General features: G+C 36.4%; 1 protein-coding gene across 3 annotated transcripts; it reads right to left on the reverse strand.

Annotated features, from left to right (window-relative positions):
* Window positions 1–10830: 10830 nt before the first annotated feature.
* Window positions 10831–39158, reverse strand: LOC113300269 (serine/threonine-protein kinase ATM-like). 3 transcript variants are annotated; one of them, XM_026549488.1, is made up of 79 exons: window positions 38927–39158; window positions 38681–38789; window positions 38444–38587; window positions 37536–37697; window positions 37254–37449; window positions 36986–37142; window positions 36766–36905; window positions 36588–36675; window positions 36144–36253; window positions 35942–36040; window positions 35713–35769; window positions 35330–35414; window positions 34753–34827; window positions 34344–34385; window positions 34180–34250; window positions 34052–34100; window positions 33581–33652; window positions 32485–32640; window positions 32302–32391; window positions 32020–32207; window positions 31306–31909; window positions 31144–31215; window positions 30847–31014; window positions 30168–30293; window positions 29889–30016; window positions 29109–29265; window positions 28945–28991; window positions 28799–28862; window positions 28253–28327; window positions 27977–28096; window positions 27495–27680; window positions 26496–26617; window positions 26326–26395; window positions 26096–26223; window positions 25735–25876; window positions 25506–25646; window positions 25200–25298; window positions 25033–25079; window positions 24725–24920; window positions 24405–24626; window positions 23514–23585; window positions 23286–23352; window positions 22560–22677; window positions 22335–22458; window positions 21963–22106; window positions 21750–21860; window positions 21538–21585; window positions 21344–21448; window positions 21139–21225; window positions 20681–20998; window positions 20450–20565; window positions 19490–19556; window positions 19332–19406; window positions 19125–19247; window positions 18810–18974; window positions 18621–18725; window positions 17958–18109; window positions 17658–17859; window positions 17528–17575; window positions 17320–17403; window positions 16437–16520; window positions 16058–16138; window positions 15800–15889; window positions 15653–15715; window positions 15385–15525; window positions 15244–15300; window positions 15043–15102; window positions 14823–14917; window positions 14384–14492; window positions 14065–14154; window positions 13795–13874; window positions 13629–13707; window positions 13356–13402; window positions 13162–13261; window positions 12564–12695; window positions 12341–12475; window positions 12194–12259; window positions 11636–11776; window positions 10831–11332 (listed from the first exon to the last, which is right to left on the reverse strand). In XM_026549488.1, exons 1-79 carry the CDS (start codon window positions 38999–39001, stop codon window positions 11255–11257), a joined length of 9138 nt encoding a protein of 3045 aa, XP_026405273.1. In that variant the 5' UTR covers window positions 39002–39158; the 3' UTR covers window positions 10831–11254. The 3 variants fall into 3 exon arrangements, with proteins under 3 accessions (XP_026405273.1, XP_026405272.1, XP_026405274.1); XM_026549487.1 differs by having other exon boundaries at window positions 35324–35414; XM_026549489.1 differs by lacking the exons at window positions 34180–34250; window positions 34344–34385; window positions 34753–34827; ... (10 more) ...; window positions 38681–38789; window positions 38927–39158 and having other exon boundaries at window positions 32485–32597; window positions 34052–34072.
* Between the last annotated feature and the right edge of the window lie 32931 nt (window positions 39159–72089).

Here is a 72089-nt window from a genome sequence, read left to right on the forward strand (position 1 = left end):
TCACCAAAGCATGGTACGCCCAACCTCGAGTTAGAAATCAGTCCTCCCTAAGGGTAGATGCCGAAACCTTTTAGGCAAAGGAATACAACAAATATAGGCAAGAGATTGGGAATCCGAATGAAATAAGTGTTCAACAAATCCATGACGGACATCTAGTCATCGAAAATGCGATACTTACTTATTTATCTATCCAACATCGGATTCTGAACGCTACCCACTTTAACTTTTCCATTGAATTATTTGTAAGTATTTCTGTGGTTTATTTTACGTAATCCATGTTGTTTGATCTTCCTATTAAACGCCACTAACAAAGTAAGTTTGTGTTTTGTTTTGTAGCATGAAGTCGCGAAAGCGTATTTCTTGGAGGAAAAGGGGGAAGCATTCACATTTTATGCAAGCTATCACTTCATGGTATCCAAAATTCCGGAGTATGCCTCGGAGATGATGGTGGGTGAATCGGACTCGGATTCCTCCAACGAAGATTGATGGATTTAGAAGTTTTTGTATAGGTTTTGTGGGTACGTAGATCTCTATGTAAACCCTCACGAGACTATAACTCGTCCACTAGGATCGCCTAGGGATTCAAAGGCTTGATCCACGTGCTAAGTGCATCCGTTATTCCTACGACAAGGAGTTAGATTTTATGTTTCAATCAATGCAATAACAAAAATTACATGAATAAAGTGAATTACAGAAGATTTTGGTTTTTTTTTGGGATAACCAAAGCTCGACAAGCTTGTAAGATTACTACAGTGCCGACTATACGTTAGCATGCAAGGTGAGAAATTAATTAAATGCGGATTATAGGTTAGACGACAAGGTAGGAAATCAATAAGATGTCGTCTAGTGAAGCATTTACAACAATCTTATGTGTGTCAAAAATAATATAGTCGGCATTGTTATTTACAATGAACCATGCCGGCCAAAATTAGTCGGCATCTTCTTCATTCGTCGACCTTGCCGAATTTTCATAATTTCAGAACTGAAAGTGTCGATTTCTTCTTTAAGTTTGAGTATGATTTCATACAACAGCTTTGCAATCCCCTTTTTAGAAGTGTTTCACTAATGTGCTTTAATTTCCGTTGCAAAAAGTATTCTAAAAACAAATTTTATTCATCAAAAATCTACCATCAAAAACAAAATTTCATAACTTAAATTCATAAGTTTTAATCTACTCAATTAATTAATCTAATCTCAATTAATTAACCTTAGGGTATATTAACCATTTAGAAATTTCCTCAAAAATATTTTTCCCTCCTTCTGCTCTCACCTCACTCACTAAAATTCAAATAAAACACACACTAATCATTTATCAAAAATCTTATGATTTTACTAATTATTATTAATCACTAATCCTGATTAGTGAGGGGTAGATTAGGCAATACGTAAAATACTTAGATAAGGGGTGATCCCGAATTGATATCTGGATCCAGTTTTTGTCCTTTCCTTATATCGCCCAATTGTTTTTTTGTCCCCAAATTTCGCATTCTATTAAAACTTGACAATGAAATTTTCCAGATACCCGATTGTTAAACCAATTAGGGAACTTTTTGTTTGTTGATGTTGCGACAACAAATTGTCAGTATGTGTTCCCTGTGGAACAAAGATTGTTATATTAGTATAACAGAAAAGTTAATCGCATGGAATATTTGATATACGCACTATGATGAGGAAACTTCAAACGGAGATTGCGTACTCATGCAAAAAAAGTTCATCATCACAAATTGCCATGAGAATGAACTACAACGAATATTTCTGTTTTTTTTTTTAAAAGAACTGCAACAAATATAAGTAAGGATGTGATACTAATGATCATCAATACGTATTAATATCCCAGTGAGATAACCCCTAATATGTGAATTTCACAAGAGTATATCTCAAAAACACCTACAACGATTCCTAGACATATGAATTTGTTGTTGCAACAACTTGATTTTTTGCGTATGTATATGAAAGGAATTAAAATGCTTAACTTAATTCTGGTTTCTGAAAACTTATTTACCAGAAGTCTAGCGGTAGTTAGTATTAGGGAAGGTTTAACAAACTGTTGGAATGATGATTCTTTTTTGTGTCACATGAATCATCTACCAGTGGCTCTTGGTAGCCATTACTCAATTATGTAAACTTCGGGATCTCCTTGCTTTCTTATTAAAAAAAAATAATCCTAAACATATATCTCAAGCTTATATCAACAAATCGTCCTCTCTATTCTTCTGGCTTCAAAAATAAGCCATTAAGTGCTTAGAAAATATGCAACCCCTCTTCTTTTTATCATCAATTTAACTCTCTGTCATAAACATTCCTTGATTGTATACATCCAATTCCAGCGGGTCCACCACATTAACTCCTCCATTTTTGCTCTCATCAACAGCAGGAATAATAGGTAACTGCATTCGTGGCTGCTCCATTCATACAACAAAAATAATTACTGAATAAATATGCAAAATAAAGAAATTGTAAAAGAAGATAAAAAAATAACACACGGAAACTGAAATTGGAATCTCAGTTATATACAGACTCAAGACCGACTCAAGACAACAGATAGGCTGTCACTAATACACGTAAGCAGTACAGACAACGGACAGGCTGTCACTAATACCCATAAGCAGTCAGATAGAAGAGTTGTCCAGGATTGGTTGTTGATGCATAACAGTTGAATAACTGTGTATAACTGTTTACTATCACCCTTCAATTTGAACTGGTGAGAGAACCTTCAACTTGTTGCACAGAAAAGCAAAACGATCAGCTCCCAAGCATTTGGTAAAATCATCAGCAACCAGAGCATCAGATGAAACATAATAAACACGCAAAGAGTTCGATTGAACAAGCTCCTTGATGAAGTGAAAATCAAGTGCCATATGCTTGATTTTGCTGTGAAGAACAGGGTTAGAAGCTAAAGAGATAGAACCCTTATTGTCACAACCAATAGTAGGAGTAGATGACTGAAAAACATGAAGATCCTTGAGAAGATGACAGACCCAAAGAACTTCTGCTATTGTATGAGCCAGAGATTTGTATTCAGCTTCGGTAGAGCTTCATAGCTACGGTAGGTTGTTTCTTAGAAGACCAAGAAATAGGGGAGGATCCAAAGAAAACACTGTACCCACTGGTAGACCTTCCATCATCTGGATTACCTGCCCAGTCAGAACCAGAAAATGAAGAAAGCGCTGTAAACCCTTTCTGAAGAACAATGTGATGAGCAACAGTGTGTTTGAGATATCTGAGAATACGCTTAGCTGCAACAAGATGAAAATCTGCAGGTTGACTCATATGCTGACACACTTGATTGACAGCATAACAGATTTCTGGTCTGGTCCAGGTAATATATTGAAGAGCTCCCACAAGAGATCTATATTCAGTTGGATCTGGCAATAGTGTACCATCATTCTTACTCATCTTGGCATCAGCAACAACAGGAGTAGTGCAAGGCTTGGAGGTGAGCATATTGGTCTTGTGCAAAAGATCTAGAATGTACTTAGTTTGAGAAAGATGCATAGCTGAATGATTTCTCCTAATTTCTAGACTCAAGAAATAATGAAGAGGTCCCAAATCCTTAACTGGAAAAGAGAGAGTAAGATGAGAAATCACATTAGCACAAAATGCAGAAGATGAACCAGTAATCAAGATGTATCCACATAGACTAAAATGTAGCAAATAATATGGTCATCCTTGTAAATGCAGATAGAAGAATCAGCATGAGATGGTTTAAAACCTAGTTGAAGAAGAGGGTTCATCAATTTCTCATACCAGGCCCTTGGTGCCTGTTTCAGACCATAGATGGATTTATGCAGCTTGCACACAAAATGTGGTTTATCTTTATCTTCAAAACCTGGAGGTTGGCTCATATAAACAGCTTCTTGTAAGTCACCATGAAGAAAGGCATTACTGATATCAAGTTGCTTCACCGGCCAATCATGTTGCACTGCAATGGATAACACAAGTCTTATAGTAGTAGGCTTGGCAACATGACTAAAAGTTTATGCACAATCCAAACCCTCCTGCTGATCATAGCCTTTAGCAACCAGTCTGGATTTGAGTTTATGCAAAGTGCCATCTGGATTCTGTTTTACCTTGAATACCCACTTACAACCAACCATATTATGTGCTTCAGATGGATCAACAAGTGTCCAAGTCCCAGCATCTTGAAGAGCTGTATGTTCTTGAATCATGGAGGGTAACCAGTCTGGGTGTTTCATAGCTTGCTTATAAGATGTAGGAATGGACTCAGTAAGCTTGGATAAAAGAGCAACAGACAAAGGATATTTGGTGGAAAAGTAAGATTTAGTTTTAAATATACCACTTTTACCCCTAGTCTGCATTTGATGAGTGGATGCAATGGACTGCACTGGTGGAGGTGGAGCTGATGGTGAAGTAGCTGAACTAGAAGTAGTAGGTGATGAGCCAGTAATAGTGGTGGTTGTAGGAGCAGATGACTCAGAGAGAGATGTCGTTGGTAATCCAATAGCAGTTGTAACAACTGTAGGAGTTGACTCAGTATGCAATGATGTAAAAGAAGGTGCTGGAGATGATGAAGTATATTTATCTTGATAGAATTGAGACTGCTGAGAATCAATCTTGGAAGTATTGAAGAGCTTGCAGGAAAGAGCTGGGAAATGATCTTCATCAAAAGTAACATGCCTAGAGATATAAACCTTCCTAAAATATGGATCATAACATCTGTATCCCTTCTGAGCAGAAGCATAACCCAAAAAGATACATAACTTGCTTCTGGGTTCCAATTTAGAATGTGTGTAAGGTTTTAACCATGGGTAGCAGGCACACCCAAAAACTTTTAAGTCTTGATAATTTGGTGCAGTACCATGTAGTTTTTCATAGGGAGACAAAAAAGATAAAGAAGCAGTTAGCAATCTATTTACCAGATAGTTGGATGTCTTGATTGCATCCACCCAAAAAGAATAAGCTAGATTGGACTGAATAAGTAATGTTCTTGTGAGACCAACCAGATGCTTGTGTTTGGATTCAACAACTCCATTTTGCTCAGGAGAGTATGGACCAATGTAGTTAATATCGGATATCGGTTCATCTCGGCCGGTACTGATACACTGGTACGATTTTATATCGGGGATATTATCGTTGAAATATCGGTTCTAGATTTAGAGACTATAATTTTATATTAAACATTTTCTCCACACATTTTCGGATAAGATATAATAGATAACATCAATTTTATCAAAAAAACAAAAGAGTAACTTTAGTAACTTGCTTCGAGAGCTACATGCACCTCTACTACCACCTGGAAGACTTTCTTCGCCAAAATTACCCTTAAACTTTATAGAAAACGACCAATACCGTCTCATATAGGGAAATGTAGGAAAATTTCGTATTGACCGATACGGCCGATATTTGACCGAAACGGCCGATATTCGACCGATACGGCCGATATTATCGGGCGAATATCGTATCCCCGATATCCTTCTTATCGTATCGTTCTGGGCCAATATCCGAAATATCCCCGATATATCGGCCGATACGGCCGATATTGACTACATTGGTATGGACATGTGTACTGATGAGAAACACCACAACTAGCTAAGAAATTACCCAATTCATTGTTGATAAATTCTCCACCACCATCAGACCTTATTGTCTTTATTGTTAGATCAAAGAGATTTTCCACTTCATATTGAAAGATATTGTTAAAATCAGATTTTCTCATTAAAGGAAATATCCAGCAATACTTACTATAATCATCAACGACGTTACAATAGTAAGAATAGCCACTATTGAATATAACAGGACTAGGTCCCCACAAGTCCATATGCAATAATTGCAAAGGTTTATTTGACACTGAAGTAGACAAACTAAAAGGAAGTTTATGAGCTCTTCCTTGCTGACACTCACTACATAGTAGTGCTTTATTTGACAAAGTTAAAGACAAAGAATGACAAATTCTTTGTAAAGACTGAAAAGATGGATGTCCAAGTCTTCTATGTAGCAGTTGAGGAGTGATGATTTTAGCAGAGCAAGCAGCTGATCCATGAGGAGAAGAAACCACAGTTGGTGATGTTGGTGATGTGGATGATGTGAAATGAAAAGGATATAGTCCATCTTTACTCTGCCCTTGGAAAAATTTTCCTCCCAGAATAGAGATCCTTCAAAAAGAACTTATCACTTTCAAAGGTGATACTACAGTTATTGTCACTGGTGAATCTATGTACTGAAAGTAACTTTTGTGAAGCTGAGGGAACATGAAGTATCTTAGGTAATAGAATTTGATTATGCATTAAATTCTTAACAACATTACCTATAGCAGAGATTTTCATACCTTCACCATTTGCAGTTTGAATTTGTTCACTGCCATTGTAGGATTGATAATCAGAAAAATATGACATGTCTGAAGTGATATGTTGAGTTGCACAAGAATCTGCATACCAAGGATTCTCTCCATTTAAACTTGCAGAGGCCAACATAGCATGAATGTTGCTAGGAATTTCTCTTCCTTGATAAGAGAAGTTCATTCTATGAGTGCATTCCAGAATATCATGACCATCATTAAGACAAATTTGACAAGGAAGTTTTGTCACTTTTGCAGTTGAAGTACTAGCACCATAGGAATTTGGTTGAGGATTCTCACAGGAAAAGTTGATGAAGATGAAATAGGTGAATATTGAGGATATGAAGGTCTATATGAAAAAGATTGATATTGTGGAATTGGAGACCTGTATGAATAGGTGTTTCTTGGAAAATTGTGAGAAAACTGATTAAATCTTTGTGGTGCTGGAAAGAAAGGTGGTCGAGTACAAGCTCTAAAAGCATCAAAAGCTTTTGCTTCTTCAGATTGTGTAAACAGCTTAGATTTCTCAGAAACAACAATTTCTTCACTTAACAAAAGATTGTGAAGTTCTCCTAGAGAGACTGGTGGATTTCTAATTTTAATTGAAGTAGAAAATGAATCAAAAGCAGGATTAAGACCATTGAGAACACTTACTACCATTTCATTGTTGTTAATAGCAGATCCAGCAGCAGAAAGTAGATCTGATATCTTCTTGATTTCATTAAGAAAGGTAGTATTAGTTGAGTTACCTTGTTTGATATTTGACAATTTTGTTCTAAGATGAATTATATGTGTTGAAGAAGTTGCAGAAAACCTTTCTTCAATTGATTTACATAGATCGTACGAAGTTGATGCTCCAACAACATAAGAAATTACAGTTTCAGAGATTGTTGATTGAATCCAGAGAATTAATGTCTGATCTTCTTCAAACCATCGAGTATAATCAGGATTGATAGTACGATCTTCATCTGCTCCTCTGACTGCATAGACATACTTGAGTGGACAAGGCTTGGATCCATCAACGTAACCTAAAGCATTATAACGTTTGAATAAAGGTAAAAGTAAAGCTTTCCAAGTAATGTAATTATGCTCTTGAAGTTTAGAAGGAACAAGACTAGACATTGTGTGAATAGGAATTTTAGTAATTTGTGATTCCATAGTTGAAAAATAAAAGAAAAGTGAAGCAATAAAATCAAGAAAAGTTGCCAGAAACTGTACAAGAAGATAACAAAATAACATACGGAAACTGAGATTGGAATCTTAGTTATATCCAGACTCAAGACCGACTCAAGACAACAGACAGGCTGTCACTAATACACCTAAGCAGTACAGACAACAGACAGGTTGTCACTGATACACATAAACAGTCAGATAGAAGAGTTGTCCAGGATTGGTTGTTGATGCATAACAGTTGAATAACTGTGTATAACTGTTTACTACAAAAGACTACAAATTAAGATTAAACAAAAAAAAAAACTTCTTGTAAATCTAATAAAATCAACATTTCATTTGAATTCAGAATGTCAAAAAATCAATGAATTATGTTATTAGACATAAATTAGTATGAAAAACTTGAAACTAAGCCAATTAATACTGGGAAAACAATTAATCTTACCACAGTTTCAGGAACGGATGCTGCAGCAGCAAAACGGAGTCCGTTGGTGTTTGTGTTGGAAGGAGGAGCAGTTGAATCGGTACCAACAGAATTAGGTTGATTCAAGAAGGAAACAATAGAACGAAAGGAGATGGTATTTGGCGAAGATACTCCCTCCTCTGACTGAAATTGAACTGGTATCTCATCAAATGATTCAAATCCCTGGTTGGACTCGTAACTGGATCAGCTTCACGACTCGGTACGACTCTGTTGTTGGTACTGCCTCCATTATCTCTAATGTTGAGCGAGAGCTCAACTAATGCAAACAATCTATTCTTAAGAGCTTTATTAACCAATAGGAGATCCTCCTTTTTCTTCCTAAGATATTCAACTTTTCTTGACGCACTTTCCAGATGGATGCAACACAGTTCATCAAGAATCTTTAACTCGTTGTAGTCAGCATCAGAAGAAGAAGATGAAGAGGGAGGAGTGAGAGAAACTGATTTGTTGGTTGATGATGATTTTGGCGGGAATTCTGATGATTTCTGAGAACTAAATCTTAATGATAAATCGTTTTTCATTGAACTACCACCTGACGATTTATGGTTCGGTGATGTTTCTGATTCTTCTTCTTCCTTCTGTGTAAGAATCGGTGCATGATGATCTCCAGATGAACTGATATTGCTGCTAGTACCGTCACGAGATCCAGATGAACCGTTTTTCTGCATCTTGATGATAATCCGAAGGGTATATGAGAAGATTCTCCGGTTAGAGAGACAGAGAGAGAGTGTTTAAAACCAGTGATGAACAATCTAGAAATGAAAGACGGAAGAATAGAAGGTCCCTCTTTATATGGCCTTTTTATAGAAAGGTGGGACCGGGCGTTTTCTCTGGATAAATGCCACCGTGGAATCTGACGTGATGCGAATCTTTCGCTTTTTTTTTTATTGACGTGACACTACAGTTTCCGACAACTATGGTGTGTCGTTGATTCTTTGAAGAACTGGTGGGGTTATAACACTGAGTTGCCATGGGCCCAATGCACTGCAAATTACAGAAATTGCCGGAGTAGTGACTAACTAGCAAATTCATCTGCAGCTTGACATCGGAGAAAAAAATAGTTTCAGCTGCTTCGTATCCTTGGGCTGTTTACTCTGACAATGAGAATGTTGCCAACAATCTTCCACAGAAAATGAAGCAACTTGTGGGCAAGACTAGGAGAGATGTGTCAAATTGTTGAAGGAAAAAGGTTTGGATTGTTATCTGGAACGTTATGAGTACCTTCGTGTCTTGCAGTAACTGAGTGGTTCCAGAACAGACTGTTATCAGTCGGCAAAGTTCTTATACCAGATAATAATGGAGCAGTGTCAACCAATAGGAAGAAATACTTGGGCATGACAATGTCGAACTAGAAAAGCTGTGAATTTTACTATAATCTGCTATTCCTTTTCATATTTGAAAACAAGTACAATAGTTTAAAAATCCTCGAAAGTGGCAGCTTTCTATACTAGGAAAATTGGTTCATGAGGAAATAGGGTTATATTTTATGGAGTTAATCCTAAATGGCAACAAAGAATTATACAGCTGGTGCATGAAGTGGCTGCTGTAGAATGAAAAAGCAGAGCGGTCTCCAGAAAATCGTTCCAATAGTAGCAATAGAAGGCTATTATTGGGGAGTCACACTCCAATAGAGAGACTTTACTTGGATTCTTAATGTTCAAAAAAATGGTTGTGGGATATCCTAACACATATACAAAATGTCTAGATTACCCTTTAACTAGAAGTGATTTTACGTTCAGGTTTGGATTAATTCCAACCGTAGAATTTTATTTGCATGTAATTTTACGTCCAGGTTTGGATTAGTTCCAACCGTAGAAGCTCATTTTACGTCCAGGTTTCTTTTAATTCCAACCGTAGAATCCGATTTTACGTCCAGTTTTCTTTTAATTCTAACCGTAGAAGTGATTTTGCGTCCAGGTTTGGATTATTTCCAACCGTAGAAGTGATTTTACGTCTAGGTTTGGATTAATTCCAACCGTAGAATTTTATATGTATGTAGTTTTATGTCCAGGTTTGAATTAGTTTCAACCGTAGAAGCTCATTTTATGTCCAGGTTCCTTTAATTCCAACCTTATAAGTGGCTTTACGTTTAGGTTTGGAATATTTCCAACCGTAGAAGTGATTTTACGTCTAGATTTGGATTATTTCCAACCGTAGAAGTTTATTTTACGGTCAATTTTTCTTCCCATAAAAACTTTGCCCCAGAATTCATCAAGTATACAACAAAATTCATTAATTTAATTTTTATCTAATTAAATTAAGTTAAAATTAACTAAATAAGGGTTGTTTAGTCATTACAAAATTATTTGAGATAAGGGATTTTTGATATTACTTATGGGTGACCCGTTTTTGTCTTATTAAGTGACGCCCCTCTAATGGAATGTGACGCCCCAATAATAGCCTTCTAGCAATAAGTAACCTTCTTTTTTTTTTTTAACAAGTAAACCAGGGATTAAACCTGGAAGTTACAGAACATGAAGAATAAATTACATAGCCCTGACTGCAAGTCACTCTCACACCGGACGAAGGAACGAATCTCTGATAATCGAATCTCAATTGACAGAATCACACACAACAGAATCCCAAAAAACCAGTAACCGTAACAATAACACCCGCCTGTATCCGGGCGGGTTTGAATCGGTGAAATATGATCCACAACCCTTGAAGAACATTTTTTTAAAATACTCTGAAGACTACAGCTAGAAGCAGGCTGCAATGAAACTCTATAAACCGGAAAACAATGAACTCGCCGGATAAATCGTCGAAACTCCTGTACCTGCTGGAGAAAATCATAACCAAACTTGGAGCGGTTGTCAAACAGATCGTGACCCAAACTTAAGAACCCCATTACAGAGATGATCACAAGATCCACAAGAGAAAGTAATAGCAATAAGTAACCATACGATCTATTTTTTTTCCGGAAATCTTTTTACTGTACAGACATTTACAACCAAAAATACAGCAGCTACTTCCAAACCTCATACTAGGATTACAAAAGATGGAATCCAAAATGGCAAAACAAACTGCCTATACATTTGTGTTCGGATGCTATAGCTGGCTGTTACAATAGACAGAATCCAAAATGGCTCCCCAACCCCGAACATTTCACATATCTGATATACAAAAGATATTACAGCTAAAAACAGCAGCTACTTCCAAACCTCGTACTCGCATTACAATAGTTGGGCAAAAAAAAAGACAATGTTAGCGCGCCTGTACATTGTGTTTGGATCCTATAGCTGGCTGTCGCTGTTAGCACACCTGTACATTGTGTTTGGATACATTGTATTAGTTAATCTTCTTTATTACAACCAAGCTCCCCATCCCGGGAACATTTCACATAAACGCTCCGAGTCAATGGCGTCTTGTATAAGTTGTTGAACCTGCAAGAAAATATAGTTCAAATTAATAAATCATGTTGATGGAAAGACCTTATAAAAAGTTGATACGTAACTGGCTTTCCTACAAGATCAACCACATCCATTCACTGGCTTACTAGGTCAACCACTTTCATTCACAATCATAATATTCCCAAGAGAGTGAAGTATTAAAAAGGCGAACTGATGAGAACTGTGGTCGACTGATGGCTTTACAGTAGTAGTTGCTGGTCCTACAACATCTGCATCCGATGAGGCACTAATTTCTAGTTCTAATTTTAAGCACTAAAATTAACTCAATCAGATTACCTGTCCATGAACACTTCTCATTTCACCCTCTTCATACCCATCCAACTTCTGTCTCACACGCATTAACGCACGAGCAGCATCCTTATTCCCTTCGTACACATCTTGTGAATCTTCCAAGATTGTGATATCATCTTCCGATTCCTGCAACGATGACGATGATGATGAATAGAAGTTATTGTTTCTTTGGTAAGTTTAATTACAGAATTAGATAGCTCTGAAAGAATGAAAAAACTAGACAAATAGCTTCAGGTTTGTTTGGGGGTATATTGTTTCAAGATCCGGGTTCATAATTTGCCAGACTTAAAAGGCTGTTTCATCTGCCCCATCCCGGAGGAATTCAGCAGAACCTTTACTTGAGATGTACTTTATATTAAGGAACAATAAAACTAACTACTAATTTCTTCGAAATACCAAAGCACTCTCGTTCAACTTGGGTTCCTCTGGGTGACCATGAAAAGCAAATACAGTGGAAGGAAGAATCCAGACGGTATCAAATGAACAGCAATTTGGGGAACCAGATGAAAGCAAAAAACTCATCACAGATAGTCTTTAACCTACCTTTTGAAGTTGCAAAGCTTTCAGAGGAGACAAAGCCCATTTATAGAGAGGATCATGGATGAAAACCTGCACAGCAGTACTCTGATGTAAGAAAGAGAAACAATTGGATTTTGTTTGTTTAATTGAAAATCTTCTGATTAATCATACTTCAATGATGGTTAGCAGTGCTTCCTTATTGGTCCTCATAACAGATAGAGTTTCCTCACAACATCTTCTAAAGACGCCATCAACTCCAGTGACTCCCATACCATCTATAATATCTCTTGTTAGCCTAAATGGGACCTGCAAAAGATGGCAAAGAAAGACATTCAGGTACCCTTGTGCAGCTAAAGTGCTAAACTATTATTCCACGGAACACAAAAAGACAAACCTGCTCAGGTGTTTTGAGCATTAAGCCTTGTTCAAACGCAACTCCAAGGTCAATATGAACTACTTCTGCAGTGGCTTGATCTAAGAGAATATTCATCGAGTGTCGATCACCAAGCCCAACGATGTAACCCACCTGCATTGAGAATGAGCAGGTGTCAATGTTACTGCTACTTCCCAGCAGTCCTGCTAAATGAAAAATTGACGTCTAATTTTACTAAGGTTGACACAGTAAAACAAAGTGATTGTGGATATCATTGATGATGGAGACTGATTATTATTATTTTTAGTCAAGAGTATCTGCAGGTGGGACTATCATTGAGCTGATGAATGTAAGCACCACTGAGACGTTAAAAAAACAAACCAAGGATGAATCAGAAAGGAAACAAAGTAAGAATCCAGCATGTTAACCGTATTTGAGTAGATTAGGTAACATGGGCATGACTAAGCTGCAGAAAAAGTTGCTCATTACTAGAACAAGAATTCTGACATGTCTATGGTAAGAACATGAAATAACTCCTGAATGAAACAAGAAAAGAAGATATTGGTGGAAGAGAAAGTGCACTATGGAATCTGCCATTCAACAAGTAGAGTACACCAACCATTGAACTAGCTGCCACACTTCGTGTATAAGAGAGTCTCTTTTCAAACCAATTAGCTGGTTGCAAGAATCTCTCCAAGAAGAAGTAGTGCATGACAGGCCTGCAAGAAATATGATCACACAAATAGTCAAAGTGAGCGACTTTTTCAGTTATACTAGCAAAAATGGCCAAAAAGTACAAAAGAAAGTTTGAACCTGAAATTCTCACAGACAGTCTGAAAAGCCTTGAGCTTGTCCTTTTCCTATATTTACAAAGAATTAACGATTTAATATGGTAAAAAAAGGTAAATGGTAGAACTTGTCCATACTCTAGTCATCTTGTATCTTCACATACTGTGGTCTACTCTGGAAGTCAATACGTGTCCCACAGTTGCATAAGGAAAACGTATAATGCTAAGATGTTTCCTAGACCAACAGCAAGTACATAATGCAAATGAAAGGTCTTTAGTAGAAGTATGTGTCACTTGCCTTAGCCATATACTCACGACATCGAAGAAATGACCAGTCTCCTACTCCATAACGCACATGTGCACCTCCATTCTTTAAGCTAGACGAGGCAAAATCAATGTGATCAAACATCTCTGAGGAAGCATAAATATCATATATGAGCACTTAAATATTACAGCAAATCAACCTTCCCAAAAGATATTCCCCGAGTGGAATAGTGCCATCGACCCACTCAAGGACACCAGCACTTGGGGTAAATGGAACCACCTGTTTCATAAACAAAGCATTTGTCATTAAGTACAGAATAACCAATAATAAAAAGATCAACCAATTGACAGCCATTTTACATACACGCTTCAACGTATGCAAAGACTCACTGTGATTCAGAAAAAAATTCTAGCATAACAATATAAAATGTTGAAAAAAAATGTCATTAATTCGCAAAAGCTGTAGATACCTTGTATGTGCGAATTCCTATTCTCCTTCTCCATGTGTCGCGGTGGTTCTGCAGAAAAGTGTTTACCAAACCAAAAAACTGCTCCATGACCTGTACAACCATCAATCTGTAAGCATCATAGAGGAATTACCAAGTACTGATCATAAATGTAATGTTAAGAACATAAAGTCTGCTCAAAATATTGAGAACTAAAACTGTACAAGTTATACTTCAGATATTATCGCTGTATTTTCTCTTTGATCAGGAATTATAATTGCCACGCACGAACTTCGCTGCAAACGAAATGAAGATAAAAAATAGACATAGTTTGAACTCTTACAGCATCTTGTCGTAGGTCGTCATTTCCAGATTTTGCTAGTTGACGATACTTGCGACCATCAGAGCCCATGCATATGACCACCTTTGGAGCATTTATACCATTCATTACCCTGCATAGTCTCGGACAATGCGTGAAAATTTAGCAGCGCGATTTCAACATCGCAAAATATCATCTTTTCACTTGGTCCCTAGTTATTAAGGAGTTTGAGTCTTGCAGTTTAAATGATGTAATGATAAATTCGCCGAGAGCTTATTTAGATCCTCCTTGATCATAAGCTAGTAGCCTGTTACTAGTTTTGTTTTCGTTTCATTTTGTATTTCTCTCAAGGGTGGTACAAGCCTTTTCTACCCTCTTGCCATTTTGGATCATTTTATTTTTCTTTGCTGATCAAAAAAAAAAAAACATCGCAAAATATGTAACTCCTAAACTATTTGCATACATGACAGAATCGGCTAATCCCTTGAAGTGCGGAAAAGATCCTTCAGGGTACTGACAGCTAGGGTCCACTTGGAATGTAGCTGTCACTACAGGTACCTGAAAGTGAGATGTGCCAAAGATTAATCATGGGGTTAAACATTTTGTCATCAGCTTGCAGAGTTTCAGTAGGTAAAATCGAAACATCGTCGTTTTCTTTCATGTAAGTACAGAAATGCTCTTACAAGTTCCAGTTGTCGAAGGCTTCGGATATCTCTAGGTAGCGGTATCCTTTTGTTTGTATCCTGTAGAAGTTATATGGTTAGATAGTTGAACCAACAAAGAGCACTGACCAAAGATTACGCTAATATTATAAGATTAGAAAAAATATCAAAGCGTTACTTCATATGTCACAGATGGAATAACTATGTAACGAAATAACCAACCTCTCTCTTTGTTTCTAACTCAGCCAGTTTAATGTATATCTCCACCATCTGCTTCATCTATAACAGTATATATACTTATAAATCAGAATGATATAGAAATATATCTGACTCGACTAAGGTTTAAAGTGATGGTGGTATTACCTGTCTAATAATAGCACCATAGTGTGCAGATAATTCGTCTAAAAGATTTTCAGCTGCTAGCTTCTTATCCATGTCCACCACAAATGAGTTTCTACTGCGTTGTTTGTCCTTGACTCGGTCACCATTTGCTAGGGCCAGAAGCTGATGCAAAAAATTTGCATGAAAACCATTATTGATTGAAGCATCTATGACTAGTAATTACTATAACAAAACAAGAGTGAGTAAACACTGATTCATTTTTAAGTTAATATAAGTTTAATGTCCACACCTGCAGTATTGTATGGTACGGATGGTCAATGGCCATCTTCTTCACAAGAGAGACCAAAGCATACTGCATCAAAGCACAAGTGTCTTTGATAAATAGAAAGTTGCCATATCTTTACTCAAATGAGCAAATGAATATCATCTGATATACCTGAAAACTATGCCGCCCTTGTCCATCTTTCGAACTACCCATTCTCGATGCAATTTGATAAACCAATGGAATAAATTTGTAAGACTGGACCTGCAGAGATGTTTGAACAACAGTATAAAATTTCTTGCTACAGAAACTAATGAACTCTTCTTAAGTTCTTATTTAATACTAGAAAAACTAATGAACTCTTCACAAGAGAGACCAAAGCATACTGCATCCAATATAAAAAAGGTACTCAGTTTGTGTTTGAACACTTACTTCCTTCACTGCACTAAGCATGGCATTCACAACATTTTGCCTTGAAGACAGACTGAACCACAGAGAAACAAGTCGAAACACCTGATAGGACAGAGCTGAAGTATCTTAGGCATTCCTTCATATGAATTTTAGAACCAACTTAATATGGAGAGAGATGAAGAAGAACATTGTATTTATAACTAAGAAAAATGTGGGAATGCTGGACATTATGATAATAATTAACAAAGATCGTGTGAGACAACTAGAATAAAAAAGTGTGATATTTCATATTTCAAATATTTTACATCATGTATATCCACACATTTGTGAGCAGTGAACTGCTCTAAGTTCTTCATCGGACTCTAAATTCAATATAGATGATATTCTAATAGGCACATACCACTCTGACGTCATATTTATCTCCTATGACCAAACAACGTTGATATCCCTCCAATGCTAAGGTGAGGAAATTGTCCCTGTCATCCTGAGAAGAAAAATTGCAACCAAACAAATTAACAAAGTATTCTACATATAATAATGGTCCAAATGGACAACCTATGAAAATTTACTAGAGTTTCAGATCGACTGCTTTCTATTTTTGATTAGATCTAACTTAGTACATAACTTCCTGGGTACCAATTACTTTTGAGTAATTTTCTGGTGGGTCTATTAATTTTATAGCATAGTAGATGTCACCATCCAGCCATCCACCTCAACAAAAAGAAAGTGCTATTTCTGTTACTATATAACATACACAGAAAGCCCCGGGATAGAACAAGTATCCCTAAGATACACTAACAAATAGATAAAGCCATTTACAACATTCCAGTCTTCTTTAATCTTCAGCTGAAATTGAACCTCAGCATGAATGAACTAAAATAATTAAATTGTGTTATGAATGGCCACATATCCTTCAGGCATAGTCTAGTTTGAGCGATTGCTGATTTCTCAAGTGTTGATGATCATCTAATCTTGTCTTGTGAAGCATCTACTCTCTACGGCATTAACAGAGAGATGTGCTGATTTCTCAAGTGTTGATGATTATCTCCTTCTGTGTTGTGAAGTGTCAATAACATTAACAGCAAGATGTGCATCAAGGTCAAATTAAGGAGATCATGCTTACACAAACTTTTTTCTATTTATTATTTTTATATTGTGAAGGCTCGAACCCATGACCTTAAGCTACATACACGCCAACAACTGAGATACATGTTATTTGGTAAGCATACACCATCAATCCATGGTAACTTTTTCTAAAATTAACAAGACCATTTATTTTATACCTGCAGCTTTTCAGCCTCCCTCTTATCCATCGTGAGCTGCTTTTGCAATTCCTGTATTTTTATCGACAAATCCATCTTTTCTGCCTACAGAACACATTGAGAAAAGTGTCAAAAGTGAAAAGCAAGAATTCAACAATAACTTATCTCCCACAGGAAGGTAAAGAATGGCAGTACACCAGGAAAAGTGGCATTAAAAGGTAGTACTTGCCTTTGTTGAAGTTTTTAGTCGTTTGATAAGTACTTCAAGCTCCTTTGTCTGCACAAATTTCAACTAACATATAGAATGGAATCACATAATATCATCACCATTAATCAGAGTGCACTCACAACACAGGTACCTTGTGCTTTCTCAGTCGCAATGCTGCTTGCCATTCATTAGAGACGAGCCTTTCTTCATAACTTCTAAATAGAGCATCAGAATAGTGTGCAAGATGAAAATGTGTTTGGCACTGTCTCTGTATACACTTCTTGTCTACACTTTTTTTAGGCTCAGCGAGCTCCACTGCAGGTTTAAGGTACTGCTCCAAAATTGTCCTTGAGCTGCATCATTGCAAAGGTAAAAGAGATATATCAGCTCTCTGTGATGCATATTAGAGTCTTTACCAAACATACCAGTGGTAGTGAAATGTATTTTTTACTTGCTAGATCGAGTTTCAGCCAACCACTTTCCAACCAACCGATATACATTTGAAGCCTCTCTCTTCACCTTGTTATAGTGTAAGACGTATTTTGCAAGATTAATAGCCATCTCATGTTGACCTTGGGCACGTAGCAACTTAGCTTCTTCAAGCTGTTATACATACAAGATCATCAAGTAATAACAATAGAAATCAGTCCCTCATCAAGGTCATAACTGGAATATAAATGAGAAGGCAAAGAGGCATCCAGGAAGCAAATGCACAGCTAAATTAGGCTTAACAGTCATACTTTTATGGTTCAGATGAGGAGGATAAACCCAGGGTTCCAAGTACATAGTTGCTCAAACTAGGCATTTTGACAACATTTCTAGGCAAAGAAACAATTTTGCTACAAGTTCCACCAACTGAGACCTAGAGATTATCATACATAAAATGGTAATGAGGCAGAAATCTTGCAACTTCTAGTAACATTAACACTGCAAAAACAAGACCTAGTTCTTTAGAAGTATTTCTTGAATGTAGCAAATGCTCAGTCCTATGACACGGGTAGCTGATGTTGTATATATAGGGTCATGTGCAAGTTGTTGTGTTGTTGGCTCGTGCATATAACCCTTCAAAACTATAATTGTTCTAATACGAAAGAGAACTACAAGAACAGCGTACCCTTCCCATCAAACATATATCTGAAGTTGAATTTTGTCCTTCAGTTCCAGAACTGAGTAACTTAAACTCGTGTAAAGCTGCAGCAGCTAAGGAAAATCTACCGCCCTGTAAACATCAAAAATGACATAAAAAAAAAGATCCCCGATGTCATAAGACGTAAATGACAACTTTTAAGGTAATGTTGACAACCTTACGAAGAGTGGAAGCAGATTCCAAATGATGTTGTATTGTGGAGTCCTTGCAATTCAAAATTTGAAGTAGAACTCGCCTGAATGCGATAAACGGTTCTAACAAAGTCATATGAACTTGTGTCTGATTCAAAATGAATCTCCAATCCATATTCAGCAGTTCCATCTGAATTAAAACAAGACCGCAATTCAGATCCGGTTTTTGAGTAAATTGACAACATACAAGCTTCAGAAACAAGATAAAAAGGAAGACCTAGATTTGATTCAGGGCTAATGTGACCTAGATTCCAATATTGGTTAAAACAGAAAATGATACCTGATCCATGGCAGGAATGGTAGGTTCAGAAAGAACTTTTGGCTTCTCAAAATACAATCTTGTTTCTTTACGAGAAGATGGATTCCACCGTAAGTCCCAAGCCATGCCAAGATGGTTTAAGATCTGCAGGATGGTTGTCAAAATGAAGTGTCAAATTTTGCTGAGATGGTGGCTGAAAATATTTATACTGGTTTAAAGATTCTGAACCTGAAGTTTAACTATTGTGGAGTAGATATATTCAGTACTCTCTTTGCTTGCATGATGGATCGATAAAACAAGTCCCTAACACAAAAACAAAGACTGATGAGCAAGGAAATTTAACATGATGAAAAGACAAAAACAGATTGATAGACAATCATCAGCACCTGCTTTGAATCTATAAGCTTCTTGTAAAACTCATCGGAGTCCCCCTCTTGTAATGACTTTAAACAGCTAAATTTTGAAAAAAGAAGAATGTTCTGTAAGTTACGACAGGTCTTTGCTTGGTTAATTAAGACATACACCCTACTATATAAGAAAGAGAAAGAGAACCAGACTTGCGAATAAATCAAGCACCAAAACAAAAAACGAACTAGAGGTCATTTTATCCAAGTGAATGAACCAAACATCACAGTTATCCCAGCAACTTTATACCTACTGATTGAGCTCATAAAATATCATCCTACATATATATGAGTTACTTCAAGCTTATAATTTAGGTAAGCCTTCCGTTATTAGAATTCAGAAACCAACCAGCATAAAAAGAAATCCGTAAAAAGACAAGATGAGTAATTGAGTGCATAAATGGAGGAACCAGGGTCAGCCCCAACCTTAAGGATGCCCAAAGCAAATTTCAAAAATATTGCCCTCTAACCATTTGACCAAGTCAACATACTTTAACCACAGGTTTAACCATTGGACCCATATATATATATATATATTGATCTTATTCATATTAAACTAATATTTCAGATGTTGCGGTAATATTACACTAAAACTAACTTAACACTTTAACAGCTATATGTAACAGCATGATATCATGCTTAAGGTGTACTACCTTGAGTTTGAGTTGACTTTAGTCTTAAGATTGTACATACGATGGCAGTTGTGAAAGTGGTCTCAGACAAGAAAATTGATGCCTCCTTGGTTTGCTCCCCAAAGTTGACCATCGTCAACTTTGGCCCAAGTTCGGGCCTGGGAGGAACAATTACTTGCTGATTTATCATCTGTTGAAATGCAGGCTAGAAGAAATATAAAAAGTTTACTACTTGGAGAAACCTTCTAAGAACAGTATCTACACAGATGCACAGCAAGATAGTCAAAACTCGAACTACAGCAAAGTTTACCTGTGCAGGTTTTCATTAAAATGATCAATTTTATTGTGTTTTCCGGTCGCTTGATAATTAACTTCCACATGAAGTAAGGAAAAGTCCCACTTTCCAGTACGCCAGGCAGCTTCATACTGAAATACATATGGAAGACAAATACAGGAACAAGTATTATAAAAAGAAAATCCAGCAGACGTTAAGTATGAACAATTAACATTCTTCTTTGAGCCAGAAGCTGTACTATTAAACCTGTAATTCGGTGAATTCTGAATCATGTTCAAACTGGCTACTCTGAGAAGTCAATCCCTGACAATATAACTCTAGTAAATGAGTGCAACCTGTTTGCTGCAAAGATCTCATAAGCCCTTTGTAAGATTTCTTTTGATGGATATCAGCTTCAGATTTAGGAAAGGGAAGCTGATGAGACCCGTGAGAATGCTCCTGCAACAAATTGCGTTGAGAGCCTTCTAACTGCCCTGCTGGCACAGATCGCACTTGCAAGTCATAATACTCAAGAGCCTTACTCCAATTACCCTCATGTTCATAGGTAATGATTTGAGATTTCAACTGTGACCAAAACAAACACAGTAAATACGATAATCAATAAAAAAGAAAGCACAAGTAATCACAGTAACCTCTTCCTACGAGGCTCTTCAAAAGCTTGTACACTTCATCCACATCCACACACATGAATTTAACGTATTAACCTTGTATGATTGGACGATCCCATATAAGCTATCAGGCTCGTTGATCTGTGTGACTGCTGATATAAGTATCTCGATGTGTTGTGAGAGCTGAAAAAAATCAAATACAGAGGTTATGGTCCAAATTCTTGTGGAGGGTAAAAAATTACAAGAAGCATTGATCTATTGACCCTATTTTTCAGAATGTTGACTCAATCTTTGTACTCACCATCTCAATAGGTGAAAAATCAGGGCTTCCTAATGTTAGGCAATTGAATTGTTGTTCACACCAGTACTCCACATACATAACAGCAGTGAAATATGAGCCACAGTGCTGCCAGAGAAAATACATCCAACTTGAGAAAAAAATAAAAGAACAACTTTACCATGGATTAAAGACAAAACAGAGAAAGCGATACTTACAATGGCCGCTTTAGCAACAAGAAGATAATCAATTGAAAGCCAATATACCTGGCAACATATCAATGTGTAAGAATAACACGAAAACTAGATTCCTAAGTTATCAATTTAAACGGAATGTTGTAGAAGAAATTGTAAGAGCAGTGCTCTTAAACTTGGTTATAACTAAGCAAGAACACAATTCAAATGTTGCAAGCACATAAGACAAGCCTTACTTTCTCCCATGTTTGGGTTGATATCGGCGTTGAACTCGAAGTAGCTGATAAAGCTTTGGATTTTTCAGAAGTGGAGCGAGACCTAGAGGTATAACTGGATGGTTTATCATACTGCAAAAGCGCAACTCAATATGTCAATAGAATGACCACTGAACTCTAAGATAGAAGCATCTAAATTGCTACACCTGACAAAAGTGCTTGTTTATCATCTACCTTCGGACTATCTCGCTTGAGTGGTGCTGAGGAAATGCCCCCTCTTTCCATGACATAATATAGTCTGGTTTCATTTAGTGCATCCAGCATAACCTGAACTGATTTGATCAGTTCATTAGACTCCGTAAAGATGTTTTCTTGGACCTGCATTCAAAAATACATAATATAGATAAAACATCACGGTAAAAATTGGTGCACGTAGGATATGGTACCAGTACATTTCTAACAAAAAGGGAAACAACAGTACAAAGTTATCCCCTATAGCAACCAAGGAATGGTCGGTTGGAGACCCTAATGAATAGCTCCACAAAGAGATAACACCGAAATGGGTCCAAATGCATAAGTAGAGTGACAGTAGGTAAGCTGATAAACCTGCGAGGAGATTAATTTACAAAGATCAACTTGTGAACCCTTCGTTCTCGCTAAGTTCACCAAGACATGTGACAATAGTAGCTCCGCAAGTTCATCCTTCATCAAAACAATATCTTGACATAATCTGAAATCAGGAATTAAGCTTAGCATTTATTAAATCAGCTTTTACTGAATACCTTAAACACAATTGGAATTTTCTGAGATAAAGTAAAACAGAAAGGACACCTTAAAATCATATCATCAGTATGCTCAATAAGTGAATGAACAAGAGGACAGATCCAAGTCTCGTACGTTTTCCCAAGGGTCTTCCATAGAGAAGAATTCTCCAGTGGAATTGTTTCAGCTGTTAAGTGGAACAGTGAAGGAACTCATAAGAAAAAGGCATCCACCCAAGAAACACAAATTAGGTGAAGATTAAGAAACAAGAAAATAAATTTCCTAATAGTGGGAATCTTAGAGCAAGCTCAAAAGAAAACAAAAGAAAGGATATGCACGACAGTGGATGAAAGATCTTAATGGGCCTTTGATAATGAATGGGTAATGGAGCTCAGCTGTCTCCAGAAACTACATAAGACATATTCATAAAGCCATATCGAAACCCCAGGCAGAAGAGCGAGCAAGGCAGGTAGTTAACCTAACTGCTGTTAGTGGTAGATCTCATAGGTTTGAACTGTCACAACAGGCTAATAACAGCTGATCTTGAAAACTAGGACTCATCGGAGGGTCTGCGGCTCTCTCAAAGGCAGTGGTCCTTGTGATCACACAACTAAAAGAGGCACACTCCCAGGGCAATGGAAAGGAAATTTTCCTCTCAATTTAACTGATGTCCGCAATTCATATACTAGAATAGATAGCGCTAGGGGACTTACAGCCGACAATGAATACTGCTAATAAGCATCAAAACTATGAAAACTAAAAGGAGAGCATATTAAACAAGTATGGGTCTACCACCTGATGTTTTTCCTGACTGTGATAGCAACTTCTCAACAAGTTGCATATTAACCCCTTTTGAGTGCACCTGCAGCCAAAGAATCAAGCTTAACAAACATAAAACAACTACATATATGAGCATACTCTCATAGCCGGCAACTGGATTATGCCTCACGTGATCAATGATTCAAATACAGTAACATACAGTATTTTTACTACACACTGTGAAATTGAGTTAAGTTTGTGTACCATAATAAGAGACCTCTCGTAAGAATCCAGTGATAGCAGAGCTCTTTGTCCCCTTTCCGTTGATAATATCCCCTTTAAAGAAGATGCTCAATGATTAAAATTGAAGACCATGAAGATCTCATGAGTAATGCATAGCCATAGAAACAAAAATTATGCAATAATCTGTAGTTACAACACATAATAATCAGAAAGTATTTGCACTCTAACATATCGTATTTATCAAGTGAGAGCACATTCAATATGAATCCAAATTCCACATATATTTCCAAACCAGTACCATCTTAGGCTCCACTCAGTTACAGCTTTACTGTTTAACATTGTTCCTTTTTTAATTATTAAATAATCCAAGGATTCCAAACTAGAATTACACGATAATATGAAAGTAAAGGAAAAAGAATGAAGATTCACTCTTTTCCCTACTTAAGCCAGGCCCAAGCTGAAACTGAGGTATTGTCTAAAGCTTGAGATCTAAAGTATGTCTAGCTCACACTGGTTCAGAAATGAGGCATGAAATATGAATAATGTAATGGCAAGAAACTTTTGTGAAGGTTTCATCATGTCATTCCTAAGACTAGAGCAAATAAGTATTTAAATGTAAAGCTCCGGAATTCTGAGGCTCCACATTTTAACTAGAAAACATTTCCTAATGTTATCAAGCATGTATGCCTATTAACCGAAACTTGGGAATATAACAAGCTTGAAATAGCGGAATTATCTGTTTTCAAACTGATACTTCCGTAACAAAACTAAAGCTGAACTATTTCAACAGTTCAACTAACTGGAAACGTAAACAAATGCGGTTTGAAGATCTCAGAAAACAGAAACAACACATACACAAACAAATGGCGCTCACAAAATCTGCATGTTGAACTTAAGGAAAAGACGATTTACCCGAAGAGCTCGTGATGTCATGTCTATTATGTTAACAGATTCGTCGAGTAGATACTTCTTTAACAGCCTTACAAGTGTGATAAGGAGTTCTTCAGGTAGTCCAGTGTCAGAATTAAACCCAACTTCTGTAGCACCACCCTGTTCAAGCGATTGAGAAAGAGACATTTGACTGGAATCACCTGGCAAATGGAAAACTACCACATGCGGATCTCCAATGCCAACCTGTATTACAAATCAACAGCAGAAACTTAATCACACACAACCCATGCGGAAAACATGTCTTAGCAGGAAAACAATGTAAGATATAAATTTGTGTATACCCTAGAAATGAAATCCGACACCAATGCTCTTATATCGATAGCATCATTAGAACCGCACATCCGAATTAGAGTCCAGACAGAAGATACAAGTTCAGGTTCACAATGCCAGCAATTGTACTGACCCACTGCATTTTCCACATTCTTCTCTGGTTGAATAATTTCACCCATAAGCAGCTTCTTATGTAACGTTTGAAGACTGTAAGAGATAAATAATACAATGATTAAATCCATCATTTATGTAGAATCGGCTACACGTAAATATATGGAAAAGTGTAGACTGTATTGAGCTAGCAAGGATAAGAAGGCACCTCCATAAAACTAATCTCTGAGGAAGGTATGATGTTCTTCTGACAAACTTCAAATGACATAATGCACATTAGAACAAAAGAATTCGGAAATCTCTGAACAGCTTCACAGCTTTAACAAATAAGTGAACGAGTAAATAAACTGAACTATGGCCCCATTGAGCAGTTACCTTCAAGAAGTGATCTCTTGTGGAATAGTCTTTGCAAAGTTCCTGATGAAACTCTCGAATATCATCAAAGCCGTCAATCTCTGGAAAAGGTTCCAGCTCCTGGCCATGGCAATACAAACATCAACCCAAGCTAAAAGTAAGCCACAAAATTTGAAGTCGAGACTGGAAACGCAGAAAATATCAACTCCAATAAGAGTACTCATGATAATTATTATTCACAATAAGAAACGTATCTCTGTAACTCCTTTTACTAAAAGATAGATTCTTACTCTGATGTAATCATAAAGCGAGGGGTCGGATTCTTACTCTGATGTAATCATAAAGCGAGGGGTCGGAATCTACAATTAACTGCCGAAGCAAACACATGACTTGAGAAGATGGGGAACTAGGAAGATCTCCCTTGTTTTCAGACGGGATACAACATGACACCAATTTCGACACCAAAAACTGCAGCAGAAAGCAAGAGCATGATATAAATGAGAGAGAGAGAGAGAAGAGGTATGTCTACACCAATAAAGTAGCTGAACTTGAGTACCTGAAGTTGTTCTCCAAGCACACACATTGCATCTTTAGAGGGGTTATTTTTGAATGCCTCGAGCAACATGGACAAAATAAGACAGCACTGCTCCTGTAAAGCATGATCTCCAATATTCTGCCCAACTAAGTTGAAAAGGTAGCTGCAAAGACAGTAAGTAATGTTAGAAATCAATAAAGCAGGTAAGTTTGAGAGCTGCGGAACATGAACATTTTGAACTAGAGCTAGTACTCGTGCTCAGCAGAATAAGAACTAGTAAGCAACTAATGAGAAAGTAAAGAAGGTTCTATGGATTTCCAAAATAAAAAGTGTCTGGTGAAGTTTATAGCTGAACAAGTTAGAAATCGCAGACATTACATACTTGGAAGTGCTTGAAATTGCAGCTCTATGGCCTATGACGGTGATAAGGGCCTCAAGTCCAGAAAACCGATGGCACCTATGTCGATGATGAATAGCAGCAGTAACTTCGTAATGCATATCTACTATGAACTGCATGTTCGCAAGGATAAGTATAACAATGTTAGCCCTTAAGTAGAAGAAAAGATTAGACACCATTAAGGTCATGTACATATTTAGGAAATTAAAAATGACCTTAAAGACTCTATCAGCACGAAATATGTTGATTTTGTCAACAATGCCAACATTTGAAGGGCACTGCTCCCTGCAAAAATCCATTAAAATAGAAGTATTATATGCTTTTTGTTATTCTAATGGAAACATGTGCCAATAATGTATATGAAACACAACAGAAAGCAATATACATATCCAAGAATCCATCAACAACTGTTTGTATTGCTTTCACAATAACATCCATGGAGAAAAATGGCATGCCAGGTCCTGAAGCAGAAGAAGAAAGTGACAGAATGAAGCCAACAATGGACACCTGCAAAAAATGAGATATGCAAATAAATAAACAATCTTGATAAACGACAGGATACCACTCATATAGATATAAATACCAAGTATCAAAACTAAGTGGTACACCCTCCAAAATAAAATCACTGCACAAACTGTCCTACCTACCTTTCTATTAGGTAATTACTGGAATGAAAATGTTATAGTTTGTTTCAGTATGATCCCGTTGGAATGCCTATGACTGATCAAAGTTATAGAAGGTTGTAATCTGTTTGTTTCTTGGACGTAAAAAATACTAAATAATAGGGCATCAACCCCTACCATCAGCCATAAGATCATCTGTATGCCGTACAGTTGATTATCTTCACTATACATAAGAAAATCTGAGCAATTTATTATTTACGAGGTTCATACTGGTCGAAGACTGGTAAGTAATACTTACCGCCAGCTGATATTAAGCTAGCCAGTTGTCCAGATTAATGAACTTGTTGAGTTCTTTCAGTATCATGTACTTTAGGTGTTAGATTTCTTACACTCGCATTAAAACCCAGTTCTTAGTTCCTACAGCCAGGATGATCCACCACCCAAAAGAAAAAAAGATATATGCTAGGATATGGATTGTTTTGAGGTTCTAAATTTCTTTAGAAAAATCATTATACATCATTAAAACATATATTGACACTGGTCGCACTGCAGCTAAACCCCGTTTAATTTCAGGATATGGAGAAATTAATTTTCAGAAATCAGCTCATTTCCGGAAGTCAAATACTTATGTTCCAGAAATGTTGTTTATCAATTTTTATATTCCAGAAGTTAGGTTTATGTGCCCATCCTTAGGGAGTTGCTTAAATAAGAAAACAACTAAAATTCTTGGGAATGTTCTAGGAGTGAAGAAAAATGCTAACCATATGTTGCTTAATGAGATTGTCTCGTTCAAGCTCAGAAATCTCGGCAATACTTAATATGGAACTCTGAAGTACTACAGCTCCTTTTTCACTTCCCAGCTTCTTACTGCCATGCAATGCCATACAGACACCAAAAATTGGCACAAAATGGCTTTTCACAAGAACTGCCAAAGATTGACCAGCAACCTATACGCAAATAAACAACAAATCAGTAAAACTACATGGTTTAGAGGAATGCCAAGGAGCAGCTATCAGCAAAGGAACATGCACACTGATTCATTCCCTCCACCAGAGTACAGAGGAAGCAGATAAAAGCATGTACAGAGGCAGCAGATAAAAGCATGCAAGACAATGTTCAACAGCATAACAGGTTTCTCAAAAATGAAAAGTTCTATGCCTATTGGAAGCTAACCATTCTGAGCTTGTGATAGAGTAGGTTGTGTAGAAGAAAGAGGACAAATGAGATGAAGTTATAGAAATACCTTAGCAACCCACTTCAGATTAGTAGTGTCCCCGCTCAGAATCAGAGCTGGAAGTAGCCACGGACAGCAATACTGCATGAAGTAACTAGGTTCTGACTTGAGAATAAAAAGATCCCGTATCTGCAATGAACATTAGCTGTATCTTAACATGATGTGTAGCACGTTAAAGAAAAATAGTAGATGTTACTAATAACCAATCAGTGTCAAATTAAACTTTGAGGGTCTATTTTCAACAATTTAGCCAAACAGAAGTATCTCACGGTGGAAAGACATTACCTCCATAAGTGCAGCTACGCTTACTCTGCAGGCAACCCAAGAAAAGAGAATGACTCCCATAAGTTGGTCTAGGTACTGCAGGAAACTAAGTAAGAAAGTGAGAGATGATAATAAACGAGCATTTACAGTATCAGCATGCTCGTCTTAATCTGATTAGACTAACGGAATGTAAGAAAAGTATCAATCTAGGCTATAAATAAAAGAATGAGTTGATTGAGACGGTTTATTCATGCATAACCAAGACCTATAATAGTTCTAAAAGACTAACTTGACATGCTATAATGTCGTGTGCTATCAAGTTCCCAGTTCTTGAGATCGCATAAAACTAGGCAGAGATATCTCAGACATCATGATGGTATGGTAAAAATGTTGGTTTGCGCAATTTAGGGAGAACAAATAAACTGATCCCAAACGTAAGGGACTGAAACTCTTTAAAATGCACCAGTACCATAGTAATTTTAGTAAATGTACTCTAATCCGTTGAAGTTGTAGTAACACCGTTAACTTCTAATAAAAATACTAGTAAAGAAAAGTTGGATACAGCACCTTGGATCTAGTTGTGTATTGGAGTTTACTTGACAAATTATCAAGTACGGCAAAAGCCAATTCCCTGGAGAAATTTCCCAATGAGTGAAAACCATGAACGCCAATCACATATGATAGACAGGGGCATGCAAGGTAAAAATTTATACCTCTGACAAGGATCAATTGCTGCTATGACACAAATGATGAAAATGGCCTACATTTTCTCCCATGGGAGAACAATATAGAATGATTAAGTTAAGGAAAATTCCAGAAAGATAATATATCAAGACACAGTACATATGATCCAAACACTAATCTAGTGAATCAGTACCTCTAGTTCGATCTTTTCACTGTGAAATGCAAGATGTGCCAAAGTAATAATAATTGTCTCCATTGCTGGACGAGGATGAGGACCTGCAGCTAGGACCTCTGCTGCAGTAACAGGTGCTTTCGATGAAGGCATCACCAACTTGACGCCAAAGTTGGAACTGTGGAGAATGGGATGAAAATATAACTGCTTAAACAATCCCCTTGATTAGGTAAAATATGAAAAGCAGCCATTGAGAGTTTCAGCTATGGAGACCAAAAACCTATCATCAGTGGCATTCTCCATCAAATACAGAACAAACTTAGAGACATACAAAACAACAACCATACAAATAAAATTTAGAAAACTGAACCACCTGCTTCAAGTTTAGGCTGTTTAGCAGCACATTTCAAAATCTGTTACTAGTCCATATAGAATGTAATTCACAGGGTTGTCGGCCCAATTCCTTCAGCTAGACTTGCAGCAGGCATATTACATAGCTGAAAGTATGACGATCAATTAGCAGAAACTGCTGTGTGTACTCTTTATGTTTTCCAGAATTAAAGGGAAAAAATTTCATTTAGGTATTCAGTAGGCTCTTTTAAAGTTGAACCCCTTTAAAACCCCTTTTAGCAAGTAAATTAATCAACAACTAGTTTCAGTCAGGTCCATTCTAAACCAGCACCAGAGGATCAAGAGGTTATGCCTCTTGTGTCACTAAATACTATCTACTACAATCATAGAATCATCGGAAATATAAAGATAACACACTAATAGTATTTTATTAACCAGATACTCACTCACCAGACATCTTGAAAGAGCTCATTATGACCATCCCAAGTCTGGAAAAGAACTCCAATCCGCCTAGCCAAGAACAGCCTAACTCGATAATCACAATCTTGAAGCATTGTAAGAAGCTTTTCGATCATTACCTGAGTGTAAGTACGACAACCGAAGATTATAAGAAGATAGCAATGCAGAACAACCGATCTAAAAAAATATCCAGGTATATGGCCCGAACACTTGAAGAAGCAACACCCATGAAAAGATATGATGGACAACAAAAAAAATAGGCATCATCACCTGGCCAATAGAAGGGTCAAGTATAATGAAATTGCATATGCAGTCGATCAGTTTAGCACGTCCAGGCCAGTCAAGCAGATCATATTCCCCAATTTTGATTACCATGTCGCGGAGAGATTCTACACTCTGTATATCCGACATCAAGCAAAAGTAGAATACTGAGATTCGATAAATGACAAATTGACAATTATCAAGTCTCAAACAATGAGATCTTAATTGTTTCTTGGGGAAAATAATATACCTGATGATGGACGAAGTGGAAGAGAAATATACAAATAACGTAGGTGATTTAAATTCTTTTCATTTAGCTTTTAACTACGGGCATTTTGTTTAAAATGAATAAGAAGAAAATGTTGTAACCAAGAAAAGTATGACTTCAGAACAACGAGAACGATCTAAATTCTTTTCATTAGCTTTTAACTATGGGAATTTTATTTAAAATGAATAAGAAGAAAATGCTGTAACCAAAAAAGGTATGACTTCAGAACAATGAGAACAGTTGGATGCAATTTAAATTGAAAATTTGGGCAAACTTTTTGTGCCTTTACAATGCCAGATTATCTCCCTCCTTCATCTTTTTAAGCAAAGAGCACTATTAACCCTAACTCCCTCAAACTTTGTTTATCATAATGCTGAGCATAACCAACCAATACTAAAGAAAACTAACATAAGAGATTACCTGTTCAAATGGTCTACCAGGTGTATGTAATAAATTTAACTTTTTATTCTTTCCACCATAGCCTGATGATATTAGGTTTCCAAGCAAACCACGTGTGGCAGTTAATATATTAACACAACAGAGTTTAAGAGACACTCTCACTTCAATCATTTTATTCACAGAAATCACCTGCACAAGAGGAAAAGAAAAAAGTATTGTAAATCTAAAACATCAATATTGAAGCGTGGACACTAAAACATCAACTAATCCCAAAAGTTATTTAAGTGAAAACTTGCAGAAGTTTCCTAAGAGCAGTACCAAGTCCGGGAGCTTGGCAAATGAGGAGCCTGAAAGATGTTTACAGAGAATATACAGAATATATTCAGAGACCTGACAAAAAGAAATTTCAGATATTAAGAAATAACCAGCTAGCATTCTAGAAGAACACTATCACTTGATGCATCAAAACATTCAACGTACCTCAGAATCATTTTCCTTGTGCATCAGATCAAACAAGATTTCCCATGTAATAACAGGTAATACGGTGAAAAAATTTGTCATCACTGAGATCATGTCAACCTTCCACTTCACAGAAGAAAGGGGAGTGACTATAACCTTGCTAGTGAAATCCTTATCTTTAGAATCCTCATTCACGTCCAATTCCATATCAACAATCCTTGCCCTATTGCCACCCAGCAGATAAGAACCTTGTGGACAAGTTTCAGAGGCAGAAAACAACTCCGCCGTGGCTATATCAGAATATTCACTCCTTGAGCCATCACCAAATTGCTCAAATAGTTTTGCGAAGGCCCTTAAAAGCTTCTCAACAGCATGTACAATAGCTCCAGAAAGTACATCAGCAAAAATATTTTGATCTTTCCCACTACTAAAAACTGGAGAACAAATCAAACTCTTCAGAGAAACTAGAGTGGACCCTGTTCCATCAAGAATGAGACTAGAGCCAGCACAACCATGTCTTCGGATACTATTTATGTTTTCGTTAATGACAGAAACAGCATGCTGGAGCAATCTTACTAAAAGCTCGCACATTTTGGTGACGAAGGATGAATTTGCATCTATTAACCTGCGAGAAATAAAATGTGACAAATACAATGAAGCGCGGAAGCCATGCATACGGGATAGAACAACGGAATTGGCAAAAGATCATCACATTGTTCTGAATATATGATTTACCGTGTTAGAAGTGAGCCATGAATGCAGTTGCATAAGAGACCGCTCAAGAAGAAGAGTTCCGGAAGAAGCATCTTTTCAATCTCCTTATCCATAACAACTGAAAGAATGTGGTTTTCCAACTCTTGAAATAAGGGAATCCATACTTGACGGGGGAGACGTACTCTATGGTGGGATTCAGATTGAAACAACTACAAGATCAATTTGTAACCATAAGTTAGAAACTTACAAAACCAGTTTAAGTTTAAAGAAAGTTTAAAATATAGATAAATAAATAAAAAACACCTCTACAGAAGAAATAGGCTTAATTTCAGCTAAGACTTCCACTGAACATTCAACAGGTCCACTGAGAAGATTTTGGTCATGTTCCTCCCCCTACAATAAAAGAATAATATTTCACTACAGTTACCGATTTGGACATGCACTTAAGAAAGTCAGATCCAGGGCAAAAACAAGCTTTTCAAAAACCTTATATAAATCCTCAGCATCTTCAGAAGGATCAGTAATAGAGTTTGAAAGGAAAGGGTCCTTGCAGCGATGAGGAAAAGGAGCAGAACCCCCACAAAGGGAAAACATAGCAGCTGGCAATAGCATCATCAAAGACTCATTCAGCAAAAAGCTTTCCTGAATAAAGATTTACACATTAACAAAGCATTACAGTCTAAGTCCAAAACATTGAAAGAAAAATGAAGGGAACAGGAAATTTCATACAACATGGAGCTCCAGATGGGAAGAAAACAAAATTAAATACAAACTATTTAATGAACATTAAGGAATAATGTTAGCACTTTTCACCTATCCCACAGCAAATTGGATTACACCAATTGTTTCCCTTCCATTATTTATTTCACGTAATTTGAAGCCATAAAAGCAAAGACTCGATCTCTACTATAATGAGTCACATAGAGAATTTTTGTAGAAAATGGTCAACAACAGCCAACTCAAAAGGCTCAAATTATAAAACAGAGGACTATGTATGTGACAACATTCTGTGAGACTAACAAGGAGCAGACACATCTCCAAGAACACTCCCCCAGTGCTATGCTGTTTATTCATATACACAACCTCCTAAGACCATCAAGTGTAATGTTAACAACCATGTGTCTGGCATAAATATGACTTTTGAAAGAAGCATAACAATTGCATAGAAGAGTGTATGGGTCTAAGATGGCTAGATAAACCACTTCTTTCATCCCTATGCTGGACAGTTATACCTCAAATCTTAGCTTATTCATCCCCAGTGCTATGCTGTTTATTCATCCCTATAGATTTTTAGCTTCAATACCATGCCAACAACCACAGAAATTTGGCAAATTCTTTTTTATTTCAAAAAACAAAATTCAAATGTAACTTTCTATAGTAAACATCCATGGAAAACATTTATTGTTCAGAAATTTAATAATGAATCCGGCCTAGGTAAAGAGAAACTGAAGACACTCTCTCTTGTGATCTACCACACAACTTCCAGAAATGACAGTTTGATGCATTTGAGTACCTTAAATTTTTAATTGCTTCTTGTTTAAATTACAAAGTGAAACGCAAAAGAAAAAATGAAATGCCAAACCTTCCAGTTAAGTAATCCCAAAACTGATCTTAAAAGATTTTGCCTGAGATGTAAAATGTCTCGTATGTCACCCTGCACAAGTAAAAACAAAACACAAGAATAGCATTATATCAAATCAGCGTAAGCTTTTTGTAATGTGTTTCACATGTGCTATCCAAACGCAATTGAATGTCAAACCATGTCAAAAAATAAGCTTCTAGAACGATATCAGACGAATGGGGTCCATAACAGAAACAAATTGTACGAACATGATCAATATTAATAGAGAATATAAGCTTAATCAAATTAAAGATGTGAAAATTGATAAATACGGTCATAGGTGAAAACTTCCACAGTTCCACAATTTTTATTGCATAAGAATATAAGAATCTTCTTTGCAGGTGTTAAAAATTATCAGTATTCATTACTAAATTTTTTAACAAATGCAGCCTTGACCACTAGCAAACAAATACAGAGATAGCAAGTATATACCTGTGAACCTTTTCTTGAAAAATAGCAGGCAATGAAGTACAATGCTGACCTGGTTATGTGCCAAAACCATAAAAATAAGATAAAAAGAAAACTTGTAATAAGAAAAGGTCAACTATCGAACCGCTTACGTTGATGGTATGTGCTTAAATAAGCGAAGGTCCCACACATCATGAGGTACAATAGGTATCTGTACTAGCTCCTGAAAAATGACAATGTGAGACACTATGGTGTAAGATGATGATACCTTAACAGAAGCAACAAAACACCATGTAATAGGAAGCGCCAGACTTACATTTGAAATAATATTTCCAAGCAGCGTTAAAGCAGCATCTGCCTGTATCAAGAAACATGTTTAAACTAATCACCTTAATGATCACGTAGCAACAGAGCTGGGAACGTAAATATATTACTTGAGCACAAAATGAATTTTCTAAGTGGAGTGCATAATGCAGCAAATGCATGGCGAAAACAGGGAAAAGAGTTAAAGTGTGATCTACTAAAACTAAGAAGACATCATAGAAATGATAAAAGAAGCAAAAGAATAGGTGGACATGGACTAGTAGGGGTAATACAATAAGTTACCGGATCTGCTGTATTTACAAAAATAGCAAAATCAAGAGTGAGCTGGGGCTTAGACTCTTAGTATATATCCACCAAAAGAATCAAATTCTAACAGCAAAAATCAGTACAAGCAAACTTACAACAGAAGTCACATTACTGAATATAGGTAGCCCGTGAATCAAAGAGCTCCATATTCTGCTCCAACTGGCTCCAAGCTGCAATGTTAGTCAAGCGAAAAGTTTTACTTAGATACATTCAAGAAATTTTTCCTAACACACCCAAACAAAATTTGTAGGTAAAAATAAATGGTTGCATAATTAAAATACCTTGTTGCAATATGGGGGGGTACATAATAAATTTCAGTTGTGTTTCGAGGCATTGGTCTAACTAAACGTGTCTTTAATGTTGAATTAATAACTGGAAGGTTGAACTATGTTGTATCTACTGAAGAGGGTGGGCTTTTATTCTGACCAAATAAGAAATAACATTGCAGCCCATTGATGGGCGTCTAATACTGTCACTCATTAATTGCAGAATGACTAGATTTCTTGATAAAGGATGCATCTATATTTTGAAGAGATAGGCTATATGTCAGCCCATCAGTAGTTCAGTTCCAAATGTTAAAATTTCCATTCTGGTACAAAGAATATCAGACATACACATGCACATTAACTATAAAAATACATGACTAGTCGACCAACCAAAACTAACATTAACCTCATTTTGTGGAGGAGACGAACTATGTGCACCATCAGCCCTTGAAATAGGAAGCAAACGGATAGAGCAGAGCTCCTGCAGGCTCCTTCAGAACAAGTTAACAAGTAATTAGTTTTTAGCTCAAAAGATGATTATAGTTACATATTGTGTGCAACGTTTTTTCCTTTTCTCCTAACAAGTAATATACTGCCATGGGACATTTATGGGCATCCTCCGGATTATGTGTGCCATCAATTACCATATCACATGTACATATCGATATTATACGCCTTCATTTTTGTATGTTCATGAAAGAATGTGTGTTTTTTATATAACACAAAGACTGGCCAACTGGATAACATTAGACAAATACAGGATATCTCTGAAGGAATTGAACCACTTACCGCAATACCCACAGCAAACCATCGTATGAGTGTTCTTTATTTCCATCGTTCAAAATCCTAGCAAAGATCATTACGCATCCAAGTCATTGAAAAGAGACATGATATGCAACACTTATGCATACACCATGGATATAACAGGGCTTGCACATGCACACCATCATTGATGAAAAGATTCTGACAATCACATTTTTTACTTGAATACTTGAATTCTACACTCAGATACACTTACCTCTCAAAACTTTGACAGATGCCCTCAAACCAGTAGATAAGAAAATCCTTAGGGATACGAGAATTATAGTTTTGGACAAGAAAACAAAAGGCACCATTCCTGTATTAGAAAAACGAAAAGCACCATTGGTTTGTGGCTTTTTCCAGTAATCACAAGCTGCGAAGTGCAGTGTGTGTATATGAGCCTACAGGTTACAACATACCATAACCATTTCCCTTTCATCAGACCCTGTCTTAGACGGGTAGCAGCATTCTCCCTTCTAGGTCGTTTCTCAGAATTTGATGCCTTGGAACTACCTATATTTACACATGCCTGGAGGAAAAGAAATCATCTGTAAGCATCCGAAATACTCTTGAGATTTTTCTCAAACAGAAAGTCTTAACAATGTTTAGGTGAAATGTATTACTGTGTTCAATAGAAATTGTGAATATCAAATATAAACTTGAAAACTTAAACTTTGGAATACCAAATTGGAACTGCACGAGTTGTCAATGAGTCTTTGGAAAAGAAAATATCTGGCAAAAGCCTATCAAATATCACTCATAAATATTTAAGATCTTTAGATGTATATATTTTGCGGAATAGTCATGAATTTACAGCTCCAATATCGTGTAATAGCTGAGAACTGAAAATTGTAGAAAACTACCCTGTAAAATAGAGAAGCAGCAAGCTCCAAGAGACCGCAACGTAAGTTCGTCAACGTTCCAAGCTTATCATCCCTACATGTGTCACCCCTGATTGCAGCAAGCACTTAAATTATTATCCATCAGAAAAACCCACGGAGCTTCCCTGGAGAATAAAATCTAGAGGACACCTACACTCACCATAGTACCGCAGAGCTAGCTATATTGCTTTGATCTAAATCCTTGCCAACAATATCTAGAAGTTGTTCTACCAGATGACCCCCATCAGCAGCAGTTCTGATTAATTTTAACTGCAATGTTGCATAAAGGACAAGTGCGTCCTGCAAAACAGAAACTATTAGACTATACAGCCTCCACACACAAAAAGATGTAAGTATGGAGACTCGCTAAAAAAAACTACCTTCAGAGCACGATCATGAGTCGTGAGCCAACAACGAAATACAAATTCTTGCACAGCAGAATGGATTTCCATTGGCTCAGAATCCAGATTGGGACCATCCTTCCACAAGTATGTGTTAATGCACTCAATAAGCTTGCGAGAGATCTTCCCCTCATCCCTGTCGTACAAAAGGCATTTGAACATGCTCAATGACAATGCAAACGAAGTCAAGGAACATAGCCTTTAGGTCTAGTAACACGGATAAGAATTTGTGCAAGGTGTACAGTACCTTATGTGCAAGAAAATCCCAACAAACCCCTTCACAATGTCTTCTCGAAGATTATCTGGGAAATCCCCAGGAGGATTTTCTAGTAAGGAGTGCAAAGTCAGGATGCAGCGAAACACTTCTTCTTTTGGGTTAGATTGAATGTTGCTTTTTCCATCTAAACTAGTTTCCACCTTCCCCAAATACAAGAGAACTAGACCTACCAGCGTGAAGAGATGAAAGATTACAAAGAAGTAACATCGAAACAGTGGATACCAGAGCTTCATATATAAATAATGTACTTACCACAATAAACCCGCTTCCTCATATGAAATCTATAATCTTTTACAGCGATAAGATGTCGGAGAATGATCCCGTATTCAGACTGGTAGCTTGGAACATCCCTCAAGACATCCCATATGTGACTAAACAGTGACTTGACAACGGATAATAAGAGCTGCATCTTGCCTAATACAAAACAAATGAGATATGATAAAAATCGAATTAATACACACTTAAGGAGTTCAAATGTACTGATTCTAAGTTATTAACACAAGAGCTACTTCCTGACTAGTGTAGACAGCCTTTAATCTAACAAAACGTGCAATTCTTGTCCATATCAACTACCAGGCACCCTTTTCCCTTCAGTCAGTATAAATGAACGAAGCTTGAAAAAACTTTTACAACATCCAATCGCTCTTGACCAAAGAAAAACAGGAGCGGCATTTGGCTAAGATAGAACAAATGCAACTATCAAAATGCCATTGAATTTTCATGTTTTTAAGGGTTGTTGAAGTCCAGTCATTTATGTAATACATTCAAAATAAACAGATGACTAGAGAATGTTATATTGTTATTAATTGCAAAACTCAACGGTTCCCACATCAGCAATTTTCAGGTTTCTAGTTTTGGCTTGAGTGCAGTAAGATTGTAAAGAACACAATCCTGACTAATTTGGTGGTTCCATGGTTATTTAGTTAGTAACTAGCTTTTCAGATGCAAAGCAAAATACAGTTACAACGGGAAATCTGGTGTCATCTTGCCTATTTTTGGGGTTCAATGTATCTGGAATTGCAAATTTCGTCCAATTCAATCAGTATCTAATTCAATCAGTATCCAGTTTTTCACTGTCGGATTTTTCCAAGAAAATCCAGTTTTGTTCATTCCACCAAAATATCCTTAGAAAAACATCCCAACGTTTTTTTATTCCTAACCTGAAAATTTTGTATCCTCAGCCTGTTGAATCGCAATGCGAAGAGTTTTGGCAAAAATCAGCTTTGGTGGACGCTTCTTGCTCATAGATATCTCAGACGAAATACATCCAATGAGAACCCTAATAAGGAACGGCCAGGTTTTTGCTGAATCACAAACAAACAATCAAAAACATTACATAAGAAAACACTAAATTAAAATCCTCATTTGATTTTTTTCAAATACAACACAAAACTTACAGTGAGGAATCTCGTTAGGTTTGAGTTTCGCAGTATTTCGACTAAGAATTTTGCAGAATCCAAACGATCTTTCTCCTTCTAACCAATTACTCAACAGCTTAATTCCTTCCTACAAAATCCAACAAAAAATATTCAAAAAAAAAAAAATCAAAATATCAAATTGAATCGAAGCATTTTAAACATTTCGAGTTCTTGACTACTGCAACTACACTGATGATTGAAAATAATGAAGTATAGAAAACATACTTCTCGAGTTTTAACTTTATCTGATGAAAGTTTTGAAATAATCTCTTCAATATCCCCAGAACTAGCCATTGTCATTACTCCAAAACACTTCCAATACTCCTCGAAAGTTAGGGTAAAATATTTGAGTTTGAATAATCTTCCATGAGAATTAGGGTTTCGATGATGCTCTTAGACACAGTGTTTGGTTGTGTTCGAGAAGTTGAAAATGGGGAAGAACTAGAGAAGAAAGAGAATGAGGGTTTTAGAGAATAAAGAATAGGAGGGTTTTTCCCCGGGAGCAGCGACAAAAGCGCGTTTGGTGCCCCAAACTTACAGGGCCCGTCCCACAGCACTGGACAAAAGTCGGGCCAATGGGTATTTCTTGCTGGGTATTTGGGTACTACGCGTAAGAATCTCACAAATCACAAGTTGCGCAAAAAGTTTTTTCTTTTTGCTCAGAGCCCACCTAAATTTTGGTTCTAAAAAGCAATTTTTAAAGAACCCTGATTTTGGGCATACCAAAATCTTTCTAGGCATATTGAATAAAGACAAAAAAGGTTGTGAAATAGCAAAATCAGATAACCCCCTAACCCAAAAATTTTTTGATGGCAAATCTGCCCTTTACGTATTAGTGTTAGTAATATTGATTAGTGATTAAATATTTTGTTTAGTGATTAAGATAATTTTCTAAATTGTAAAAGGTTGTTTAGATGATTTTTTGGATCATGGTTCGGCGAAACGGGTTGAGGTTCGGCTCACATCTATGAGCTGAATCTACCAATTGATGAACGGTTCGGCTCACTGAGTATGTTTACTGCATGCGCCGAACCTATAATTTTCAATTCCAACCGTTTTTCTAGACACTAGTTCGGCTTATATGAAAGTTTTATAGTAAGCCGAACAACATCCTGAATTGCCCGGAAAAATAATAATTACTGGTTCGGCTTATATTTCTAAAATCGTATGAGCCGAACATCAATTTGTTATTTTTTGGGTTAAAATATTGTTATTGGTTCGGCACATATTGAGAATATCGTAATAGCCGAACCTCGTAAATGTGCTAGGTTCGGCACATATTATGATTATCGAATACGCCAAACCCCTATGCATCTCTATCTGTGACTAGGTTCGGCTTGAAATTTCATGAAATTTCATGCCGAACTGTTCATATACACTTACAAGAAGCTTTTGTGAAGAACAGTTCGGCTAAAAACGCAACTCAATTTTGAGTCGAACCCAACACTGTAACCGTCATTTAATCGATGAAAAACAGCAAATAGGAGATTGGTGATGTAGTTTTGAAAGTGGTAGTAAAGTTCGTTCAACTTGGATTGTGTAAAGGTTTGATTTAAGAACTAAGAATAAAAATACTAAAAATATATTCATAAGTTTGTCACGAATATCGAGAGAGACTGAGACTCAGGATTCCACCAAATTCCATTCATGCGACTCAAATAATAATTTCAATCAATTATAGTTCAAATAATAAAAATATGGACTCTTGTTCTTTGCCAAAAATAGATTTTTGAAAAGAAATGACTGTAAATCAAAAGCATGATGTATCAAAAATACATAGACCAAGCATACACCATCAAACGAAATCACACCCATTCAATAAAAATGATAAATCGATTAAAAATCAATGCAAATAGTCATAAAAGAATTATTAGAATTACCACATGCGTGAAATAGGGCTTCCTCCATCATCCCAGTGTTGGGGTTTAGCTCATCATATTAATCACTTGCTCAAAATACATGTTTATAGCCCAAAAGTTGATTAAAAAGATGAAAAAGTATAAAACAGTGAATCTGCGACCGACACAAGGCGTCCAGAAAAGAACGATAATAAACCACTGCTGCTGAACTACGACACTTGACTACTGCTATTGACGCTTCTAGAATTAAGTCTGTCCTCGGCGGTCCGTTCTTCCTTGTTCTTCAGAGTTCTTTAATGGCGGAACAGCAGCAGGAGAAATTCTGAAACTCTGATTTACGCCTCCTGTGGTGCTCTTCTCGGCCCCAAACTGTTCGAACCCCTTATTGGGACCCTAAGAAACGTATTTATACACAAAAGGGTCATCGAATCTCTCCCAAATCGCATCGAAATCTCCTCTTTCCTTCCTTGGCAGTCACGGCAATAATTCCTTCCCAAATTTGTTTCACGCGTTTCTGAGATCTCCCGATTATACCAAAATCTTCCTTAGTTAGAATATGTATCTTTGGAACGAATTTCTTGCCTTTAATCTCTCTGAATTTCCAAATTCGAACCTATGAAGCCGTGTTTCCTTATTTGACTTTGATTCCAATTTCCGGCCATTCCATCCAATTTGGGTGCGATACAAAGACTTCACCAGGCCTATTTAGGCCTAAGGAGTAAACCCAATCAATATCAGCCTTTAGTCTCCAAAAAAACTCGATCAAAACTCTAACCCTAAATCTTCCCGTGAAAGCCATGTGTTTCCCGCCAAAATAGTATTTTGAATGTAAAGGGGAAAGGTTACCCCTTATCCGGGCTGCTGGGTCCTTCCGGTACACTTTCAACGGAGGTCCAAACGCCGAATTTTCAGCTAATTTCGCCGCAAAACCTTATTCTTCTAAAAACACCTACAAATAAATAAAATAACCAAATAAGTACAAAATTGAGCACTAACACTATATACAATTGAGCTATATTAGACACATAAATGCGTCTATCAAATACCCCCAAACTTATTATTTGCTAGTCCTCGAGCAAAATAAAATAAAAATAAAATCCTAACTCACTGTCGCAGGCATCGTCGATTGCATTTAGCGTATGCAATAAGCCTTTAAACCCCTAGGTGTCCCTAGTGGCCGAGTTATAGTCTCAGGAGGGCTTACTAGAGATATACCCACAAAACCTTTACTCCAGACCTTAGCTATCTACGCAGAACCTTGGAAGGCACTAAAGAATCTCCTTGGTTGGCATACTTATTGACTACAGGAAAAAGTACCCTGATGCGAAATTCCAATTGATGTACACGAGTTTGCACTCAAGCATACTAAAATTCATATAAAGTGACAGAGCTCTACTCAGATAGTTGCACTATGGACATCAATATCCGGAGTCAAAACTAATCACATGGATAGATCAAGAAGATGGATATAGAAAAACATAGATGGTTTTGATGTTTACTAAGTGGACGACGTTTCTCATATCTGTCTGAAGGCCTCCGCCAAAATGAACCTATCCTAATGGATTGAGATACTAGTCTGACTAATATCAACACACTGGCATATACAAGGGTACCAGTGGTCAATAAGTTAAATCTAGATCAACAAACTGGCAAATACAAGGGAACCAGCAGTTGACTACACAGAACAATAACCATGTTTTTTTTTATTATTATTATTATTATTTTTTTTTAATGGCATGAATAGATCTTTTTGATCCAAGCGCATGCTTCTTGTCAGCAGATTACACGATAGTTCCCACGGGTCCTGCATTCCACGCTTGCTTAGGCGACGGAAACAGGGAGAACACACGCATATTGCTATCCAAGTGTTAATACTTATTCCGATTGGTCTAACTGGTCCGGTCTTTTTTTTTTTTTTTTTTTTTTGCATGGTATCTCAATCACTCTAATTCACCCTAACATTGGTAACAACTTGAATCGTGGTCCCCACCTATCACTTAGAGAAACATAGTTTAAAAAAAAATAAAAATAGAAGTGAAAAGGACTCAACGAGATATGGTGAAACTATCATGTTATTTCTAACACCTGAGCTCTGTGCTTTTATGAATAGACTCTTTAGATGTTTCCATCTAATCAGATTGGTTCCTCAACTCCTACAACCAAAATGCTTCCATCCACTTAGATTAGTTAGTGCAATCCTTAATAAGCATAAATTTCTAGGCTCTGGAGTTTATTTATTCATACTGCAACTAAAAAGTTTCTCCCATACCCCCAAACTTAAATATAACATTTTCCTCAATGTTCTAAAGATAAAATTAAAAGCATGAACAAGGAGAAACGGTTACCATTTGAAGCAAAAGAGTTAAGGAAAGATGTTACCTGGTTGCATGAGCATGATGCTAAGTTTAAAGTCTTCAGCCGGACATAAGTACCACAAAATGGCTAGTTACCTTTCAAATCATATATCAATAGTCGAAACAACTGCGGGTCAACAAAACCAAATAAAACTGCCACTAATAGGAGACAAATGCTCAAAATCAGAAGAATGAGCAAATAGAGCATAACCTGATCTAAAGTTTCTCGCAAGACAACTAGATTTATCTGAGGGGCCTTCTTGGGCTTCATATGAGTGTCTCGACAAACAGATTCATCCGAAAAACGGGTCTCTAAGTTATCATTTTCCTCCTGGACAGTATCAGGAGGATCAGGTTGTGGAGTCTGAATAGACTCAGGGAATACCTCACTAGGCTCGAGTCCCAAGTTAGGGGCTTTGGATAATTGACAATCACAAGAATCATCACTACCCCCAAACTTAGGGTTTTTACTACCCTCAGACAAACCTCTAATTATTGCTCGAATTTCCGGATCATCCCAGTCCTTAAAATACTCAATAGATTCTTCTAGTTCGCTACCCCCAAACTTATAATATTCGCTGCCTCTACATAGACTAGTCACAATGTTCCTAATTTCTAGACCATCGGGTTCTTGAGAAAGGTCAATTGCTTTCTCTAAGTTGTGATGAGGTAGTTCATCTTCAGCTTTCTTCCACTCTAAAGTTTCCTTATTTTCTTGAAGCACAGTCTCTGGCCTAATCTCCTGATCATTATCCGAATCGGAAGCTATAATCACAGGAAAAGACTCGGGCGGTCCTAAAAATGTATAATTAGGCTCCAACTCAGGAGGCTCTTTTAAGGTAAACTCAGAAGCTAGTAATGGTTCGAACCTATCTTTCCATATATCAACATCTAACACAGGAATAGAATCCAACAGAGCATTAACCTGTTCAATGTTACTATCATCGTCGAAATCCAGGCTAAAATGGGCTAGACAACTCTCTAATGGATCGTCTGATGTGGTGTTTGGTAAGGACTCCGAAACTAAGGTTCCTATCATGTTCACTTCTTCAATGCATGTGTCATCTAGCTCAGAATGTAGCTTATTGACATTAAAAATATTCAGTTCGATAGTCATATTACCAAAAGATAGATTCATGATACCATTTCGACAATTTATGATTGCATTAGACGTCGCTAAAAATGGGCGACCTAAAATCACAGGTATCTGGTTCTCTGGGTCAGGGACAGGTTGGGTATCTAAGACCACGAAATCCACAGGATAAATAAACTTGTCGACCTCAATAAGAACGTCCTCTATCACACCACGAGGAATTTTAACAGACCTATCAGCTAACTGGAGTGTTATCTTGGTAGGTTTCAATTCTCCAAGTCCCAGCTTTAAGTACACATGGTATGGAAGTAAATTCACACTGGCTCCTAAGTCAAGTAAAGCTTTTTCTACCCGGTGTTTTCCTATTGTGCAAGCAATGGTAGGGGCACCTGGGTCTTTATACTTAGGAATTGCAGTGTTCTGAATGATCGAACTTACATGACTAGCTAAAAAGGCTTTTTTAAGGACACTAAGCTTTCGCTTTCGGGTACACATATCCTTGAGGAACTTGGCATAAGCCGGTAGTTGCCTAATTGCTTCTAGTAACGGAAGGTTTATGGTAACTTTCTTAAATACCTCCATTATGTCATTAAAGTTGGATTCACTTTTCGTTGGTACTAATAGCTGGGGAAATGGGGCTCTAGGCACAGGATCAGACCTCTCAGGAACCGAGTCAGCATCATTGGAAATTTTATCAGTCCCCTCAGTTAGCGGTCCTGAGGGATGAGATCCTGAGGGGTGGTCTACAGTATGCTGACTATCGGGCATGGTTACCTTGTTGTCTACAACTCTACCACTTCTAAGGGTACTAATAGCATTCAGTTGATGTGGTGGTTTCGTTCCTACTTCATGAATTCCTCTAGGGTTGGGTTGTGTTTGACTCGGAAACCTACCATTATCTCTTTCACATAGAGTCTGAGCAATTTGACCTACTTGAAGTTCTAACTTAGCAAGGGTTTGAGCATTAGTTTGAAAGTTCTTCTTAGTTTCCTCTTGGAAGCTAGCCTGACTTGTCATTAACATTTCTTGGCTCTTGTATAACATATCGTGGCTCTTTTTTAACATATTGAGAGATTCCTCTAAGCTAGTGATTCTATTCTCAGAAGGGTTCTGAAACTGGGCTTGACCTGAGGAGTTCTTAAAACCAAAACCTGGAGGAGGCTGAGGATTACTAGACTGCCCTTGACTCTGGCCTTTAGACCAAGAGAAATTAGGATGGTTTCTCCAACCAGGGTTGTAGGTTTCTGAATATGGGTCAAACTTTTGACGATTATCAAACCTAGTGTTATTATAGAGAGCATTAGATTTCTCTTCATTATTCTGGCCTTCCCAAAAAGGATCCAATCTACCACTAATGTGACTCACTTCTAAAGCTTCTAACCTCTTTGCTATAGCAGCAATTTTTGCATCTGATTCAAAGTTTCCTTCTACCCTATTGACATTTCCTCTACTTAGAAGAATTGTTTTCTGGGGCTCCCTACTATTTTCCCATTGCTGGGTTTTATCGGCGATTTCATTCAAAAAGTCCATCGCCGCATCAACTGTCTGGTTTTCAAACCCACCAGTGCATAAAGACTCAACCATGGTCGTTGTCGAATAATCTAAACCCTCATAAAGGATCTGACTAACCTAACCTTCTCTAACCCATGATGAGGACACTGGGATACCAAATCATTGAACCTTTCCAAATACCTATACAAAGATTCCCCTTCTCGTTGCGAAAAAGTACCGATTTGCGTCCTAATCGACGATGTTTTGTGTCTAGGGAAAAACTTGATGTAAAAGGCAGATGTAAGCTGTTCATATGTTTCAATTGACTCGGAAGTCAAACTTTATAGCCATGCTTTGGCTTTATCTTTTAGGGAGAATGGGAATAACCTAAGTTTCAAAGCATCATCATCTAAGCCTCTAATTCTTAGGGTACTACAAATTTCTTCAAAATCCCTAACATGGAAATAGGGGTTTTCATTTTCTTTCCCTAAAAAGATTGGGAGCATCTGTAAAGTCCCAGGTTTCAATTCATAAGTTGCATCTGTGTCAGCTAACGTAATACATGATGGACGAGTAGTCCTAGTCGGATTCAACAGTGCTTTCAAAGTTGTCATTTCTGGCGCTATTGGACTATCAGGGATTTTCTCTTCAAACGGACGTTCAAAAGCGGAGTCTTCACGAATCGGACTCTCTAAATTGAGGTAATCAAGACGCTTAGAACTACTAGGTTTCTCTTTAACAAATCTACCTAGGGCGTCTCTTTTACGTTCAGGCATGCAACAGAATAAGGAAGGGAATTCTATGCAAACACAAAACAAGGCTGACTCAACCAAATCAAACCTGTATTTCTAGCAAACAAAAAGCATGATGGCTCCACTTAGATTGTCACTAGACCAGCTTATATTCTTTCGAAAAGGAACTCCTTACAATCTGAGCAAACCCCTCTGGAATCAATCCGAGTCAAATTAAGCTGAATCAAGGCGAGGGAAGCTCAGTGGAGCTTTGATACCCAAGGCCTCACCGGTTACAAGGCGGCGCAGTCACGCATTCAACTCACAGAAACCGTCAAGAACTTCGAAGTATGCTCAAAAAAGTAACCAATATTCTTCGAACGGTTTTCCTATTAAGCTCGTTACCCTATAGGTCTCGTTCTAGTCAAAATTTTAGGCTTATGTTCGCGTTTGGTTTCGTGTTCCTAAGGCGGGCAAAAAGAGAACGGTGATGAAATCCGAACCCTTATCTTGTATGACCAGTCCTTGCCCTTTACTAGGAATTAAAAGCAACCGTATTCAAGTCCTCAGCATATATTCACCTTAAGGAATACAGTAAACCCGCTGACAGGGGATTCGCGGGTGTTTCGAAAAACTTACCTCCCGTACCAGACGGGCGAAGAACCGCTGAAGTCGACTCGGGCCACAACTCCTATGTTATGTACGAACCCGAGGGGCCGAGACGATATTGTAATCGTCGTCCTTCCCTGCAAACAGTTTATATTTAATCTTGACCCTTCCTTAGGGTTTAAAAATAATGTCCAAGAATGTCCAAAAAGTCCAAAAATAAAAATGTCCCAAAAAGGAAAAGAAAAGTTACAAAAATAATACCCTATTTACAGTTTCTAAAAATAAAACAAAATAACTATATACAAAATCTTCTTCTTCACTCCTTTCGGATTCCTCTTTTCTTTCCTTCTTTGGCGATGCTTTCCTTTTATAGCACTTTTTCTTTCCTTGTAGCTTCGCTCGAAATTTGAAAAGAATCAAAAAATACCAAAGGCGTAAAAGAGAACAAAAATTCTAAAAGAAATAAAATAAATCTTAAACCTAAAACCTAAAACCTAATACAAATCCGCGTCGGCGGCGCCAAAAATTGATGTAGTTTTGAAAGTGGTAGTAAAGTTCGTTCAACTTGGATTGTGTAAAGGTTTGATTTAAGAACTAAGAATAAAAATACTAAAAATATATTCACAAGTTTGTCACGAATATCGAGAGAGACTGAGACTCAGGATTCCACCAAATTCCATTCATGCGACTCAAATAATAATTCCAATCAATTATAGTTCAAATAATAAAAATATGGACTCTTGTTCTTTGCCAAAAATAGATTTTTGAAAAGAAATGACTGTAAATCAAAAGCATGATGTATCAAAAATACATAGACCAAGCATACACCATCAAACGAAATCACACCCATTCAATAAAAATGATAAATCGATTAAAAATCAATGCAAATAGTCATAAAAGAATTATTAGAATTACCACATGTATGAAATAGGGATTACTACATCATCCCAGTGTTGGGGTTTAGCTCATCATATTAATCACTTGCTCAAAATACATGTTTATAGCCCAAAAGTTGATTAAAAACATGAAAAAGTATAAAACAGTGAATTGCGACCAACAGAAGGCGTCCAGAAAAGAACGATAATAATTCACTGCTGCTGAACTACGACACTTGACTTCTGCTATCGACGCTTCTGGAAATAAGTCTGTCCTCGGCGGTCGTTCTTCCTTGTTCTTCAGAGTTCTTTAATGGCGGAACAGCAGCAGGAGAAATTCTGAAACTCTGATTTACGCCTCCTGTGGTGCTCTTCTCGGCCCCAAACTGTTCGAACCCCTTATTGGGACCCTAAGAAACATATTTATACACAAAAGGGTCATCGAATCTCTCCCAAATCGCATCGAAATCTCCTCTTTCCTTCCTTGGCAGTCACGGCAATAATTCCTTCCCAAATTTGTTTCACGCGTTTCTGAGATCTCCCGATTATACCAAAATCTTCCTTAGTTAGAATATGTATCTTTGGAACGAATTTCTTGCCTTTAATCTCTCTGAATTTCCAAATTCGAACCTATGAAGCCGTGTTTCCTTATTTGACTTTGATTCCAATTTCCGGCCATTCCATCCAATTTGGGTGCGATACAAAGACTTCACCAGGCCTATTTAGGCCTAAGGAGTAAACCCAATCAATATCAGCCTTTAGTCTCCAAAAAAACTCGATCAAAACTCTAACCCTAAATCTTCCCGTGAAAGCCATGTGTTTCCCGCCAAAATAGTATTTTGAATGTAAAGGGGAAAGGTTACCCCTTATCCGGGCTGCTGGGGTCCTTTCGGTACACTTTCAACGGAGGTCCAAACGCCGAATTTTCAGCTAATTTCGCCGCAAAACCTTATTCTTCTAAAAACACCTACAAATAAATAAAATAACCAAATAAGTACAAAATTGAGCACTAACACTATATACAATTGAGCTATATTAGACACATAAATGCGTCTATCAATTGGGTTTGTAAAACTTACTTCCTTATCCTCATTTTCGGAGTTGGAGATGCAGTTGGTTTAATTTCTGGTTCAATTGGTGGTTGATTTTCAGTTTCTACACCTTCATCTTCAATTGATGGATTAGAAGACGATTTGGTTTGCCTAGTCCCTACTTTCTTTGTACGAGTCATTATGTGGTTGAGTTTAACCTACGATCAAATTTTTACGAATCGACAATTAATCACGATGATGAACCTTTTTTTTTCGCAGGAGGGAAAGAGTTCTTCTAGAGGAGGAGGAAGAGATGTTAAGGGAAACTGATTTTGATTTTTTAGAAAATTGATTTTAGATTTTTGTATTAAGGGTATATAGGTGATTGAACTACCCATAGGGTACCCCTTATAAGGTACCCCTTATAAGGTCACCCAAGATGGGACTATTGTTTTGTATGCCTAGAAAGATTTAGGTATGCCCAAAATCAGGGTTCCAAGTTCTTTTTAAAAGTGTATGCAAACACTCTCCTAAAGAAAAATGCGTTAAAATAAATAAAATTCTTACAAATCAGAGGAAATGGTTAAGCGGCGTTAAAGTTAACCATTTTGGTAATCAGGGATTATGTCATGATTTAAATCTAAAAATTAATCAAAACTGAATTTAAAACATTTCAAATTCTTGACTACTGCAACTAATTAAACATAGTTGAGTATCAAAAAAACATACTTTTCGAGTTTTAACTTTATCTGATGAAAGTTTCAATGTAATTTCTTCAGTACCACCGGAACTAGCCATCGTCATTACTCCAAATCTTTCGAATACTCAGAAAGTTAGAAACATCTAGGGTAAAATATTTGAGTTTGAATAATCTTCCATGAAAATTAGGGTTTCAGTGATGTTCTTAGACAATGGTGTGGTTTGAGAAGTTGAAAACGGAGAAGAACGGGAGAAGAAAAGAATGAGGGTTTTGGAGAATTAAAAACGAAACCTAATATAGGGGCTTTACATTCCAATAGAGGGGCTTCATGGATTCCTAGTAACTAAAAAGTAGGTTATGGGGTGACTTGATGCAATAACAAATACCTAAGTTATCCTCCATCTAAAGTAAAACCTAAAAACTAAATTCAAAACCTAATTATAATTCAAAAATATACTCATGTTCTTCTTCTGAATTTCTTCTCTTTGTAAATCCCTTCCCTTTTTTTTTAATTGAATTCTTTTTCATCATCTTCGATCAATTCGAAAAACTTATAATCGTTGATTGAAATTTCTATTAAAGATACAGAAGAAACAAATTGCATAATTGATGGTAATTAACAAACCAATTCCGTTTGAAACAGTTAAATCGATTGGAATCACCAGAAAAAAATTAGGTTTGCAGAATTTTTCACGGTTAGGTATTCTTAATTTTCTAACTGTAACTTGTTATTTGAAGCTGTTACGGTTAGGGAACTAAAAACTCATAATCGTAAATCAAAAATATGGTTATTATAGTTAGTTTTGTAACTGTATATGGATTTATGGTAGGGTTCGAACGACATAATACTTAACCGTAAAAAATCCTGAATTTAATTATAAATAAACCAACTGATATTATGTTACGACGGGGTTTTTTTTTTTTTTTTAACTATCGATAAAGAATTTAAACCCTAAGCATTAGTAGTTTATCAATATGTGTATGCGTAAAAAGAGTGACTTATTAAGATTTTGTAGGAGAAATAAGAATCTAAAGATTTGTTAGTCTTGCGTAAATAAATAAGGAAAATAATTAGTATTGTTGAGATATTTTAGGAATAATACATCAAAAACCAAACACATTAAATAAAAAAAAGGGTAGCTAGCTCAGTTGGTCATCCCAGGTTCAAGTCCTCGATGGCGCAATATTACAAAACTTGACATGGAATGTAGAGTTAGCTTTCCCATATGCGCTTCGGCTCCCTTGGATGGTTCCTCATGAGGCTCGCTGGTAGGCTAGCACGACAACATGTTCAACTAATGTAGTATGTTGTTGGAACTTAGCTTGTTAGGCTTCCAACTAGTTTCTTATAATAGTACTCTTTATCCAATAACAAAAATACTAAAAAAAAAAACACACATTATGAATTTTTTACGAAAAATTTAAATGTTTGTTGTGCCAAAAAACTAAACATGTTTTACATTAAATATTTCTACCCAATAAATACTCATTAAGTAATTTCATAAGATATAAATTCTTTCTTTTTATCTTCCAAAAAATTACTAATACTATATATTGGATTCGCTAGATTTGGGGGAAGACTAAAATTCTCAAATACGTGAATAGTAGCGATGAGAGAAAAATCAAAAACAATAGGAAGATAAATATTTATGGTTAGTAAAATAATAATCTAAGTACCTAACTAGTACTAAGAAGACTTACGGTTGGTTGTTTCTTTTAAACATCCAACCATTTTCTTTTTAAATCCGAATTATGTTAGTTACGGTTAAGAGTCCATATTAACATAACTGTAAATTTTTATTACGGTTGGCTACGATGAAAAAAACTCAACCATAAACTGGTTTGAAAACTTCAAAATTTAGTATTTTTACGTAACTTAACATATGTGGTTTCTCTTTGTCATTTAAGGGTACACCCACCTGACATCTCACACTGAAATCAACCATTTTAATTTATAAGTTATTGAGTTAATCAAAATTTAGGTTTTTTGAAGAAAGAAAAAAGAGCTCTGCGAATCGGTGAAAAATGAGTCAACTCGGTGAAATTTTTTCTATCATAGATTCTCCATGAATATTGCTCTTTCTTTTAACTTCAATCCTGATCTTTCTTTTCCTATGATTTCTACACTGTTTTTTTTTAGCTTTCTCTACTATATCATATGATTTTTTCGTTGTCCCCTCTAAGTTTTCTTTTATCGAAAATACACCATTATTGATTTACTTCATTTCTTTCTTTTTTGCCTCTTTTTACTTTCTATTCAATTTTTGAGAAATCTATTGATTGACTGTTAATTCTTTTGCAGGTTTCTCTAGATTTGAAATGGATTCCTTCTAGTTTTAGATCTTTGTGCAAAGCTATGTCCTCATTTTCTTGACTATATTGTCAAACTCAGCTGTATTTCCATTTATGGCTATATCACATCCTGCTATATTGCAAAGCTATAAATTTACAGCATCGAGTATCACTCAGTTTGAGAATCGACAACCTTGTCCCCCTATCCAATTTTTTGGAACCATGATACACCATTTTTCTTGTCTAAACCGATCCATGAACGAAATTCAAAATCGCCAGTTTTCCTTATTTCCGCCTAAAAGTCACCGAGTATTTTGGTCATCTCAGTGTTTCTCGGATCTCATGCAACAACCTTTAAACATAAATTATCCCATTCCTTTCTTAAGATATTTTTTGAGTATATCTAGGAAAGATTATATTTGCTTAACCTTTTCACTTGTTCTACACCTAGATAAAAGGAGAAATAAAACTCTCTTCAACTACATATCAAACCCTAGGAAAGAGTCTAGAGATGCGCCAATGGAGTCATATACCAATAATACCAAGCAGAGCAATCAAACATCACTGAAAAGATGAAAGACACTACCATAAGAAGTATCAAAAATGTCATTGGTTCTTCTAGGAACATAGCTAATGCTGCTAATACGTGGTCCAACAGTCTGATCGGAAAACTTCTACCTGAAAAAGAAGAAGATATCGAAGTGGCAGATATAAAAGATGAGTTGAACCTGCTATGGAAAATTATTAAAAAAAAAGAGAGAAACAAGAACTGTGGGGAAATACTTATTTGTATTCAAGTTCAATTCACAATAGGACTTGAAAATGTGTTGAAAAAGTCCCCATGGAATGTCCAGCGATGTTTACTTGCTATTCAAGAATACTCTACGGAAATTGCTTATGCTGATTATGTGTTCACAAAACAAGCATATAATGTCCAGTTCAAGGGATTATTACTAGAGCATCATCATGTTGCAGTTGTCAATGAAGCCATAGAATACTTGGGGAAAAAATATCCACAAATCCAAAAAATTGCAGGCCTCGCTCTGGAAATATGATTATTGCTCGTGTGAAGGTGGATCTTAACAAACCTCTAAAGAGAGGAGAATGGTGGAAATCAAACCAAGGAGAGTCGGTCTGGATTAGATACCACTGGGTTAAACAACCACACAGTCTATGTGATAAGTGCTATAGAATTATCCATGATGATGAAACCTGTGAGGCGGTAGCTGAAGTATTGAGGGAAAGAGCCATGACTGAAGATGAATATGAAGAACACTGTAAAGAAAAAAACAAAGAAGTCGAGCAGGAAAAAGATTTGGGTGAGGATATTGTTCACAAGGAGAAGAATACTGTTGAGATAACGGAAGATGATGAGGCCCGAAACGCTAAAAGAGCTAGAAATCAAGTCATGCAAAACAATGGTAACGCTCCATCTCTGAATGGTCCTATTCTTTCTGATCACGATGGGTGCTAATATTTTTGAATGATGTTGTAGTAATGAGGTTCAAACTCTCGGACTTGTGAAGATTAAATTTAAAGATTTAATAAAATTATATACAAAAATATTAACAAAGTGGGCGAGAGGTAACCAAGACACTAGATTCCACTATGACGCAAAATTGAATGATACATATTTCAAAACTCTAATTATCTTTTAAGACTCTTATTTCTTAATTCACAAATAATCTGGAAAATTCTCAAAAATTAATTGTATCCCCTGAGCATAGATTATCTAAACAAAGCATAACCTATCTAATTGAATCACAACTAATGAAGAAATTTTTTGCAAACAATTAAAAACTCTGCAAAAGCAGTGATTGAGTGAATTATAAATTATAAATTAGAGAGAATAAATAATTACCAATTATTCATGCGTAAATAGCTTCCTCATTGCCTTGGTTGTGAGAGAATTAGCCGCTCATCATGTTGGAAAACCTCTCAAAGAATTTCATTGATGCTCAAAAATGGTTTACAAATGATGAGAATATGAGAAATACAATAAAACCGGGTTTGTAACAGTTATAAGTGTTACAAACCAGCTGTTACAGAAAACGACAGACAGAAAGTGTTGTAAACACTGTGCTGCGACCCTCGCCTCTGTGTCGCTGACAGTGTTGAAAAACGACTGTCTCTGGGAGTCTGTTCTTCGCGTTCTTCAGCACCAACACCAGCAGAAAACAACAGCAGGAAGCTTGTTGTTCGTCTTGATTTCTCACTCCTCAGCCCTTCTAACCCCCCCCCCCCCAAATCTCGACCCCCGTTCTAGGACTCCCAGGGAATATATTTAAATAAAAAACACGCGTTGAATCTCCTCCATCAATCCCAAATAATCTTCTTTTACTCGGGATATTTTCTTTCTTTTTTATCAATGATTTTGATTTTTACGCATCTGCAGCTGGATTAAATTCCTTATAAATCTTCTTCACGTTCCAAAGTGTTGATTAAGGCTTCCAAACACGTGCAGTACACATTTAGATTCACCAAAACTCGTGTAAGCTCATGTTTTTCCTCCAACTCCCTGTTTGGATTAAACCAAGTTATCCAGACAAATTTGATCCAAACACCCATACTAACTTTGTTAGGACATATCACAACTACCCATGAAGTTTCAGCGATTGAATCACACAAAAACTCCTCCAAAATCCGATTGAAAACTCTGCCATTGTTGCTGCCATTTTTCCCGCCTTTTTTCATTTTGAATTTTGGGAAGAAGATGTCCTCCCTTACTCCTGTACGGGTGTCCCTTTAGCACTTGCCCTGGGGTGCAAATAGTATTTTTGGGCATAAATAGTAATTTTTCTGGGATTCCTTCAGCGCATTTCTGGGGTGCCTTTAACACATTTTGGGGGTGTAAAACACCACTTTTCGAGCCAATTTCGCCGCAAGAGCTTATTTTTCCAAAAACATCTACAAAAACATAAAACACCATAATAAGTACGAAATCGAGTACTAACAATACAAAATATTAAGGACAAATTAGACACAAAATGTGTCTATTAGTGGGGTGATGAATGACACGGCAACAAACAACCCGAATGCTGAAACCATGGATGTGATTGCTATGGATGAAAATGAGGTACATATAGCTTGCTCAGAAAATAATTCCATGCAAATCCTGGAGAACCATGCAGTCTTGGTAATTAATTACTCCTCTCTTAACTTTCCTTGTTCTACATTTAATCACTATTATATCTCGTTTAGTTCTTGGTTTTTGCATAAGTTTTTCTATATCTCTCACTATAATACTAGAACTTTCATTAGCATCATGAGAGTTTATGCTTGGAATTGTCAGGGTTTTGCCAACAAAAAAACTAGGTATCATTTGAAAGATATGATCTATAAATATGACCCAGATATCATATTCATTTCAGAAGCAAAAATAAGAGAAATAAAAAATGAAAAAACTCATTAGGCAGTATAATTTCCCAAACTGCAAACTTATTCACTTTAGAGGTTTAGCCGGTGGTTTGATCCTTCTTTGGAAGGATGGATTTTACTTTAAAATAGTAAATGCAGAATCTTGGATAATTAATTGTTTGGTGCAGGATGATCCTTCTAAGCCAGAATGGTTACTCAAATGCATATATGGTTCGCCATATCATCATCACAAAGAAAAACATTGGAATTATATTAAGTATTTAAGTCACACTATTACACAACCATGGGTTGTTCTTGGTGATCTTAATTTGGTTTTCAAAAATGAAGATATAATACATGTCAATGGTGTTATGTCTGCAAATGCTAATACTTCTTATACTTCCAGTGCTTTAACTTCTTCTTCAAGAGATTCTTCCTTTGTTAATCTTATTTATGAAGTTGGTTATAAGATTTGGGGTATTATGGCAGATCCTTCACTTAGTCAAGCAATGTGCATGGCACAGGCATTAGAAGATCTAGGATTGATAGAGCAATTGTTAATAATGATTGGTTCATTACTTTCCCGGATTCAAATTTTCTTCATCTTCCACAACTGGGATCATACCATTGTCCCATTTTGCTTGATACTTCCTCAATGAATATTGATAAAAAAGAAATTGGAAATATTTCCAGTGTTATGAAAAGGATGATACACTAAAAGGTGAAATTTTTACTGCCTGGACTCATGAGGTGAATGGTTCACATGCCTATAGGTTATCACAAAGACTTGTCATCACAAGAAGATATGTCTCCAAATGGAACAAAGAAAAATTTGGAGATATTCAAAGCAATTGCTACATCAAGAATTGGAAGTGCTTCAGCAAAACACTCAGGTGAAAAACACTCATAATCAAGTGATTCAAGTTGAAAATGAGATTGAGCATTGGCATCAAATTCAAAGTGATTTTTGGGGCCAAAAAGCTAGAGATGAGTTCTATCTTGAGATGGATAGAAATACTAAATATCATCATGCGAAAGCTAATAAAATAAGAGTAAGAAACAACATTGTTGCTCTAAAGGATGAAAATGAAAATTGGTGTACAACTAGAGCTAGCCTTGAAAAATTACTGACTGATAATTATAGTTCTCTTCATACTTCTTCATCTCCAGCTAGAAATGATGTTTATTACAGTGTATCCCTACTGTTATTACTGCTTCAAACAATATGGATTTGATGAGATCACCAGAGGTAGATGAAATTGGAAAAGCCCTAAAAGATATGAAGCCATGGAAAGCTCCTGGCTCAGATGGCTTTCCTCCAGAATTTTTTAAACATCATTGGGACATTGTTGGTACTAATGTTATAGATATGGTGAAACAATTTTTCAACACATGATTTATTCTTAAAAGTCTTAATGTCACTAATGTCTCTTTAATCCCCAAGACAAATAATAAGGGCAATATCCCTCTGATCTGAGGCCCGTAGCTCTTTGCAATACATCATATAAGATAATCTCGAAAATTCTCTCATCTAGATTGAAGAAAGTAATGTGCAAGATCATTTCTCTTCTCCAGACAGCTTATGTACCGGGCAGGCAGATATCAGACAATATTCATCTTGCTCAAGAAATAGTTCACACAATGAAGAATAAAAAGGAAGAGTCCAAGTATCTTGATCTAAAGCTAGACATGTCCAAAGCCTTTGATAGGCTTGAGTTGACTTTTCTTAAAGATGTCTTGATGAAGATGGGTTTCTGTGTTGAATGGTGTGATCTTATTATGTAGTGTGTAAGTACAACTCAAATATCTATTCTTCTAAATGGATTTCCATGTGATTCTTATAAACCAACAAGAGGGGTGAGACAAGGTGACCCCTTGTCACCTTACCTCTTTATAATTGCCATGGAAGCTTTCTCGCGCCAACTTCTTACAGCTGAATAGCACAATCAAATTGTAGGTATCAAGATAGCTTCAAATGCACTGCCAATCTCCCACCTGTTTTTCGCGGATGATTGTTTGTTGTTCATCAAAGCTGATCTCTACAATGTAAATAACCTCCTCAAAATTATTGAAGACTTCAGCTCTGCATCTGGACATATGGTGAATTTCAATAAGCCGAGTGTACACTACAGCTTTCATGTGCCGCAAAGATTCAGAAGATTACTTATGCGAAGACTGAGAGTTCCTGTAATGAATACAAACGAGAAATACTTAGGTATTCTTCTGATTATTGGCAAGAACAAAGTTCAATGTTTCAAAGGTCTGGTTGATAGAGTGCAGAATCGGCTATCTAATTGGAATGGAGAAACTATGTCACAATGCAGCAAATCATTGATGATAAAGAATGTTACGAATACAATCCCTTCGTACATTATGAGTTGTCTTCAAATTCCAACGGACATCATTAAACAGATTGAAACCCTACAACGCAACTTCTGGTGGGGTTTTAAAGACAAAAAGGGCACCTGTGTCGTTTCCTGGAAATCTTTAAGTTTGCATAAAAACTTTGGTGGACAAGGATTCAGGGATTTGAAAATCCTTAATCAAGCACTTCTTGTGCGAGCAGCATGGAGAATCTGCATAAATCCTGAAGAAAAGTGGGTAAAAGTCATACAATCAAAGTATTTTCCTGGAACCAACTTACTTCATGCAAGTATTAAATACGATCGCTCATGGGCATGGAAGGGTATTCAAAAGAAAATCAACTTTATAAAGCAGCATTGCAGATGGAGGTTAGGGAGAGTTCTAAAACATTAAATCAAGCTGCTAGATCTACTTTAGCAACTTCAAAGTTCCAAAAACCTTGATCAACAAGTTGGACTCACCTCAAAGACATTTTTGGTGGGGCCATAAAACTAACAAAGGGCTCAACTTAACTGCATGGACTTCCCTGTGTGCATCTAAAGATGTTGGTGGCTTAGCATTCAGAGATCTTGAACAATTTAACATTGCAATTATTACTAAACTTGCTTGGAGGTTGTGTACTGGGGAAGATAAGAATTAGGTTAAAATGATGAAAGAAAAGTATTCACCTTTTTGCAGCATTCTACATCTTCAAGAATCTCCCAATAACTCATCTTGGATATGGAAATGAATAGAAGTTGGTCTTCAGTATGTAAAAAGATTTCATAGATGGGATGTTAAATATGGAAAGAAGGTTTTAGTTTGGTTTGATAAGTGTATAATAGGGTTAGATTTCCCTCCAAAACCTAGAGAAACTTTTCATGAACTAGCTAGAATTGTCTATGTTTCTGACCTGATTTTACAACAACCTAGAAGATGGAATGAGCAACTAATTTGGTCCTTGTTTCCAGATGACACTGCTGAATTAATTCTTCGTATGCAACTAGTTGAACAGGGAGTAGACAAGCTTATTTGGGAACCCAGTAGAACATGAGAATTTTCAGTAAAAAAATAAAATAAGGCTTTAACACATTATAAACACTCTAAAATACAACTCTTCAATAGAATGGGTTCTCAAATCAACTGGAAAAGGCTTTGGAAAAAAGAAGCACCACACAAGGTTAAAATATTTATTTGGAAATGTTTGAGGAAAATTGTTCCTACAAGAGAAAAGTTACATAAAATACAACTCTTTAATAGAAACAATTTTTCCAAAATGTTTCCAAGAGATAGAAACTTTACAACACCTTCTTATTGACTGCAATCGCTCTAGGTCTGTTTGGCTAGCCATGAATATTAATGTAGAGTCTTTACAAAGACAACAAATACAAGTTACTGACTGGATAGCTAGTTGGTTCAATACAGATCTTACATCAACACAGAATAAAGAGGATACTCAAAGGTGGATACTTATTCTGATGATCACTTCTTGGTCATTATGGAAGAGCAGATGCATTAAGGTCTTTCAAAATAAAAACCAAAATTTATCTTATACAGTGCAATGCATCAAAAACATGGTCAAACAATGTGCTTCATCAACTCAGTGTCTTAAAAATAATCTTCATGAAGTTTGGTCTCCACCAAAATATACTCAGTTAAAAATTAATATGGATGCTTCCTTGGATGATCATACTCACTCTTTTGGTATTGGTTTGATCATTCATGACTATACAGGGAACTGCACTAGCATCAAAGGCAAATATGTAAATGAAGGAATAGATCCTGAACAAGCCGAATGCCTGGCTATGAAAGAAGCTATCATATGGGCTAGGGATTGCGGCTTCAGCAATGTCATCTTTGAGAGTGACTTTCAAAATATCATAAACTCTATCATATCTGCCAAACCAGTGGTTCAGTGGATGAATCAAGGCCTTGTAGATGAAATAAGGCATATGTTATCTCTTACTAGTTATGTCTCAGTTAAACATGTTAAAAGATCTGCAAACAATGCTGCTCATGTAATAGCTAATTCCAGTAGAACTGACAGACAATCTTTTATGTATTTTGGTAACATCCCAGAAAAATTTAAAACTGTTATCAGGGATGATCAAAAAGTCTGTCAACTTAAGTTATGTACAAATCCTAAGTTATAAATGGATCTAATTTGTTTTGCATAAAAAAAAAATCTCACAACACCACTACTTCCATTAATATCATTTATTTATAATATTAAGATTGCCACTCTCCAAATGAAGCTTTTTTACTTGGCAGTTTATAAACCATCTGACTGCCTCATGCGACAATTACATAAACTTGCTCCTCATGTTGAGCTGAACCTAGGATAGCCCATGCTTCTTGACATTTTGTTATATCATGTACCTAATAGAGTTATAATTTTTTTTATAAAAAAATACTAGCATCAAAGTTTGTTTTATTAAAATACCTTTTTGAGAGTTTTCGTTGTTATGGCTTTCTAGCAACACCACAAGCATAGTCAGCTCTCTTACCATTAGTATTGATTATTGCCCAATCAGCCACATCCTAATTAACCTGGATGATTAAGCTATTATTTCTCAGCTACACGCTGTCAAAAACAATGAAACACCTTACTTTCTGTATCTTCCATGAAGCGAAACCATCAAAATAAATATAAACCCATACGCAGCTCTTCTACTACTTTCATCACCAGTATACCAGCTAAATATCCATTTATACAAGGACAAACCATTCTTAACATAAATAAGATTAGTGACCAAAGAAAACACATACCTTTGGTAAGAGAACAATCCATTAACAAGTGTTAAGCTCTCTCAGGACTTTGATCCATAAGGGGCAAACATTTTATACACTAAAAACAAACCTAGCGATCATATCTCTAACCGACAGACAGTTACGTGCACACTTCCGTAAAAAATGCTTAATCTTAGAAGGTAGTTTAGATTGGTACCCAGCAAATGTACGGCACATAGCTTTGGTACCCAACATTTCAAATATTAAGCGTCGGTACCTAGATTTAACAGAGACCGTTTGGTCAAACCGTTGACTCAACTGAGTTAATAAAGTAACAAAACATTTGTTTTTACAATATTAGCCTCGGGATTTATAACAGTGACTAGATGTGTCCTATGTATCATCACGTTATAGAGATTACGCATATAAATTAATCCTACCAGATCATTCTCTAGACCACCTGAGTTGAGTAACCCCAAAATAGCTCTATTCAGTGAACTTTCTACATATGGAGGCTAGGATCGCATACAAATGTGAACTAGGACGGATAGATGCTGGGGAAAGATAGACCAAGTTTCCCGTACGAGTTGGCAATGAAATCAAACAAGTGAGATTTCAAATTTAAGCAATGGAACCGTGAAATTTTACACCTAAATATCATAGGAAAACCTGATGTGTTCAATGAGATTTCAATGCAGTTAAGAATAACAAGGAACTGAAGGATCAATCTTGTAGTATTTTTGGTTGATTTCAGCTGTGATAAAACAACAAATAATAAGACCCCTGCCATTGGTTTACGGTGTCACACGTTTTTAAAATGTCGCATGCTAACGGATAGTTCGTGGTGTTACATGATTATTAATTTTTTTTAATTTATGTAACGGAATGTTAAGTCAACAGTTTGACCTAACGGTCACCGTCAGATCTTGATACCAACGGTTAATATTTGAAATATTGGGTGACAAAGCTAGGTGTTGGACATTTGCTGGGTACCATATGTTAAATAACCCTTTAGATTTTCACGTTATTTTAATTTTCAGAAAAAATTCACAGTTGTTGTCCCAATTTCACGCATACTAATTACCTTATATGATGATTTAACAGAGAAGACCGCATTGTTGGTTGGCTTCTATCTAAGCTTACCATTCCTTGCATATGAATCACAATAGACACATTCTTTAACCATATTCTTGTTAAACAAAGCATTCATGATATCTGGATCCATCGTGCAAAAATAATTGATCAAAAGTTTTTAGCATTAGAAATAAGTGGAAAATTGCTATTTGAATCCAATAATCTTTTCATATAGAAATATTTTGACCACTTCCAATCCCCCAACAATAGTTATCTTTAACTATAACAAGGCCTCTACATATACCTTTCCATACCCGAGACCCACCCTTGTCATTAAAATGATGAAGATAATTGTATTTAGGAAGTATTTTTGTATCAAAATAGTTACACACAATGCATTAGGCTCATTTACAATCCTCCATGCCAGTTTGGTTAACAAAACACTGTTAAGATACTCGGTTTTCTTGATGTTCGGACCCATAACTTTAGGAAAAATAATGAAATCCAAGTTTTTAAGATATACCCTGTAGTTGCAGGAAATCCTACACTATACTCCTCATATGATTTCATTATTGATCAGCTCATTTTAGATTTATATTCTTAATTTTATTGATTAATCTTTGGATATTTTTACAAGAAAAGATAAAGAAATCAAGAATGATCTCTGCTCTAAACTTTCTCTCTCCTATTTACTTGTTTCTTACCCAAAAAAGCTCTCCCTCTCTTTACAACTCGAATGACTATTTGTAAGGAAATACATAGTGGATGACAGCTAATCTGTCCTTTATTTCCGGGTATGGTTTGCGACATTCTCGCAACCTTACAGATGTTAATTTCACAAACTCTCTAATTTTCGCAGCACTGTCATACCTTTCTCGTGATCTTAGCTGGCGTCATTTATTTTATCATTTCTGAAATTGTTTTGCGACGCTGTTGTACTGTGTCACTGATAATTTCGCTGAAACATTGTCATTGCGAGATTCTGATCCTACATCTTGCCTCTTTTAATATCTTCTCTACAAAGTAGAGAATGATGTGATAAATGCCGCAGCTTTTCATCTTTTCATATTCTACATTTATCACACATACTCTCTCTTCCATTTGTTTCTTGACACGTCTTCTGTAACCGCTGCTTTTCAACCGCTCACGTCTTTTCGTCTTAATGGTGTTTATTTCTTCGAGTAAAAAATGTCCTTTATATACTCTTCTTACTCCTTTTTCCACTTTTCTTTTTACTTTCTCTTCTATTTTTATTCTCTCGTCTCTGCAACTCTGTTATTCTTCTGCAAATCCTGATGTTGTAATTTTTTCCTCCTTCAATCCTCTTACTTTATATACATTCCCATACTCTATATTCAAACATGGCTCCAAGTGGTCATAGATATGAGAAGAATTTACAAGATGTCCAAAAAGATCTTGCTGATAAAGGTTTCACACTATCCACCATTCCTGGTGAGAATGCCAAATCAATTCTTTCTGTCAAACTTTTCTCTGATCAATATTGTGATGATCAATCAATCATAATTTCGCTAGGTCAGATTCTCGCAGGTCTCCCTATTTCTCTTTATAACCCAGATCTTCCTTTATTTTATGAAATTCTCGCTCACTCTGGATTTTCGCGAGCTATCTTCCAACTGAGTGGGGACTGCATCCGTCTGATGCTAGAGTTCGCTAATCGTGGTGCTGGTAGAGGATCTTTGTACTCCAAAGAACTTAGGGATCCTAAATTCGCCAACCTAGAGATAGTTGCTGAGAAGTATACAGTAGCGAATTTCTTTGAGAACTATGAACTTATCTCCATGAAGAAAGAGAATACTCGCTGGGGTATTCACTTAAAAAAGAAAGATAACATTGATGAAGCCAAAATTCTCATGCAAGATATTGACTGGCATTCTGGTAAAAACACAACTCCTCGCTAATCCAAAGATGATAAATGGTGTGTTTTTCCTTTAATGCTAAAAGGACCCTACATTGCTGGGTCAAATATTCTTCCTGCGAATCTCGCTGCTTATCAACCTTGGGTTTTCTCTTGGACCGAGAAGGAGAAATAGGTATGTTTCTTCCCATTTAACTCATTTTATATTTCTTTATTGATTTTTATTATTCTGTTCGCTAACTCTTGCGACATTCCGCAGATCCAAAAACTGAAAGATAGTTATAACAGGACTGGGAAATCTAGTACTCTGTTAGCTCTTCGCTCATACACAGATGAGGTAAGAAATTTTCTCTTATGATTTTAAATAGTACTGTTACTTCCATGCTTCCATTTCTTATTTCTATCTGTGTGTGAAGGTTATTGCTGAAGTAGAAGAATCTGCTGATGTTGCGAAGATTGGTGATAAAGGTAAAGGTTCTCTTCGCAGGGAAAAATCAACTGGTCCTCCTCCAAAGAAAAGGAAAGTTCATTCTTCTTCTCCTTCAAATATTCCTCCTCACGAAAATTCCGAAAGTGATAAGGGTGATGAGGATAACGATGATCTTGCTGCAAGTGAAGATTCTCCACCTGAATCTTCTATGGCTAAACTATCTGGCCTCTTTTCTGATTTTCTACAAGGAATGGGAGATAACCAATTCGCAGATACCTGCAAAGCTCTCGCTACCCTTTGCGATGTTCCTTTACTAGATGGTGATAGCTCTCTTCGTGGAGTTTCTAGATCAGTGACTCCCGATTTTTTGCATTCTCTCAATAGTCTGGTATATTTTTATCTTTTTACTTCTTCATTGTTATAATTCAAAATTTCTTTCTTATATTAATATTTTTTATATTTTTTCGCAGGCTGGAAAAGCTTCTTTTGTTGTTGCCTCAGATCTAGAGAGAAGACGTGAAAATCTTGAAAAGAAGAATCTTCAATTTCGCAAAAAGAATGAAGAATTGGAAGTTGAAGTTAAAGGTCTTCGCAAGAAGAATAGACAATTAGAAATTGATTCTTCCTCGTATAAGAACAAAGTCTCTAGTCTCCAGCAAGCTAATAATCAGCTTTACGGTATGTTACTTTTCTCTTTTCTCTTTATTCATTCATCCTGTTATTTTATCTTATTTAAATGATCCGTTTTGCAGACATTTATGGTCTTTCTGATGAAGCTACCCTTCTTCGTTAATTTCCTAATGCCTTGGATAATGATACCCTTCTTGAGCGTCTTAACAATTCCTTAAATAGCTTCTCAAATGATAGAATTTATTCTCTTTCTCTAAATGAGCTTAGATCTAAATTTCGCCTCTTAGAAATTGATCATAAATCTAGTTTAGGCTTAGCCAACCGATTTAAGCGTCTCCTTCTTGATTCTAAAGAGAAAACCAATGAGTTAAGAACCAGTGGTCTCATAGATGATAAGGACCGCATCTCTGATCAAGGTGCCAAGGCTCTGGCGAGGTTCCAAGAGGCTCTTCTTGAAGTTCAACTTGAACGAGATGAAGCTAACCGCAAGAATATCGAACTCTGCGAATGGGAAAATCAAATTCGTTCTCGTCTTCTTATAAGTAGTGAGGATGAATTTGTTTGGGCTGCAAAAATCTTAGATGATGCTAGAAAAGACTTAGGTGTAAATGTTAGTCTCTAAGTTGAGCATACATCCTTGATTAGAGATATAATTTCTGACAGAGAAGGTTACTAACTGCTCTTCTTTACTAATCTTTTGTTTCTTATGAATTCTCATCAAGTTAATAATTGATTGTCTTTTGCTCGCAGATTCTGAAAATAGATATCGTGAAAAGATTGAGGAACTCAAAGCTGAAAAGGAGGAACTCGCAAAGAATCTTTCTTCTCGCAATGACAAGTATTCTAGATCAAAGAATCAAATCAAGATCACTGTTGCGAATTTTAAGAATGATGCTATGGATTTTCGCAATCAAACTATCCAAATGGTTTGTGACGATCATAATATCCCACATTCTGATTATCCTTGTCTTTTGGAAGAAATCCCACAGAATACTCCCAGTTTGATTATCTCTGATAGCGAAGCTGACGATGAAGAATCTGATAGTGATGGAAGTTCTAATGGTGATGAAGATTCTGACGCAGACGAAGAAGGGAACAAGTCTGATGAAGATAATGAAGGATTAACCAAGAAGTAATCTTTTTTTTTTTGATTCTTTGTAATACTTGTACATTTATTTCTTCTTTCTGTATATTTGTGTTTCTTTCATTTTGACCTGCATTAATTAAAACAATTCTTCTTTGCAATACAGTTAATCAATATAATCATTAATTCTTGAATCTTTGAGTAAATCTATCATATGGAGACAAATAACATTTTCTAATTTCATACATTCCCATACTTGCCTCTGTTATTTGAATCCAAATGAGAGATTTCATAAAAAAAATTCTTATTGTATAACTTCGCAATCTTGTGCGAAGTGAATTTTGTTTCTTTTCAAAATTCATTTCTGTGTGGTCTTATTTTGCCTTCTTAATTAAAGGTCTTATTATTCCACCTCTTGTCATTGCGACAAAATCGCAGGACGTCCTTGCACTTTCATGCAAAAACCCATTGATCTTGCCTTAACTTTTTCTTTTGTATTATGGCCTCTTTTAGGAATGTTGCGATAATATGATAGGCCTAAATATTCTTGCGAAAATGAAGCCCCATGACATTGCCGTCGTGCGACGAAATCGCAGGACGTCTTTGCACTTTCATGCGAAAACCCATTGATCTCGTCTTATCTTTTTCTTTTGTATTATTGCCTCTTCAGGATTGTTGCATAAATATGACAAGCCTTAATATCCTTGCGAATAAAAAGCCTCATGATATTTGCGTCTTAAGACACTTATCAGCTCCCTAATGGAGGGTGCCGCCCTTATCTCCCCCTGGTTGCCCCTTCAAGGAGGCGTACTTCTACCATACAAGGTTAGCTCCTCCCATCCAGTCTTAACAACAACCAGTTGTTTTCGCAGCCTCTTATCCCTTTTACCTATAAGGCTTATGGTTACGAGATTGCACCCTAAGTGGGGTTTTCTTCAGGCCGAGTGCAGTATAAGCCAAGACTTGTCAAGAATGGAAAGGTACGCTTCAAACGTCCCTGGCACTCTTGACTCAACCGTGTACCTCGGCGCCTTGATCAGATCTGCACTCCTTGGGAGAGTCCTTATTACCTTAGTCGCCCAACCCAAGTCATATGCTTAAGCTGAGAATCCAAGGTGCCTCTCCCGGATGGGCTTCATTGACCCCAAATCTCCATGACTCAGGTTCCGGTGGCGGTGTAGCCTTTCCCTGAGCCATGCAAGAGGTACCCCCTTATATGACATACTTTAGGCCTTACATTTGCCTCTTGCGAAATTGTATTCGCGAACTAGGGTGTACGTCATAAAGGTTCGCCTCTTTCTCTTTTGTCATTCTTTTCTGATTATTTTCTGTAAAATTCATTATCTCTGCGAGAGTCTCGCAAATCATCATATTGTATTTCGCAATCTCAATTTTGCCATTCAATCAAATGTATTTTTGAGAATTTTACTTATTGCGAGAGTATCGCAACAACTTAATCATTCATACATTTCTTGTTTTTATTACCTTTGTCATCTTTTGCTTCTTTACTATTTTCTGCTATTGCTTCCTTAGTAGTGGTATGTTCATTATTTTTATTCTAAGCTAGTATTAATTTCGTAACATCTCTTCTCCTTTCCTTTCGATTGTATCCACCATCAACCTCTCACTTCTTTGTACATCTTTGATTTTGTATCGCCAGTTTTCCTTCTTGTTTGCTCTTCCTTCGCAAGATTTTATCTCAATTTCGTAACACCTCTTTCCTTCGACCCAATCTCCCTTTATGATTCCTACACCATTGGGGTGAGGGAATTTGATGCACTGGTGGAAAGTTGAAGCTACACCTAGAATCACATGTATCCAAGGTCGACCAATTAACGCATTGTAGGGTGATTCTACATCAACGACACAAAATGAGATTTCAGAAGATATTCCCTTCAATGGAATTCGCATAGTAACCTCCCCTTTAGGCTTGTTAGCAGTACCATTAAAACCATATATCTTATATGTTGATGGTATAAGATCACCATCTCTTCCACCCATGGTTTTATAAGTATGATAAAATAAGATGTTCAGAGAGCTTCCAGTATCAACTAGAATTCTATTGATTGCCCATGAATCTTCAGCTTCATCATCCTCGTCTTCTTTCGGTTTTGGATTAATTTCTAATTTTATTACCAATGGATTGTCATGCACCTCTTCTCCTTCGGGAATTTCTTCTGCGGTAAAAGAAATGATCGAGATTTTCGCAATATTCATAATTTCTCTTCCATCATTATCTCTTGCGAACACTCTACTCAAAACATTATCATGAAAATCTTCAATTGTCTTATATGAATGTACGATAGAGTGACATAATATATTTTTTGCTTTTGCACCAACTTCTATGAAGAATGTTTCTTTCTTTTTCATCGTATTCACTTTGTGATGTTCTGGTGGTGGTGGCAGTGGTTGAGATTGTGGATGCCCTACCAGAAAGTCGTTTAGTTTTCCTTGATCTATCATTCTCAAAATAATTCTTTTTACATTTCTGCAATCATTTGTGGTATGTCCATGAAAATGATGATAAGAACAAAACTCATGACTTCTGTGGTTTGGAGGTGGTTCCGTTCCCATGTTCCATGGTGTTGGTATATTCTCCATCAAGATTATAGCTTCCCATATCTTCTCCACACTTGCATTTAGAGGTGGCATCTTGATTTCTTCCCATATTACCTTGTGACCTCCTTGTCCTTTATTATAGTTTTTCTTTGACCTCCATAAGTTTCTTGCGGTTGATCGAGTCTTTGAATCTTGTTATTTCCTCCACGATTGTAGAAATTTTTCTCTTTCATACTCTTCTTGATCTCGGCTCCCATAGCTACCATTTCTGTTGATTGTTACTTGTCACCTTCTCTTGTACTTGCGAAGTATTCGCCACTGTGTTTATTAGCTTGGGTAATAAGCTTGCATTCCTGTTTGTGAGCTGGTGTTCGCAACTGGATATGATTCCATTTCATTTTGCTTTCCTCTAGAGCAATGTATTCTTCTTGAAGTTCTCGCAATTCAGTCATTGTGATCGTATTCTTGACTCTGAAAATTTGGACATACAATAGGTTTGTTGCAAACATAGCATTGATAAATGATAATATGAGATATCTCTCATCTACACGGCCAGCCATTTCGCTACACATAGTTCTCCATCTTTTAGTCAGTGTTTCAAACTTTCGCCAATCCTTTTTTTAATCCAAACACATCTTCTATACCAGGTCGTGAGGAATTATTACTTATATATGCCCCAAGAATGTAGTCTGCAAATGATTGAAGGAGGTTATTGTATTCTTTGGTAAACCTTCAAACCATTTTAACGCTTCTCCTGTTAAGCTGGATGCGAAATATTTGCACAATACGCATCATGATTTTCCCATTGTAACATGCACCTCACATAGGCTTTAATGTGCTGAATTGCACAAGTTGTTCCATCAAAAATGCTGGTTAATGCGGGCAAATTGCATTTCGGTGGTATTCCTCCTAATTGTACTTCCCTTGTAAATGGAGTTTTCGCAGCTTCTATTGCTTCATCCAATTGTCTTCTACCTACTTCTCCTCTGTTATTTAGCATTCCTCTCATTTCTTCTAATTCTTTCAAGATTTGTTTATTTACACCTGAATCTTGATCCATTGGTCTCTTTTTTGCTCTCTTCTTCTGCGTTCACGTCTATCTTCTCTGCGAAATTTTGCATTCTTCTTCATTATCCTCATCTCGTCTTCTTCTGCGATTCTCTTCCTCATCTCTATCTTGAATTCGCAAATGATGACCTTTCATTTTCCCCTCCAATTTTGTTCATTTCTTATCAATTCAATTCGCTGTCTTTCAGCCATTCTCTTTACTCTATCATACTCCTCATTGAGATTACGTTATTGGTTTTGTGTACGCCTTCTTTCTCGATTGTCATGATTGTTCTGGCGAATTGTCTCCTGAAGCTCTTGTTCTTCCATTTCCGCTCTCAATCTTTCACGTTCGCAGATTAAACGTGCTTGTTCAGCATAATGTCTTTCAATTTCTTCTTCAATTGTCTGTTGATTTCTTTGAGTTTCTCTCACATGTAAAATTCTTCTTCCTTCCTCTTGATTTCCTTCGCCATCTTGGTTATTTTGTCCCTGATTTTGTCCGTTCTCTTGATTTCCACCAATTTGCCCATCATCAAAAGTTTCATTTTGTGGAACGTAACGATCATCAGTTCTTTCTCTATTTTCGCGATATTCTTCATTAGGATTTGATATTTCTTCTTGAATATTGTTTCCAGCATTGATTGTGGGTGAATTTCGCCTCATTTCTCTTCTAGTAGATCTTGAATATGATTTTGTAATACTTCTCGATCTTCTATTATGTAGACTTATATTCTCCATCCTTAATTCGTGATTTTGCCTTGTTAAATTTGCACGTTCTTATGCCTCAGCTCTTCTTTCTTCATGTATTCTTCGTCTCAATGTTTCTAATGCTCCAATTTCCTCATCTCCATGAATTATTCCTTATTTTGCTTCTTGATTTCTCTCTTCCTGTCTATAATTTCTGTTTTGTTGCTCTTCTTCTATTTCTTCTGCTGAATTTGATCGCCAAGTGTGTATGCTCACCCTGTCATAATCTGTATTCCTCTCTTGAACTAGTGTTTGTTGAATTGGTGGTTGAATTTGATTTTCTCTATTATTTCTCATTCTAGTAGATTCTCCCATTTCACTTCTTTCTCTTCCAGCAATTCTTTTGCTTCTTCTAAAAGTAGTCGGTTGTTCGGATGTATTTCTTCTTCTAGCCATTTCTTTAATGTTAACAGTATTGCAAGAAATTATGAAAAATTCTTAATCAATCACTCTAAATTTTCACAAATCCCAATATCAATCTTTAGCTTTTTCTAGAATAATCTTCAACACCTCCCTGTTTCTAGCGCCATTCTGTAGTTGCAGAAAATCCTATACTACACTCCTCATATGATTTCATTATTGATCAGCTCATTTTAGATTTATATTCTTAATTTTATTGACTAATCTTTGGATATTCTTACAAGAAAAGACAAAGAAATCAAGAATGATCTCTGCTCTAAACTTTCTCTCTCCTATTTACTTGTTTCTTACCCAAAAAAGCTCTCCCTCTCTTTACAACTCGAATGACTATTTATAAGGAAATACATAGTGGATGACAGATAATCTGTCCTTTATTTTCGGGTATGGTTTGCGACATTCTCGCAACCTTACAGATGTTAATTTCGCTAACTCTCTAATTTTCGCAGGACTATCATATCTTTCTCGTGATCTTAGCTGACGTCATTTATTTTATCATTTCTGAAATTGTTCTGCGACGCTGTTGTACTGTGTCACTGATAATTTCGCTGAAACATTGTCATTGCGAGATTCTGATCCTACATACCCTTTAGAAAATTGCTTCTTATTTCAGAATAATTCTTTTTGGTAAGCATCAACCATGTTAATTGGCTTCTTATTTATTAAAAAAATAGATAAATGATGAGAGGCTAAGTAACCAGAGTACTCCTTCTTGTTTCTCTAAATAAGGAGAGGAACTCCAAAATACTTATCCGCTAGACAGATTCCTCTTATATTAAGGACACTAGATATTTGGATCTTCCTACCGTTATCAGTTTTAGGGATAACGACCAAATTTTTTTTATAAAAGTTTCATGGACTAACCGTTGTTCAAGCGAAATTGCTTTAGAATATCTTATAAATGTCTAGAACTAGTAACAAAAGTTTTAGTGAAAATAAAACAATCATCAATAAAAATAAATGACTAATTGTTAGACTGTCTCTGGTCACTTTTATGTCATGAATCTTATTGTTCTCCTTAATCAGTATTAACAACCTATATAAAGCATGCATGCAAATGAGAAAATGATAAGGGGAGAATGAGTCTTCATGTCTGAGATCCCCCGTAGGATATAAAACATCACCAGGTAAACCATTTAGAAGAATTAAAGTAGAAACTATTCAACCATCCTACATTCATGGAATCCTAACTGTTTCAGTATGGAAATCAAGAACTTTCATTTATTTTTTCGAAATATTTTTACATATCAAGCGTAGAATCTATTAGACCATATTTACGCATGTTCTTTCACAAAGTTTCCACAATTTAATGAGTTGTAACTATGTTATTATAGCACTGCTCGGTCGAACTCGTAAGTTTTGCAATCTCAAGCTTGTTGTCAATGTTAGATTTTTAGTAGAACAAAACTATAGAGTATGTTATTATAGTACACTTAAGTCTAGTCTCGGACTAGGTTAGAGTATGGTAATTGAGTATCATGCATCATCGAATAACCCTGTAAGATTGAAAACTGAAGATCAATCGAAGATATATGGAGAACTTCATCAACAAAGAGGTATGTAAAGACTAAACCATTTTATTTACTCACAAGTTTAACCATTCTATCCATATGAGACTATGTCGTATGACTTCTAATAGATATTGCAAATAAGAAAATTTGAGTCAAGCTTGTCTTGTTAAACATCCGATTTAAGCAGTATTTGTCCATATACTTGATAAATTTAGCTAAGAACAATTTGTTGTTCATGAACTATATTTGATTCAAGTTAATCATTTGAAAATTGCCTAAGCAATGGTGTTCATCATATATACAAATTGGTAACTTTGAAATCAATTAAGGAGATATAAAACTACCGAATTCTGGATAAAGGATGGTAGACGTACCCAGTACGCGTACCATTGTCATCTCAGTTCAGGAATAAGGGTAGATACGCGCACTTAGTACGCATACCCCCCAGTTCTGAGTTCATGTACACATACCTCAAGGGCCTGAGTTCGTGAATTTTCTTAGGGCATGCATGCTTACCCGGTACGCGTACCTTGGCCATCTAAATT

This window comes from Papaver somniferum, chromosome 7, assembly GCF_003573695.1.
Source record: "Papaver somniferum cultivar HN1 chromosome 7, ASM357369v1, whole genome shotgun sequence".
Classification (NCBI taxonomy): Eukaryota; Viridiplantae; Streptophyta; class Magnoliopsida; order Ranunculales; family Papaveraceae; genus Papaver; species Papaver somniferum.

Excerpts from the sequence above, each read along its gene's own strand:
- LOC113300269 (XM_026549487.1), bottom strand. The coding sequence starts at position 39,001 with ATGACAATGGCTAGTTCTGGGGATATTGAAGAGATTATTTCAAAACTT. Across the intron at positions 28,992-29,108 it reads GTGAAAAGATCGAACTAGAG|GCCATTTTCATCATTTGTGT; the intron begins GTACTGATTCAC and ends GAGAAAATGTAG. Across the intron at positions 28,863-28,944 it reads GCAATTGATCCTTGTCAGAG|GGAATTGGCTTTTGCCGTAC; the intron begins GTATAAATTTTT and ends AAATTTCTCCAG.